This window comes from Brassica napus, unplaced genomic scaffold (genome assembly GCF_020379485.1).
Source record: "Brassica napus cultivar Da-Ae unplaced genomic scaffold, Da-Ae ScsIHWf_161;HRSCAF=291, whole genome shotgun sequence".
In the NCBI taxonomy this organism is placed as follows: Eukaryota; Viridiplantae; Streptophyta; class Magnoliopsida; order Brassicales; family Brassicaceae; genus Brassica; species Brassica napus.
Window position 1 is genome coordinate 1 of NW_026015035.1, and position 53,808 is coordinate 53,808.

At 34.3% G+C, this 53,808-nt stretch overlaps 6 protein-coding genes, 1 long non-coding RNA gene and 1 pseudogene across 7 annotated transcripts; 5 read left to right on the forward strand and 3 right to left on the reverse strand.

The window, feature by feature from the left end:
* Positions 1–31: 31 nt before the first annotated feature.
* On the forward strand, positions 32–3,154 carry LOC125598076 (annotated as a pseudogene).
* Positions 3,155–4,879: 1,725 nt separating this feature from the next.
* LOC106370460 (F-box protein At3g28330) lies at positions 4,880–6,414 on the forward strand. The gene is given in 2 exon segments (XM_013810465.3): positions 4,880–5,480; positions 5,483–6,414. Coding segments are annotated over 2 exon segments (1,260 nt in total). The 3' UTR covers positions 6,142–6,414.
* Positions 6,415–14,862: 8,448 nt separating this feature from the next.
* On the forward strand, positions 14,863–17,000 carry LOC125598075 (F-box protein At3g28330-like). Its single transcript, XM_048772432.1, has one exon. The coding sequence runs from the start codon at positions 14,863–14,865 to the stop codon at positions 16,123–16,125; it is 1,263 nt and encodes a 420-aa protein (XP_048628389.1). The 3' UTR covers positions 16,126–17,000.
* A 3,189-nt stretch (positions 17,001–20,189) lies between these two features.
* LOC125598073 lies at positions 20,190–20,630 on the reverse strand. Its single transcript, XM_048772430.1, has one exon. It carries the CDS (start codon positions 20,628–20,630, stop codon positions 20,190–20,192), a length of 441 nt encoding a protein of 146 aa, XP_048628387.1.
* Positions 20,631–26,473: 5,843 nt separating this feature from the next.
* LOC106371139 (peroxidase 31) lies at positions 26,474–27,681 on the reverse strand. The gene has a single exon (XM_013811176.3). The coding sequence runs from the start codon at positions 27,542–27,544 to the stop codon at positions 26,585–26,587; it is 960 nt and encodes a 319-aa protein (XP_013666630.2). The 5' UTR covers positions 27,545–27,681; the 3' UTR covers positions 26,474–26,584.
* Positions 27,682–29,225: 1,544 nt separating this feature from the next.
* LOC125598074 lies at positions 29,226–31,424 on the forward strand. The gene is made up of 4 exons (XM_048772431.1): positions 29,226–30,678; positions 30,755–30,845; positions 30,915–31,039; positions 31,102–31,424. Exons 1-4 carry the CDS (start codon positions 30,414–30,416, stop codon positions 31,200–31,202), a joined length of 582 nt encoding a protein of 193 aa, XP_048628388.1. The 5' UTR covers positions 29,226–30,413; the 3' UTR covers positions 31,203–31,424.
* Positions 31,063–31,509, reverse strand: LOC125598072. Its single transcript, XR_007332181.1, has 3 exons — positions 31,450–31,509; positions 31,341–31,384; positions 31,063–31,255 (listed from the first exon to the last, which is right to left on the reverse strand). It is a non-coding gene; the product is annotated as an uncharacterized LOC125598072 (long non-coding RNA).
* Positions 31,510–37,954: 6,445 nt separating this feature from the next.
* On the forward strand, positions 37,955–39,235 carry LOC106369483 (putative nuclease HARBI1). Its single transcript, XM_013809631.2, has one exon. The coding sequence runs from the start codon at positions 37,955–37,957 to the stop codon at positions 39,233–39,235; it is 1,281 nt and encodes a 426-aa protein (XP_013665085.2).
* The last annotated feature ends 14,573 nt before the right edge of the window (positions 39,236–53,808 follow it).

A 53,808-nucleotide genomic window follows, 5' to 3' on the forward strand; every position in this document is an offset into this window, starting at 1 on the left:
TTGTGTATCCATCGAGACCTGAAACATTAATATGTGGACGCGCGATTTTTGTCTAAGAGTTCCGTCTGGGGAAAACTGTGGCTTTGGTAGGAGGAAGCGGGTCGGAAAATCAACTGTGATATCTCTTTTGCAGAGGTTTTATAACCCGGTCGCCGGAGAGATTCTTATAGATGGTGTATCCATTGATAAGTTGCAAGTGAAGTGGGTAAGGTCGCAAATGGGTTTAGTTAGCCAAGAGCCTGCACTTTTTGCCACGTCCATAAAGGAGAACATATTGTTTGGTAAGGAGGATGCATCCCTTGATGATGTTGTGGAAGCTGCCAAGGCCTCTAATGCTCATAATTTCATTTCTGAATTACCAAAGGGTACGAAACTCAGGTTAGGTTTTAATTTTACATACTTTAGCACTCATTGTATTTGAATTTGACCCGCTCAGAAGAGCTATGTATTGCATATTTTTAGTAGTTTTATTAGAGATTATGGAAACTATAGAAAATTTAGAAAATAATTTAATAAAAAAATATTTTCAATAATTTAGAGATCATGATAGGGTTATGTATATTATTTCTTAAAGATTCTGCGGCTATAAGCCAAGACCGGCCCTGTTTATTCGGAGGTTGATATAGTTGTGTAAACAAATAGGTGGGGGAGAGAGGAGTGAAAATGTCAGGAGGACAAAAGCAGAGAATTGCAATTGCACGTGCAATAATCAAATCACCACAATTCTCCTTCTAGATGAGGCAACAAGCGCATTGGACTCTGAATCGAAAGAGTAGTCCAAGAAGCCTTAGAGAATGCATCAATTGGTCGTACAACTATCCTTATTGCCCACCGTCTCTCCACCATTCGTAATGCTGACATTATCTCTGTGGTCCAAAACGGCCATGTTGTTGAGACTGGATCGCACGATGAGCTAATGGAGAACTTAGATGGTCAATATGCTTCACTAGTCCGTTTACAACAGATTGAAAAAAATGACTCAGATGTCAACATGAGTGTCAATGTGCTAATGGGTCCAGTCTCGGATCCTAGCAAAGATTGAGAAGTAGATCAAGAGTCTCGACTCTTAGCCGGTCAAGCTCTGCCAACTCCATTTCAGGTTTACACACTCTGAAGAATCTGTCTGGAGATGATAAGCCGCCTTTACCATCGTTTAAGAGACTCTTTGCTATGAACTTACCGGAATGGAAACAGGCGTTATATGGTTGCGTAAGTGCAACCTTGTTTGGTGCCATACAGCCGGCGTACGCATATTCTTTGGGGTCGATGGTATCAGTATATTTTTTGAAAAGCCACGACGAGATCAAGGAGAAAACGATGATCTACGCATTATCTTTTGTCGGCTTAGCCGTGCTTTCTTTACTGATCAATATCAGCCAACACTACAATTTTGCATGCATGGGCGAATATTTGACTAAGCGTATCCGAGAACGTATGCTCTCTAAGGTGCTAACCTTTGAAGTCGGTTGGTTCGATCGTGATGAGAACTCAAGCGGTGCCATTTGTTCTAGACTTGCAAAAGATGCTAATGTGGTACGCACATGAATTTTTAAGATTAGTAACAAACAATGTCATAACGTCTCTTGATCTTTATAATAACTTCTTTTATAATAGGTGAGATCGTTGGTAGGTGACCGGATGGCTTTATTGGTACAAACCATATCAGCTGTAACCATTGCATGCACAATGGGTTTGGTCATTGCTTGGAGGTTAGCCCTAGTGATGATCGCGGTGCAGCCGGTGATTATTGTTTGCTTCTACACTCGACTTGTTCTACTCAAGAACATGTCGAAAAAAGCAATCAAGACTCAGGACGAGAGTAGTAAACTAGCCGCCGAGGCTGTTTCAAACGTCCGGACCATCACAGCCTTTTCATCACAAGAACGTATCATGAATATGTTGGAGAAGGCTCAAGAAACCCCGCGGAGAGAAAGCATACGTCAGTCGTGGTTTGCGGGGATTGGGCTTGCCATGTCGCAGAGCCTCACGTCATGCACGTGGGCGCTAGACTTTTGGTATGGTGGTAAGTTGATAGATGGTGGATACATCACAGCGAAAGCTTTGTTCGAAACGTTTATGATCTTGGTTAGTACTGGTCGGGTTATTGCCGATGCTGGAAGCATGACAACTGATCTAGCCAAAGGTTCGGACGCGGTCGGGTCGGTTTTCGCAGTGTTGGACCGGTACACATCGATTGATCCAGAAGATCCAGATGGATATGAACCGGAAAGAATAACCGGTCGGGTCGAGTTTCTCAACGTGGACTTCTCTTATCCAACTAGACCGGATGTAACGATATTCAGCGGCTTCTCTATTAATATCGACGCAGCAAAGTCGACTGCGATAGTTGGTCCAAGCGGGTCGGGTAAATCCACGGTAATCGGGTTGATCGAACGGTTTTACGACCCGGTTAATGGTGTTGTGAGAATCGACGGTCGAGATTTAAGAACGTACAATCTGAGAGCGCTTCGTCAGCACATAGCTTTGGTTAGCCAAGAGCCAACGTTGTTCGCGGGAACGATACGAGAAAACATCATATACGGAAGAGCGTCGGATAAGATCGACGAAGCAGAGATCATCGAGGCTGCAAGAGCAGCGAACGCTCATGATTTCATCACAGCATTATCGGACGGTTACGACACATACTGCGGGAACAGAGGAGTACAGTTATCCGGTGGTCAGAAACAGAGATTGCTATCGCTAGAGCGGTGTTGAGAGAACCCGTCAGTGTTGCTCCTTGATGAAGCAACGAGTGCTTTGGATAGCCAGTCGGAGCGTGTGGTGCAAGACGCACTCGAGCGCGTGATGGTTGGAAGGACGAGCATTGTTATTGCACATAGACTGAGCACGATACAGAACTGCGACATGATTGCTGTTCTAGAGAAAGGGAAACTCGTGGAACGTGGGACCCATTCATCCTTGCTGGCAATGGGGCCGACAGGTGTTTACTACTCATTGGTTAGTCTCCAGAGAACTTCTTGTTGAATAAAAAGTTTGGAGAATTTGTTTTTTCAAACATTAAAACAAATATGTGTTTAAATTTGGCTTGTATGACTATAGCATAACAACATAAAAGTAACTTCAATGGAAGCTCTGAACTTAAGTTTCTCAAATGTAATATATATGAATTTTTATATATTTATTATAAATATTCAAAATTATGAGAACCTTTTTTCATAATATTTCATTTAAGAAATGTGGAATAAGGAAACATCGTCGTGGATTGCTCAGAAACTGCATCAATATCTACAGCCAAACGATGTGGAACATGTGATGAAGATTAAATTGTCTCAATTTGCTTCAGAAGATGACTAGTTTAGCCTTTTACAAAAGATACTAAGTACGGTCAAATCAGGATATTAGGCAGCTACTCATTATTATCATACGATGGAGAAGATATTTTAAGACCTGAAGGCTTTTGGAAATAAAGCTTAAAATATGGAACTTGAACATTTTACGTTTTTCAAAAAGAAATTTGAAAAAAAATTTCAAAAAAAAATATTTATAAGAAAATTCGAATTTGAAAAGTATAATTCGAAAACATACAAAAAATACTTTTTTTTTATTTTTTTTGAATTTTTTGAATTATTTGAAATTTTGAAATTTTGAAATTTTGAAATTTTGAATTTTATTTTTTTTTATTTTTTATTTAAATAATGATTATTTATTATATGTATGAATAACAAGGGCTTAAGAATCTTTTGCCACTTTAAAAAGAAGATATTTTAAAAATGTCTCTTTAGTGGTGGTAAAAATGAAAAGTGGTACCATGAAAGTGGTAAACATGTAATTTCCCCTAATTTTTAAAATTTTCTTTTTGTTTGGATTATTTTTAAAAGGAAAACATTCTATTTTATAAATCTCTGTTTTCGTACAATTATAAAAAAAACTATCAAATACTCTCTTATATTTTGTGTTTAGGATTTTAGAAAAGAAAAATTATTGTCATATAACCTTTTACAATTATCTTCTTTTTAGAATTGCAGAAAATAAATTTCTATCAAATATTTTATTTCTAGATACTAATAAATAATTTTAAAGTGACTATTTTACAATCTGTCTTTTTACACATCTTTTGTTAATTAAATAGTTTTTATTATAATGTTCATCATCCAATCTCTCTTAAAAATATTATCAAATAACTTCTTACAATTCTCTTTAGTTATGACCTAAAAATATGATACAAATCTCTTTCGTATAAAATCTTTATAAAAGAACAACTATCAAATTTATATATCTAGGGTATTAGGGATTTTACTTATTAAATGAAACATTTTGATCATTTTTCTCCTTGTGGTCTATTTTTGTGTTCAAAACTTGAAAATTGTCTATTTAAGAGAATTGCCTATATTATAATCTTAAAATTTTATTGACATATGTCGCAATTATGTTAATTAGCAATTTTGAAGAACCAAGTTTATATAATAAGATCTACTTTCTCAGAAATTTGAATGACTGAAAAATATATTTTCTGAAAAAAAAATCCTGTAAACAATTAACACCTTAGATTTACTAATCATTTACCTTGTTTGGTTTTATTAGCAGCTCACAAGTGGTAGACCCCCTATATCTGAAGCACATTACATATTCAATGATTTGTAAGCCCAATTCTGACAATATATATACATAGATTTATAACTTTGTACAAGTTAAATAAATCTTATTCATATACACACACACAAAAAAACCCAAGACGGTCCTCGGCAAAGCTTAATGAAACATTAATCTTAGGCCTCCAAAAAATTTTGAAAAAAATTACATAGAAAAATCCCAAAATTAATTTTTAAGCCCTCAAATCTACCAAAAAAATTTAAGCTGAAATTTTTTAAAATCCGCCTACAGCTCCCTAAATTTTAGGACCGGCTCTAACAAAACCCTAATGCCATTGATGGAGAAACCAGACAATAGGGAGATGGATTTGCTCACAGATGGATTACCACCAATCCCTATCCTATTGACGAAGATACCAAAGATCAGTGGAACGGAATCGCTGCTAGAGGATCTGTATGCGATTATACTAGCCAAGTTACCACTAACGAGCATAATCACTTTCAAACGGGTTTGCAAGCAATGGAAATCACTCGTTGAGTCTCCTTTTTGCCGCGATCTTTATCTGTCTATGCACCAAAACTCGTATTATTCTTCTTGGTCGTTCATGTGTAGAGGTTGCGAGACAGAAACCATGGCTCACTACGGATCCGATAACTGGTGTCTTACCCGTTCTCTCGGTTCTTACATCTCGTCTTTTCTAGCCGAAAAGTTCGAGAACCGAGAAGGTAGAGTCGTGGCTTACACCGATGTTGGATTGATATTGATTTACGTTGTCACGAACCAATCTTTCTACGTGGCTAATCCTGTCTCAAGGCAATGCGTAGAGATCCTGCCTCATAATCATGCAATGGAACGTTTTTGGATATTGGGGATTGTGACTCGAACTGAGGACGAAGTCGTTTTGGGTTACAAAGTTGTTTTGTTAGAGAAAGAAGAAACTTTACTAGTTTCTTGATATATTCATCTGAGACCGGCTCGTGGAGTCTTGAAACTGTTAGTTTTCCTTTCACTTTCATCGCTCAGGAATTTAACAATCCCATTAGCCTGAACGGAAAGCTTCACTGGCTCGCTCACAATCCGGAGTATAAAGATTTTCTTGTATCCTTCGATTTCTACCCTAGTGGAGACAAGGGTTCTGATCGATGTCGTGTTACACCTTTCCCTGACTTAGACAAAACAACTAAATTCAAAAGAGCTTGCACAACTTGTCAAGGGTTTCTCATGTATATTAACATAGTCTCTGTAGCCGAAGTTGATAAGCTGTGTGTATGGAGGCTAAAGAGCGAAGGATGGCAACTAGTATCTGAAATCTCTACTGATATTGTAACGGCTGGTTTTGATTATATTCCGTTGGGGATGAATCCTTTTGATGATAAACTAGTGTACTTTTGGAGGGGAAACATGGAGGGCCAAGATTTGTTGTCTATTAACTTACACATTGGGGAGTTTATGGTCCACGAAGAGTTGGAACGTAGCAGCGACGGTCGCGTTCTGAGTTCCGTTGGTGGTCCGAGAGAGATAGAATACATAAAGGAAACATTTTATTCCTCGTTCGTTCTCCCGAGGTGGCTGCATCCTTTCCCGAACTAGGTGCGAGTTTAAAATAAAAATAAAAAAATAATAATATATATTATGCAAAACTTAACCTGTTTCTTTCTCTTCTTGATAATTACTGTTGTTTCCTTATGCAAGATGAAGAAGTTGTCGGATGGTGTTTGCTAGAAAACTCTTATCAATGAATCTTGTAACTTATTTTACTGGCAAATTATACCCAACTGGGGAAGTTGTATGTTTTAGAGAAAACTTTCATTTGGATCGCTATTTTTAAAGTATTTTTCAAGAGAAGACCTTTAGAAGTAGGGTTAATTTGCTGAATAACTATATTAGAAAAAAAATAGTTTTGTAGTAAGAGAATAGAGAGAGGATGCGATGGTTTGTTGGTGAAATATAGTTTTTTTCAGTTATCAAATTTTCCTTAGAAGTATCGTTTAAGATTATCAACGGCATAAACTTCTGGATTCCCCCAACTTTTTGCTCGTTTCTACCAGTGTTCAGCAGTCAATAAAAATTTGATAAGTTGATGATTTGTTAAAAAAAATCAACATAAGAGAAAGAAAACCTTCGTATCTATATCTAGTAAAAAGAACTTGCATAGGTCAACATTTCTCTGATTGAATAAAATAAATAGCTTAGTATTATCGCTATCAGTGCACTGAAGAAAATTAGAGAAACAAGGAGTGAATAAACGGAGGAATAAGATCAAGATATTTTGGTTAAGAAAAGATGTTGTAAACTCTTGAAACCCAAAATATTATGGCTGCAACTGGAATGCTGCCATTTAGCGAAATAAAATTTTGGAATGCTTCTGAGTTCTGATTCCATAGAATTCCTAAAATATTCATGAGTTACAATGAAATGTTGTTTATACCAATTTCACTTATACTATTTTGGTATTAAACAGAAAAAATATTTTTAAAATCTATTCGATTTATTCAGGATCTAAAAATTTCTTGGATCAATGGAATGCATTATTCCATCAATAAAGTCAGTTTTTATTCCACTTCATCCATCATTCCATTTTTTTTTCTATTCCACAGACAATCAGTCATATTATTCAGCAGATTCCATGTAGAAAAAACCAGTTAGCCTATATGTTAAATAATTTTATTTTATTTTTTAATATCAAATACATAAAAAGTGGGTTGAATATAACCGGTATGTTGGTGTGATATATGCAAAAAAAAATGTAAAACAACAAAAAGTATAAAGATAACTACTAGCACACCACATATATAAACAAACTAACCATTAGTTATGGGAAAAGAAGAAATAATAAGGGGCGACTGGTTTTTCTGCTACCACCTGCAAACGCAGCTTTTGCGGTTGGTAGCGGTTGTCGGTGGTTTGCAACAATCACTCAAATCGCTGTAAACCGCTTCAAACCGCTCTGAATCTCATAAATTCAAAAGCTGGCTCCAGCTAGCGTTTGCGGTTGCAGACCGTTGCGGGAGGGTACATTTTTTTTTTTTTTTAAACAATATATATACAAAAGTAAAAATATTTAATAAAAAATTTAAAATTGAAATTATGAAAATATTAAAATATATCTATTATATTTTAATTAATATTATAAAATTTTATAATAAAAAAATTCAATAAATTTTCAAAAATTAAAATTATAACTTTCTAAATATAAATTTTATATTTATTATAATTTTATGATTTTTGATATTTTTATAATTATATTAAATGTAAATATTGTTATTTTATTATTTGACTGTTACCGCATTTGATAGTTAACCAGTCATAAGTCACCCGTAAACGCACTAATTTTTAACCGCAGTACTAGTCGTACAAATCTCTTAAAACTGCTAGAAACCGCAACCGCCCGCACTCACAAACTTCCGCAACCGCAACCGCCGCGTTTGAACCAGTCAGGCCCTAAACCTTAATCCCGAAAACTCAAGAAATATGAAGAAGTTGAGTTTTTTCACTGAGGATAATGGGAGATTATACTTGCGAGATTACCACTAGTAACCATCACCACTTCAAAACTAGTATGCAAGCAGTCGAATTCCATCATCGAATCACCTGTTTTTCTCATCACCAAAATTCCCACTCTTCATGGTCTCTCATGTGCAGAAATCAAACGGAAGAAGTCGTGGCTCACTACAGATGCAAAGTTTGGGGACTTCAACGATCTCTTGGCTCTTATGTCTCCTCTTTCATAGCGGCGAGATTAGAGGCCAAGAAGAAAGTAACTAGACTTTGGCATCGTAAAGTATAGAGTCTTGGCTTACACCGATATAGGATTGATTCTACTCTACGTCACGACTTACCCTGCGGATCAAACCTATTTCGTAGCTAACCTTATTTCAAAACAACGCATCACGATTCCTACTCCACCTACTTCGCTTCTAGGGTTTGAAACAGAGGAACCATGGTTTCGTGAGGTGTTATCGTTTGTTGAATCAGATGCATTATTCAGACAGGCTGGACTTGTCACGCGAACTAAAGATGGTATCGTTTTAGGTTTCAAAGTTGTTCTGGTCAGAACAAGATTCACGAACAATGAATGTTTTGTAGCTTTCAATATATATTCATCAGAGACAGGCTTGTGGAGTAAAATTCTCCACTCTCCTCTCCCTTTGATTAGCCTGAATCTTCTTGAACCAGTAACTTTGAGCTGGAACCTTCACTGGTTTGGCCTCAATCTAGACGGTCAGGTAGTTGTTGTGTCCTATGATTTCTATGGTTCCCTGATTTGAAAAAAGAACCCAAGTTCAGAAGATCTTGCACACTTCTGGAGGTAGTCTCATGTATATGAACATATTCTCCGAAAGTGTGCACCACAAGCTAGTTGTATGGAGGCTTATGAATCGTGAATGGCAGCTAGTATCTGTACTGATGGGTTTCGATTATCTTCCCCTTACCCTGGCGATAAACCCTTTGATGGTAATACCATTGTACATGTGGAGTCAGATGCAAGATTCTTTGGCATCTATTAACTTGAACAATGGGAGTTTTGAGCTTCACAATGAGCTGGAACGGAGCAAGGATGGTCAGACTTTGAGTTCTGTTCAATGCAATCGAGAAATGGACACAATGCAATGCCTCTCACAATCAAATTTCTAGGTGTTTATTCTTCCAATGTTCTTTTGGTGATCGTTTGAATATATCATCTAGCAAGCTCACATTGGGAGATAGAATTACTCTGTATATTGTAACATACATCGGTTTATCGATAAAACCAATTATCTTCTTCTTTGTTTTAAAAAAAAATACCACATATTAAAATGCTCTTGAAAACAATGGAGAATCATACATGAGAGACTTAAAAGAAGATTGTTGTTAATGCAAGCTGTTACAATTAAAGAAACTAAAAGGATCTAGTCGATGGAGGAGAATTTGATGAAACAGAAGTTGTTCCTCTTCCACACCCTTTCTCTTTTCTCATTCTTAAAACTTCCATACACATGTCATTCCATCTCGAGCTTGTTTCTGAGTTAGCAAAGGTCTTCTTGTTACAGACATATGATCTGTGTGAGATAACAAACTAAGTTCCACATCGGAGAATTAGACAAATAGTATCTAATATATAAAAAGATGTCAAACTCTAATAGTACAAAGCTTTTTGGGGAGGAAACCAAAAGTTAATCCATGCGGACTTGCTAATTAGGTCCAAAATGGACAATATCGTACTAATCGAATAATATAGAATTGGACATGGACTTTAACAATCCCAACAATTGGCATCAGAGCGACAATCCCAACAATGCGTAGGAAACTCATGTTTCAGACAAAACTTGACTCCAGAATCTTTGCAAGTAAGGTTGTTAGCGGAAGTCAGAGACTCACTGCAACGCTTTACAGGACAAACTGGCTTCTTCCTTTTTCTTGGATCACAATCTCCACTTCTTTCGTGTTCTACAAGCAAAGATTTGATTCCTTGTTTGTCAGAACCAGTAGTTTCAATGGCTACAGAACATTCTTCGCATATAGAAACCGTTATGCTCCCGTGATATGATTTAGGACAGTCGTGAGACTTCTACGATCTATGCTCCAAACAAAACACCTTAACCTACCATAGTTTTTTTTTACTTCTCCTTTGATTTGCTTTTGTTTTTCTTTATTCTGTGAAGCGTATGAATGTAATATATAGAGCTGACTTGAAGGTTAAGCCACACTCCAGGTTGGTTTTCTTCCTCTGCTTGATGATTATTTTTTCAATACAAATTAGAGTGGGAAAGTTTCCATTTTGGGTCTATTTTCTTTTGAATCCTTAAATAGAGAAAAACTAATGTTACATTCTCCTTAGTTATCTCATTTACCTAAATTAAGTGACCACCCCCCACTCATCATATTAGCAAATAAACGTATCCTAAGCATCTAAGCTTACCCATGAATCCATGATAGCAATAATAATTTCGCTCAATAACTACTATAAAAGTGCAAACAGTAGTTGGACTCTCCTATGGTATGGACTGGTATATTGAGAGAAAATAAAACGATCTTTGTAAGATTCTTTCGCAATGCAAGACTTATGGGTTGTAAGGTAAACTACTTGCTATAGTTATGCTTCAAAATTGACTGTGGGAAGACATTGAGACTACTGTGGGAAGAATAAACAAGAAGACAGATCATGTTTTAGCATTGGTGGCTAGTTTATAAGAGCGTTTCAGAGGATATTGTTGTTCTCGTAATGGGCGATTTTAATTTTTTCTAGTAATTTTGTTTTGCCTTTTCGTAAGACTTGGGTATCCGGTAATGATCTAGCTGTCCTGCTAGAATATTCAGTACGAGAAGTTGAAAGCACACAAGAAAAATACATTTGTACTAGAATCTGAAAGTATTGAAGTTCAGGCTATTCGTACTGATCCAGGTTTCAAATGCAAACAAATTTCACATGTTGCTAGAAATTGAAATGTAACATCAATGTTTTCATTCAACACATTTTATCTGAGGCGAATCAATTATATAATCAGATCATTATCACCCAGTCAATCATCATGGCACAAGATCAATCACCAAACTACCACACTAGTGATCCAGCAAACCCCAGAACCTTCAACTTTAGTCACTCTCTTACTCAAATGCAGAAGTTCATACTCAAATCTCTTCACAAAAGTTAAATACTTTTTGTTTGTACCAAAACAATACGATCAATCCATATAAATTATCAGTGTTTTACATTTCACAAAAAAAACATATGAGATTCAAACTCTCAAATCTCTCACATTTTATCCCCAAAACAAAAAAAATTAAAACTCAGTTAATGGCATCGCACCCTCGCCGGATCTCCCCCCGTCGACCAGTCTTTACACCGTAAAGACTCAACTTTTGCATAGCCTTAGCAAAGTCTTTAAAGAACCGATCTTGATCCCTAGCGTAAAAATTCGAAAGAAAAAAAATTCAAAAAAAAATTTATAAGAAAATTCGAATTTAAAAAAGTATAATTCGAAAACATAAAAAAATTATTTTTTTTTATTTTTTATTCTTTTTTAATTTTTTAATTTTTTCTTTTTATTTAAATAATGATTTATTATATATATGAATAACAAGGGTATAAGAGTCTTTTGCCACTTAAAAAAGAAGATATTTTTGAAAATGTCTCTTTAGTGGTGGTAAAAATGAAAAATGATACCATGAAAGTGGTAAATATTTAATTTCCCCTAAATTTTAAAATTTTCTTTTGTTTGGATTATTTTTTAAAGGAAAACATTCTATTTTATAAATCTCTTTTTTCTTACAATTATAAAAAAAAAACTATCAAATACTCTCTTATATTTGTGTTTAGGATTTTAGAAAAGAAAAATTATTGTCATATAACTTTTTACAATTATCTTCTTTTTAGAATTGATGAAAAATAAATTTCTATCAAATAATTATTTCTAGATACTAATAAATAATTTTAAAGTGACTATTTTTACAATCTGTCTTTTTACACATCTTTTGTTAATTAAATAGTTTTTATTATAATGTACATCATCCAATTCTGTCTTAAAAATATTATCAAATAACTACTTACAATTCTCTTTTGGTTATGACCTAAAAATATGATACAAATCTCTTTCGTATAAGATCTTTTATAAAAGAACAACTATCAAAAATTCTTTTACAGTTTTTCAGGTTTTAGAAAAGGATATTAATATTACATAATTTCTTATAATTATGTTTTTTCTAGGATTAAAAAAAAATTAAAAAACTATCAAAATGATTTCGGGTTAATATTAACAATTTTTAAAGTTTACTTTTAAAAAATTAATTTTTTTCAATATCACTAATATTTTTTCAATTATATTTTTTCTAGAATTTAATTTTAATAACTATTGTACTTGTAGGATTTTATAATTCGGTTTTTCTTACAAGTTTATTTTTTTTATAATTCTCTTTTTTAATATCTTTAAAATATATATACATATATATATATTATTTAAAAAAATGAGAAAAATTACTTTCAAATAGCTTTTTGTAATTATTTGTTTGTTTAGAATTAAGAAAATGAAAATTACTATCAAATATTTTTAACAATAATATAAGTTTAAAAGACTATGTAGTAGTAATTTTTTTTAAATCCTTAAAGGAACTGTAAGAACTTTTTTTTAATGAGAATTTTATTTTTCTAAATCTTTTTTAAATCCTATACAAAAGACAATTGTATCGAATTTATTACACATGTCATAATATTAAAACAAATAATGAAACGAAAAATTCTTTTCAAATAGTTTTTTTAAAATTATTTTTGGTTTAGATTTTTTAAAAAAAAATTAAAATTAACATTTCAACAATATCTAATGTAAAATATTATGTAATAGTAATTTGGATTTTTTTAATCCTAAAAAAAACTGTGACAGACTATTTTTGTAATGAGAATTTTTCTTTTCTAAATATCTTTTAGATCCTAAACAAAAGAAAATTGTATCATATATTTGAAATCTTATAAGGAAAATATCCTATGATAGCATTAAAAAAGTTTATGTCCCATATATAGACACTAAGAATCAAAATGACCAAAATGTTTCATTAAAAAAGTAAATATACACTTATACCTCTATGATTAACTAATTCAAACCTGAATGTTTAGAGTTAAGGGGTGGAGATTTGAGATTGAGAATTAAAATTTTATAAAATAAAAATAAATATTTAAAATTTGAAAATAATTTTTTAAAAATAGTTTCAAAAAGTATTTTCGAATAACAAAAATAAAAGAAATTAAAAACAATTATAAAATTAAAAAAAGTTCAAATTTGAAAACATATAATATAAAACTATATAAAAAATTATTTTTAAATTATTTTTAATTATTTTTTGTTTTTTTTTTAAAAATTTTAAATTTTCTTATATATCTAGGGTATTAGGGACTTTTTACTTATTAAATGAAACATTTTGGTCATTTTTCTCCCTGTGATCTATTTTTGTGTTCAAAACTTGAAAATTGTCTATTTAGGAGAATTACCTATATTATAATTTTAAAATTTTATTGACATATGTCGCAATTATGTTAATTAGCAATTTTGAAGAACCAAGTTTTATATAATAAGATATACTTTCTCAGAAATTTGAATGACTGAAAAAAATATTTTCTGAAAAAAAACCCAAAAACTGTAAACAATTAACACCTTATATTTACTAATCATTTACCTTGTTTGTTTTAGAGTAATTCTTGGGTTCACCCCCTAGGGTGAACTTCTAGGTTCACCAACCAATAGTGTTTGAGTATTTGATATTTGATATCTTTTAAAAAAGGAAACAACATTAAATTTCCAAATAAGATTATTTTTTTAAAATAAAACAATAAAAATACATAAAAATAGTTACAAAAAATAAATAAATAAATATTTTTAAGTCTTCAGCAAAATACTAAACCCTATACCCTAAATCTTAAACCCTAAACCCTAAACCTTAAACTTTGGATAAACTCTAAACGTTTGAAAATCCTAAACCCTAAATCATACATTAAAAACTAAATTTTAATAACACTAAAATCCTAAATTCTAATCACTAAACCCTAAACCCTTGGGTAAAACCTAAACCCTTGGGTAAACCCTGAACCCTTGGATAAATCATAATCTCTAGAGTTTAATTTTAAATATTTTTGATTTACAGTTTATGAAATATCCAAGGGTTCAGGGTTTACCCAAGGGTTTAGGGTTTAGTGATTAGGATTTAGGGTTTAGTGTTATTAAAATTTAGTTTTTAATGTATGATTTAGGGTTTAGGATTTTCAAACGTTTAGAGTTTATCCAAAGTTTAAGGTTTAGGGTTTAGGGTTTAAGATTTAGGGTATAGGGTTTAGTATTTTGCTGAAGACTTAAAAATATTTATTTATTTATTTTTTGTAACTATTTTTATGTATTTTTATTGTTTTATTTTAAAAAAATAATCTTATTTGGAAATTTAATGTTGTTTCCTTTTTTAAAAGATATCAAATATCAAATACTCAAATACTATTGGTTGGTGAACCTATAGGTTCACCCTAGGGGGTGAACCCAAGAATTACTCTTTGTTTTATTAGCAGCTCACAAGTGGTAGACCCCTTATATCTGAAGCCCATTACATAGATTTATAACTTTGTACAAGTTAAATAAATCTTATTCATATACACACAAACAAAACCCAAGACCGGTCCTCGGCAAAGCCTAACGAAACATTAGTATTAGGCCTCCAAAATGTTTTAAAAAAATTACATAGAAAAAAACTCCCAAAATTAATTTTTTAAGCTCCCAAATCTACCAAAAAAATTTAAGCTGAAATTTTTTAAAATCCGCCGACAGCTCCCTAAATTTTAGGACCGGCTCTGACAAAACCCTAATGCCATTGATGGAGAAACCAGACAATAGGGAGATGGATTTGCTCACAGATGGATTACCACCAATCCCTATCCTATTGACGAAGATACCAAAGATCAGTGGAACGGAATCGCTGCTAGAGGATCTGTATGCGATTATACTAGCCAAGTTACCACTAACGAGCATAATCACTTTCAAACGGGTTTGCAAGCAATGGAAATCACTCGTTGAGTCTCCTTTTTGCCGCGATCTTTATCTGTCTATGCACCAAAACTCGTATTATTCTTCTTGGTCGTTCATGTGTAGAGGTTACGAGACAGAAACCATGGCTCACTACGGATCCGATAACTGGTGTCTTACCCGTTCTCTCGGTTCTTACATCTCGTCTTTTCTAGCCGAAAAGTTCGAGAACCGAGAAGGTAGAGTCGTGGCTTACACCGATGTTGGATTGATATTGATTTACGTAGTCACGAACCAATCTTTCTACGTGGCTAATCCTGTCTCAAGGCAATGCGTAGAGATCCTGCCTCATAATCATGCAATGGAACGTTTTTGGATATTGGGGATTGTGACTCGAACTGAGGACGAAGTCGTTTTGGGTTACAAAGTTGTTTTGTTAGAGAAGAAGAAGAACTTTACTAGTTTCTTGATATATTCATCTGAGACCGGCTCGTGGAGTCTTGAAACTGTTAGTTTTCCTTTCACTTTCATCGCTCAGGAATTTAACAATCCCATTAGCCTGAACGGAAAGCTTCACTGGCTCGCTCACAATCCGGAGTATAAAGATTTTCTTGTATCCTTCGATTTCTACCCTAGTGGAGACAAGGGTTCTGATCGATGTCGTGTTACACCTTTCCCTGACTTAGACAAAACAACTAAATTCAAAAGAGCTTGCACAACTTGTCAAGGGTTTCTCATGTATATTAACATAGTCTCTGTAGCCGAAGTTGATAAGCTGTGTGTATGGAGGCTAAAGAGCGAAGGATGGCAACTAGTATCTGAAATCTCTACTGATATTGTAACGGCTGGTTTTGATTATATTCCGTTGGGGATGAATCCTTTTGATGATAAACTAGTGTACTTTTGGAGGGGAAACATGGAGGGCCAAGATTTGTTGTCTATTAACTTACACATTGGGGAGTTTATGGTCCACGAAGAGTTGGAACGTAGCAGCGACGGTCGCGTTCTGAGTTCCGTTGGTGGTCCGAGAGAGATAGAATACATAAAGGAAACATTTTATTCCTCGTTCGTTCTCCCGAGGTGGCTGCATCCTTTCCCGAACTAGGTGCGAGTTTAAAATAAAAATAAAAAAATAATAATATATATTATGCAAAACTTAACCTGTTTCTTTCTCTTCTTGATAATTACTGTTGTTTCCTTATGCAAGATGAAGAAGTTGTCGGATGGTGTTTGCTAGAAAACTCTTATCAATGAATCTTGTAACTTATTTTACTGGCAAATTATACCCAACTGGGGAAGTTGTAAGAGAAAACTTTCATTTGGATCGCTATTTTTAAAGTATTTTTCAAGAGAGACCTTTAGAAGTAGGGTTAATTTGCTGAATAACTATATTGGAAAAAATATTAGTTTTGTAGTAAGAGGATAGAGAGGGGGTGCTATGGTTTGTTGGTGAAATATAGTTTTTTTCAGTTATCAAATTTCCCTTAGAAGTATCATTTAAGATTATCAACGGCATAAACTTCTGGATTCCCCCAACTTTTTGCTCGTTCCTACCAGTGTTCAGCAGTCAATAAAATTTGATAAGTTGATGATTTGTTAAAAAAATCAAATAAGAGAAAGAAAACCTTCGTATCTATATCTAGGAAAAAACACTTGCATAGGTCAACATTTCTCTGACTGAATAAAATAAATAGCTTAGTATTATCGCTATCAGTGCACTGAAGAAATTTAGAGAAACAAGGAGTGAATAAACGGAGGAATAAGATCACGATATTTTGGTTAAGAAAAGATGTTGTACACTCTTGAAACCCAAAATATTATGGCTGCAACTGGAATGCTGCCATTTAGCGAAATAAAATTGTTTGGAATGCTTCTGATTCCATAGAATTCCTTAAAATATTCATGAGTTACAATGAAATGTTGTTTATAACAATTTCACTTATACTATTTTGGAATTAAACAGAAAAAAATATTTTTAAAATCTATTCGATTTATTCAGGATCTAAAAATTTCTTGGATCAATGGAATGCATTATTCCATCAATAAAGTCAGTTTTGATTCCACTTCATCCATCATTCCATTTTTTTTTCTATTCCACAGACAATCAGTCATATTATTCAGCAGATTCCATGTAGAAAAAAACAGTTAGCCTATATGTTAAATTATTTTATTTTATTTTTTAATATCAAATACATAAAAAGTGGGTTGAATATAACTGGTATGTTGGTGTGATATATGCAAAAAAAAATGTAAAACAACAAAAAGTATAAAGATAACTACTAGCACATCACATATATAAACAAACTAACCACTAGTTATGAGAAAAGAATAAATACTAAGGGGGCGACTGGTTTTCCCGTTACCACCTGCAAACGCAGCTTTTACGGTTGGTAGCGGTTGTCGGTGGTTTGCAACAATCACTGAAATCGCTGTAAACCGTTTCAAACCGCTCTGAATCTCATAAATTCAAAAGCTGGCTCCAGCTAGCGTTTGCGGTTGCAGGCCGTTGCGGGAGGGTAAATTTATTTTTGTTTTTTAAAACAATATATATACAAAAGTAAAAATATTTTAAAAAAATTTAAAATTGAAATTATGAAAATATTAAAATATATCTATTATATTTTAATTAATATTATAAAATTTTATAATAAAAAAAATCAATAAATTTTCAAAAATTATACTTATAATTTTCTAAATATAAATTTTATATTTATTATAATTTTATGATTTTTGATATTTTTATAATTATATTATATGTAAATATTGTTAATTTATTATTTGACTGTTACCGCATTTGATAGTTAACCAGTCATAAGTCACCCGCAAACACACTAATTTTGAACCGCAGTACCAGTCGTACAAATCTCTTAAAACCGCTAGAAACCGCAACCGCCCGCATCCACAAACTCTCGCAACCGCAACCGCAACCGCTGCGTTTGAACCAGCCAGGCCCTAAACCCTAATCCCGAAAACGCAAGAAATATGAATGAAGTTGAGTTTTTTCACTGAGGATAATGGGAGATTATACTTGCGAGATTACCACTAGTAACCATCACCACTTCAAAACTAGTATGCAAGCAGTCGAATTCCATCATCGAATCACCGTTTTTCTCATCACCAAAACTCCCACTCTTCATGGTCTCTCATGTGCAGAAATCAAACGGAAGAAGTCGTGGCCAACTACGGATGCAAAGTTTGGGGACTTCAACGATCTCTTGGCTCTTATGTCTCCTCTTTCATAGCGGCGAGATTAGAGGCCAAGAAGAAAGTAACTAGACTTTGGCATCGTAAAGTATAGAGTCTTGGCTTACACCGATATAGGATTGATTCTACTCTACGTCACGACTTACCCTGCGGATCAAACCTATTTCGTAGCTAACCTTATTTCAAAACAACGCATCACGATTCCTACTCCACCTACTTCGCTTATAGGGTTTGAAACAGAGGAACCATGGTTTCGTGCGGTGTTATCGTTTGTTGAATCAGATGCATTATTCAGACGGTCAAGTAGTTGTTATGTCCTATGATTTCTATGGTTCCCTGATTTGAAAAAAGAACCCAAGTTCAGAAGATCTTGCACAACTTCTGGAGGTAGTCTCATGTATATGAACATATTCTCCGAAAGTGTGCACCACAAGCTAGTTGTATGGAGGCTAATGAACCGTGAATGGCAGCTAGTATCTGTACTGATGGGTTTCGATTATCTTCCCCTTACTCTGGCGATAAACCCTTTTGATGGTAATACATTGTACATGTGGAGTCAGATGCAAGATTCTTTGGCATCTATTAACTTGCGCAATGGGAGTTTTGAGCTTCACAATGAGCTGGAACGGAGCAAGGATGGTCAGACTTTGAGTTCTGTTCAATGCAATCGAGAAATGGACACAATGCAATGCCTCTCACAATCAAATTTCTAGGTGTTTGTTCCTCCAATGTTCTTTTGGTGATCGTTTGAATATATCATCTAGCAAGCTCACATTGGGAGATAGAATTACTCTGTATATTGTAACATACATACATCGGTTTATCGATAAAACCAATTATCTTCTTCCTTGTTTTAAAAAAAATACCACATATTAAAATGCTCTTGAAAACAATGGAGAATCATACATGAGAGACTTAAAAGAAGATTGTTGTTAATGCAAATTGTTACAATTAAAGAAACTAAAAGGATCTAGTCGATGGAGGAGAATTTGATGAAACAGAAGTTGTTCCTCTTCCACAGCCTTTCTCTTTTCTCATTCTCAAAACTTCCATAAACATGTCATTCCATCTCGAGCTTGTTTCTGAGTTAGCAAAGGTCTTCTTGTTACAGACATATGATCTGTGTGAGATAACAAACTAAGTCCCACATAGGAGAATTAGTCAAATAGTATCTAATATATAAAGAGATGTCAAACTCTAATATTACAAAGTTTTTTGGGAAGAAAACCAAAAGTTAATCTATGCGGGCTTGCCAATTAGGCTCAAAATAGATAATATCGTACTAATCGGATAATATAGAATTAGACATGAGCTTTAACAATCCCGACAATTGGTATCAGAACGACAATCCCAACAATGTGTAGGAAACTCATGTTTCAGACAAAACTTGACTCCAGAATCTTTGCAAGTAAGGTTGTTAGCGAAAGTGAGAGACTCACTGCAACGCTTTACAGGACAAACTGGCTTCTTCCTTTTTCTTGGATCACAATCTCCAGTTCTTTCGTGTTCTACATGCAAAGATTTGATTCCTTGTTTGTCAGAACCAGTAGTTTCAATGGCTACAGAACATTCTTCGCATATAGAAACCGTTATGCTCCCGTGATATGATTTAGGACAGTCGTGAGACTTCTACGATCTATGCTCCAAACAAAACACCTAACCTACCATAGCTTTTTTTACTTCTCCTTTGATTTGGTTTTTGTTTTTTTCTTTTATTCTGTGAAGCGTATGAATGTAAAATATAGAGCTGACTTGAAGGCTAAGCCACACTCCAGGTTGGTTTCTTCCTCTGCTTGATAATTCTTTTTCAATAAAAATAATTTTTTTTTTTTTTTTTTTTTTTGCAAAACTGTAAATATCATAAAATGAAATGTTTAGGTTACATTAGCCTATTTATGTGTTTCCTTGGCAAAAAAGAAATAAAAACAAGGAAGACACTGTGAATGTGATCTGGTGCAAAAAGGATCACCGGATCCACAAAATCATGAGGGAGCTGAATTTCCTTCTATCTTTTCGGGCAGTGATGGTGTTGCGGATGTCCCTGTCAATAGTCTTGAAAGTTGCCTGCAATGTTGCAAAGCCGCCTCGGTGGACCGCCTCGTTGCGCTGTCTCCAAACGTTGTAGATGAGTGAGTGAGTAGCTACCTTTCTAAGTGTAGATGGCGCTGAAGAAGTTGACACTCTGGTCCAAGATAGAAGTTCGTTCCATGTGACGAAGAGACGACATTGAGGATCAAGACGCGAGAAAACCATCTGCCAAAGAGAGTTTGCATAGCTACAGGTGAGGAATAAGTGGTCCCGAGATTCGTCATGTGAGGTACAGAGGCTACAAGCTGGCTGGACATTTAATCCCCATGCTAGAAGTCTGACTTTCGTAGGTAGCCTGTTTAGGTTGGCCAACCACATGTTAAAGGCCTGTCTTGGAATCGCTCCACTAAACCATACTGACTTTGCCCAACTCTTTGGCTGATCTCTAGGTCTGATTGCTTCCCAAGTCTTTGATGAGGAGAAACCTCTGCAGTCTTTATTATCAATGGTCCAGTGGAAGGAGTCAGGTTCGGTCTGCTGGTGAGGCGCTATGACGGTTGTTAGATGCGCATGAAGAGCTAGGGCGTTGTCCGAGCGAGGGTGAGGTAACCGCCACCCTGTTGGGTTTGAGGCTTGACGCACCGAGGCTGAGATAGGCAAGCGGAGGTCTCTCGGGCCAGTTGGACCTAGTAAATTGATGAGGCTGCCAAGGGGAGTCCAGTTGTCATATCATAAAAAGGCAGTGGCTCCATTGTTTACTTTGCATTTCAGAAACTGTTCAGCCAAGGGTCGTAGGGAAAAAATCGATTTCCAAGAAGCAGAATCTGCGTTTTTTGATTCAACGGCCCAGAAACTGATATTGCACAAATGGTGGTGCTTGTGCCACTTTACCCACAAAGAGCTAGACTCAGCGAAAATCAGCCATACGAATCTCAGGCAGAGGACTTTATTCCAGACAACGAACTTTCTCAGGCCCAATCCTCCTTCTGATTTTGGCAGACAGGCAGTATTCCAAGCAACTTTAGCTGAGGCTTTTTCATCAATGCTTCCTTTCCAGAGAAATTTAGCACACATAGATTCAATCTTTTTTACACAGCCCTTAGGTAAGATGAATGCGGACATCCAGAATATAACTGTCCCGTTGATAACAGAGGACAGAAGATGCAACCTCCCTGCATAACTCAGCATTTTCACAGCCCAAGCTCTAAAAGTTCCAGCAAGTTTATTTAGCAATGGATCATATTCCGATATCCTAAGCGTTCTATGCATAAGAGGCAATCCCAAGTATCTAATAGGAAGTGTTCCAATAGGATACTCATACCTTGCTGTTTCCTCTGTCTCTTGAGGAGTCAGTCCGGCCAAGAATAGTTCTGATTTATCCCTGTTAACATTTAGGCCAGACCACCCCGCAAAATCATCAAGCGTTTCAGAGATGGCGTGGAGGGAAGCCGCACCACCGTCAAAGAAAATCATCACATCATCAGCGAACATTAGGTGTGAGAGTTGAAGCTCAGAAGTATTTGGATGATAGGCGATGTAACCCAGATCAAATCTTGAAGCTAGCAGACTAGAAAAAACCTCCATTGCCAAAACAAAGAGGTAGGGTGACAGTGGATCACCTTGCCGCAGTCCCTGTCTACTTTTAAAATAGCCTCCAGATGCTCCATTCACCGTGATAGAGAAGGTTGGTGTTGTTATGCATTCCTCAATCCACTTAACAAAGAGTTCAGGAAAGTGGATGGCTCTAAGTGTGCTGAGGATGAAGTCCCACCTTATGGAGTCAAAAGCCTTACGTAGGTCCACTTTTAGCATGCCCCTCTTTGAAATAGTTTTCCTATTGTAGCCATGCACAATCTCAGTAGCCAATAAAACATTTTCAGCCAGAAGTCTTCCTTTAATGAAGGCTGATTGAGAAGGTGAGATTACACTGACCAAGATGTTCTGAAGTCTCTTTGTTAATAATCTGGAGATAACCTTGTAGAGAGTGCTAACACAAGAGATAGGTCTGAAGTCCTTGGCATGATCCGCATTTGTTGTTTTTGGGATCAGGATCAAGGAGGTGGCATTCTATTGCTTGAGAAGCTTGCCCGATTGAAAGAATTCCAAGACAGCATCTGTAGCTTCAGCTCCAACTACGCTCCAAGCGCCAGTGAAGAATTCAACGGAGTAACCATCTGGGCCACTTGTTTTGTTACTTGGTAACAGAAAAAATTCCTCTTTGATCTCCTGTCTCGTAAAAGGTCTGATGAGCCCGTTCTTTTGCGAATCCGAACACCGGAATGGCAATAAAAGGGACAAGTCCTGCTGCTCAAACATCGGTGGAGGCTGGTCAGCTCCCATCAAGCCCTTAAAGTAGTCCACACAGTGGCTTTGTATCGCCTTCTGTCCTTCAATTCTGGTACCACTTTCATCTAACAAGAAATGAATGTGGTTTATTGATCTTCTAGTAGCGATCAGTCTGTGAAAGTATGCTGAACCACAGTCACCCTCTTTAGACCAGTTTATGTGCGATCTTTGGAGAAGGAATGATTCCTCCGCTTTCGCCAGGACAGACCAGGAGCCAAACGCAGAAGCCTCAGAAATTGCATTTCTCTCAGTTGGGTATAAGAGCAGAAGATTTTGAGCAGAGAGGAGAGTGCAATGCGCTTCTTGAACTCGCTTTTCCAGGTTTGAGTAGTTTTCTTTGGCAAAAGACCTCACTCCATTCTTTAGTAACTTGAGCTTCTGAGATATTCTGAACATTGCTGAGCCAGAGACATTGATTGAAAACCATTGTTCCGTTAGAAAATCCAAAAATAGAGCATTCTGCAGCAGGAAGTTCTGGAATCGGAAGGGTCTTCTGATTCTAACAGCCCCTTGTAAGAACGTGGCGCAACCAACTGCATGATCAGAAAAGTCAGGTTCTCCGAAGGTGGCAAAAGATGTTGGCAGGTATGATAGCCATTCATCGTTCACTAGTACTCTGTCAAGCTTCTTAGCAATAAGATTAGATTTACTCTTATTAGTCCAAGTGAACTTTGGTCCTCTGTAAGTTAAATCTGCCAGATCCGCTTCCAATAAAGCCTCCCTGAACCTTCTAGTTCTGATATCGATATTCAGAGAGGGGGGTTTTTAGTGCTCCTCCGGGTGAAGGGTTTGATTGAAATCGCCCAAGACCATCCATGGCATATCTTTAGTTCTCGGATCAGTTTTGACCAGCAGTAGCTCCTTCCACAATTCTTTCCTCATTTCATCCTCGTTAGAGGCATAGACGATGGTGATAATCAACGTAGAGGAGAGGTTTGGGAAGGTTACTTCTGAGGTAATAGATTGCAGAGACTTGAAAATAACCTTAACTTTGACTGAAGGGTGCCAAACGACCCAAATCTTCCCAATAAGAGAGAAATGATAATTTTCTTCGAAACCCCAGCCGGGTAAAATTCCATGAACGAACTTTTGGACCTTTGGCTGCTTGACATGGGTTTCTATTATTCCTACAAAAAGTGGTTTATGTAGCTTCCACCATTTTCTAAATCCGCTGCGGTGATTATATACATTGAACCCGCGAACATTCCAACAAAAAAGGTCGACACACATTAAAAAATTTAGTGTTGTGAGGGTATTGCCCCTCGGTTCTTCTTCTTGCTCCTACGAGACAAGACCAAAGTATATTGCTCCTGATCATCCGGTTCACCATCTGAAGCAGATGAAGCAACATCAGAGGAGTCATGCTCCAGTCCGGAAGATTTTCCATCATCAGTACCTCCGGTTCCCTATCATAATGATTAGTATCTCTTCTTTTCTGGGATGGTGTGAGCCCACTACTATCTCCATTCTCGTTGATAGTCTTTTCACTCTGAGCATTTACTCTGATTTCCTTCCCGTTGGGGACATTGTCAACATTAGACTCAATTGCTGGAGCAGACAGATTTCGAACCCTCCATTCCTGAGTTGGCGGGCATGTCTTATTTCTTCTTGAGTGTTGACGGTCTTCAGGAGGCTTCTGCTTACGAGTGCACTTGTCAGCAGTATGAGTGGTTGATTTAGCACAAGTGATGGGAGCACGCTTGCATCGTTTTGTTATGTGACCAATTTCCTGACAGTGGTTACATATAGGGGGCATCCAAGGGCTTGAAACAAGGATCCTAGCAATATCACCCGAATCAAAACGCACATTTACCGCTTCCGGTAATGGCTTTCTGGGGTCAATAATTGTGAAAACCTTTGCGACATCCAGTACAGTCTTGTTTGCAGTCTTTGGATGCAGAAATTTTGGGTCTTCCACAAGCCCTGCAATACGTTCCAAGCTGTCCTCATTGAAGAATTGGAGAGGAACGTTTCGCAGTTCTAACCATATTGGGGCAGAAGAGAGTTCCGGCTTCGCAGGGATGACTCCAGGCTCCCATTTATCGACAAACATAGTTTGTCCCTCAATTTGCCAGAGCCTTTGTCTGATTACACGGTTTCTGGTCGCTGCATTTGGGATTCGAAATAAAAAAGCGTGACCCTCGAGTTTGGATACAGTGATATCTCTGTAGTTCTTGCTCCAAATCCCATTTACGATGTTGTAGACAGTTCCCTGAGTTGGAGGCTCATGGTAAAACTGACCTAGAACAAAATAGTCCCAAGCCTTCTTGTTATCCTCGATGACTGAGTTTGGGATGTTTATGCAGATTTCCCCAGAGGGTAGTGTGTACGGGGAACCTTTCTTCTGCAACTTCTTGCCTTTGGCTTTGTCACACCATGTTTCCTTTCGCGAGGTCTGCTGGTGTTCAGGAGTTTCGCCTGTCCTGTCTTCAGTTGGACGGGTGTCTGTTTGAGCTGGGGGGTTAGTCACAGCAGGGGGGGTAGTCGGTGCTGGCACAGTTGTATGGACAACCTTCACAGTAGCGACAGGTAATTTTGATTTAGTAGAACAGTGGTTTGAATCCAAATCTGGTAAGCTTGGGACCGTCATTGATTCAGGGGGTGGAGAAGGGGGCGGAGGCGGAGGCGGAGTCGGGGGATCGGAGCCATCAGAGGCCTGCTCTGAGTCAACCGAGTCTGTGACGGGGGCCTTGGAAGAAGCTGATCGAGAACGGACCGGAGAACTCCGCTTCTTGTTCTTCTTCGGGGGGTTTTTTTTGGAGATTTTTTCTTCCCCATGAGGAGGGGAGGGCCTTGCTTAGCGGAATGGGGTGGATTCCGACGTCTCGAGTGACGCCGGAGGACGACAGAGAAGGCTGACAGCTTTGCGGCGGAGCCAAACCCTAGATCGCCATTTTTGGGGTCGCGCGAAGATTAGCGAATAAAAATAATTAGAGTGGGAAAGTTTCCATTTTGGGCCTATTTTCTTTTGAATCCTTAAATAGAGAAAAACTAATGTTACATTCTCCTGAGTTATCTCATTTACCTAAATTAAGTGACCACCCCCACTCATCATATTAGCAAATTAATAAACGTATCCTAAGCATCTAAGCTTACCCATGAATCCATGATAGCAATAAGAATTAGCTCGATAACTATTATAAAGTGCAAACGGTAGTTGGACTCTCCTATGGTATGGACTGGTATTCTGGAGAAAATAAAACGATCTTTGTAAGATTTTTCGCAATGCAAGACTTATGGGTTGTAAGGTAAACTAGTTGCTATTATGCTTCAAAATTGACTGTTGGAAGACATTGAAACTACTGTGGGAAGAATAAACAAGAAGACAGATCATGTTTTAGCATCGTTGGCGAGTGTTTAGAGCGTTTCAGAGGATATTGTTGTTCTCGTAATGGGTGATTTCAACCTCTTCTAGTTATTTTGTTTTGTCTTTTCGTAAGACTTGGGTATCCGGTAATGCTATAGCTGTCCTGCTAGAATATTCAGTACGAGAAGTTGAAAGCACACAAAAGAAAAATACATTTATACTAGAAACTGAAAGTAATATTGAAGTAAAAAAAAAAGAAAGTAGTGTTGAAGTTCAGGCTTTTCGTACTGATCCAGGTTTCAAATGCATACAAATTTCACATGTTGCTAGAAATTGAAATGTAACATCAATGTTTTCATTCAACACATTTTATCTGAGGCGAATCAATTATATAATCAGATCATTATCACCCAGTCAATTCATGACACAAGATCAATCACCAAACTACCACACTAGTGATCCAGCAACCCCAGAACCTTCAACTTCAGTCACTCTCTTACTCAAATGCAGAGCTTCACACTCAAATCTCTTCACAAAAGTTAAATACTTTTTGTTTGTACCAAAACAATAGGATCAATCCATATAAATTATCAGTGTTTTACATTTCACAAAAAAAACATATGAGATTCAAACTCTCAAATCTCTCACATTTTATCCCCAAAACAAAAAAAATTAAAACTCAGTTAATGGCATCGCACCTTCGCCGGATCTCTCCCCGTCGACCAGTCTTAACACCGTAAAGACTCAACTTTTGCATAGCTTTAGCAAAGTCTTTAAAGAACCGATCTTGATCTCTAGCGTAAAGATCAACAAACGGCCGGGTTCTCGGGTCGGAGTACAACCCGTGATCCGATTCAAGTAGCCCGAGACCTTTAGGGATATTTTGGTAATACATATTATCGAACTTGTTCGGAGTACTAACATCGTTGAAAACAGACAACGTCGGGTCTCTCGGGTAATTAGAACAAGCTTTCTTCAACGCGACAGCGAATCTCGGGTTATACCCGGTACTGTTCCGGCCCACCAGGCCCACAAACTCTTTGCAATGCGAGAATCCGATGGAGTGCGCTCCACTGAGAGCGACCATCTCCTGAACGGAGAAGCCTCTGGACTCGAACTGGCGAATGGTCTTCGCGATCGGAGACGACGGGAGAGGGAGGAGGGAGGCGAGGAGGGAGGCTTTCGAGGTTCGCGAGTCGCGGCGGCCGAGGAAGACCGGGTAGTAAGGACCGCCGACGGTCACGAGGAGGTCGCGAGTCGCGGCGGAGATGATGTCGGAGCAGGAGACGGTGTTGGGGCAGGCGAGCTCGAGGGCGGTTTTGGCTCTGACGACGGCGTCGAAGCCGTCGCCGGGGAGGGAGAGGTTGATGGAGGAGTCGCGCTCGGCGGCGTTGAAGGCGGTGGAGGAGATGAGGATTGAGGCGTCGCAGCCGTTGGGGAAGCAGTCGTGGAAGAAGAGGCGGATGACGGCGGCGGCGGTGGTCGGGTTGGTGATTTGTTTGCTGGAGATTGTGTCGCGGACTATGTCGTGGAAGCGAGGGCATGATTTGGAGTAGAAGTCGGTGGTTAGGCGAGGTTCGACGGTGGAGGCGAGGAGAATGAGGAGGAAGAAGAGGGAGAGAGATTTGAGTGGCGCCATTGTTGTAGCGGAGGAGGAGAGAGATAGATGAGATTTTGGAGTCTAGAGAGAGAGTGTGTGAGATAGAAAGAGCGCTTGTGATTATAATATGTGTGTGTAAGTCAAAACTCGGTACGGAGACTGAGGATCCGGTTCACTTATGCAAAAAGATTCTATATTTTACAATTTTGAAAATTTTATGTAGTTAATTTATGTGTGAGATTCTGAATTTGGCATCGTTCAATAATAAGTGTTTTGGAAAATGTTCAAAACATATAAATAAAAGAGAAAAAGACTAGGATAGCACCAAACTAAGTTTTTGTTCCCAAAGTAGCACTCAAAGCTCAAAGTCACAAAAATAAGTTTCATTAAAGAGGTAAATATACACTTATACCCCTTGGGTTAATTAATCCAAACTTTAGGGATTAGAGTTAAGGGGGTGAGGTTTTGGAATTAGGGTTTAAAATTGAAAAAAAGACTAAGATAGCACTAAACCAAGTTTTTGTTCCCAAAGTAGCACTCAAGGCTCAAAGTCACAAAAATAGGTTTCATTAAAGAGGTAAATATACACTTATACCCCTTGGGTTAATTAATCCAAACCTTAGGGTTTAGAGTTAAGGGGTGGGGATTTGGAATTATGGTTTAAAATTTTATAAAAAATAAATACTAAAATAAAAAATAAAAATTTTAAAAACAGTTTCAAAAAGTATTTTTAAATTACAAAAAGAAAATTTGAAAAAAAAAAAAAATCAAAAAACAAAATTATAAAAATTTCGAATCTGAAAACATATAATCTGAAACTATAAAAAAAAAATTATTTTTTTCTTTTTTATTTTTATTTTTATTTTAATTATTTTTATTTATTTTTGTTTGTTTATTTAATTTTAAACCAAGGGTATTAGCGATATTTTACCTTTTAATGAATGTCATTTTTGTGACTTTCTCCTTCTAGTGCTATTTTTGTGACATAAACTTCAAAAGGTGCTATTATTGACAATTGCCCTTTAAAATTTTATAAAAAATAAATACTAAAATAAAAATAAAAATTTTAAAAACAGTTTCAAAAAGTATTTTTAAATTATAAAAAAAAATTTGAAAAAAAAATAAAAAAAAAATCGGAAAAAAAATTTCGAATCTGAAAAATATAATCTGAAACTATAAAAAAATTCTTTTTTTCATTTTTTTTTTTTTATATTATTTATTTTTATTTATTTTTGTTTGTTTATTTAATTTTAAACCAAGGGTATTAGAGATATTTTATCATTTAATGAATATCATTTTTGTGACTTTCTCCTTCTAGTGCTATTTTTGTGACATAAACTTCAAAAGGTGCTATTATTGACAATTGCCCTAAATAAAACATTCAAAATGTAATACTATTATACAATAAAAATTGTGATAACATGTTAAACATCACTAAATCTGTCGGTACAAATCTGATATATTTTCATAGCTATCAAAATTATGTTCAAGATATTTGCAACATAACACATTAGTCAATGATGTTAAAAAAAAACACATTAGTCAATAGATGTTATAATGTATTTTATATAGTTTGTATAATTTACATATATATATATATATTTTTTTTGTTTAAATGTATAATCATCTGGTGATGTTTTTGTGTATCATTTATGTAGCTATTGATTATTTTTCTAAATCTAATTATTAGCATAAATTCGGTAAACAGAAGAATTGACGGACATTACGCAGTTCACATGCAGCTAAATTTGTGTGTGTGTGTGTGTGTTACATAGTCCTCTCGTCCACGCGGAGAAGACAGATAAGCAATCTAAAAAGTCTCATGTTTCATTTGATTAATTCGGAGTTACGTGGCGATTCGGTAATTCAGAATTATTATGACTTTTAGTTCGTAACATTGGACTAGAAAATACATATATTTTGAATTCTATCTAAATCATCGAGTACATTTGTGTTTGAAGAAAGAAAGTGTCATCTTTTTGTCTCAATTGAAATGATGTACTTTTTAACTTCACACCTTAAAATAATGCTTGATATGTTTAAGAAACCATATGATTATCTTACCAATGCCTGATGATTACGGAATGGTCTCCTTCGCCATCCCACTATATAAAAGCTACTAATTTTGGATGTTATAAAGGATGCCACATAGGCAAAATATTCTCAGCCATTCATTCTGCCACGTCACTGGTAACCCAGACCAACAAATCGTAATTGCAGCCCAGCCCGTTAACCGGTTTCGCTCACGAAATTGCTGTCTCCGTCTCTTTGCTGTTGGGCCAGATTAAAAAATTTTCCAGCCCATCCCATTACTTATTTCAACTTTCAAACTATTTTCTTTTGCATTTTCTATTATTTCAGACAATTTTTATTTCAACTGTTTTCTATAACAATGTGCAAACCGCCTAAGTTCCCTTTGATCTTAAAATAGTACGCCCAAGATAACAAAACCCCCTCATTTCACACACAGTCCCTGTAAATTTCTATAAAAAACTAAATTCTACTATCAAACCCACCCAACAAATTTACTACTACCACCTATAATTATGGCCCGGCCTACTTAAACTTTTAAAAAAACCATGACAATACTTAAAAAAAACACACCCTAACTATGTTCACTTCAAAAAAAAAAATTTAAACAAAATTGCCAAAAAAATACTAATTCTCATTCTTATCTATGTAGCACATGCACCACAAGATCAAAGCAATTAGGACAACACCCTCGAACCTCATCCAATAATCGTTAGGATCCTTAGGGTCTGGCCCATCACAAATCACAAAAATAAAGATGCTTTCCTAGGGACAACTTTCATATGTCTTGACATCCAGGTTTGTCTAAAATTAATATTTTTAATTATTCCAACTATATTTCAAATGATTGCTTCTAACCACTAAACAGGAACAAAAAATGGAGGGGAAGGTACCTATTTCTACGTCTGACACAATGTACCAACGCTTCGAAGAAGTAAAAATTTATCACATTAGATATTTTAATCTACTCCCCAATAACCAACGTTACAGGCTTACCGATCAACCATACATAATCAATATCAAAGAAACAACAACTATTACACTGATTCAAGAAAACATTGCACCGATTCCTTCATACATATTCCGGCCACAACGCTACACCCAGTTGATCAGCTTAGCAAGTGAAACCAACTTCCTACCAGGTAAAAAAAAAACAAAAACTCTCTCACACAAAAATAAATCCTAATTTTTTTCCAAACAACCAAATTATTCCTACAGATGTTGTTGGCCGCATTTGCCTCATCCAAGGAAGTGATTTATATAACCACTACACAGATTCAAAAATCATCATTGGATTACGTTTAGACAGGTACAAACTTTTTATTAAGTAATAATTGGTTTACAACTAAACAAAATCTAATACAATAATTATTTGTAGATCGAAATTGGTACGTCTAACTTTATGGGACAAGGAGGCATCTAATTTCAGAGAGTTAAATCGCATATCAACAAGGAAAAAACAAGTCGTAATCATCACAAGTATCATTCCACGGATACATGAAGGTAATAAACTAAATATAAACTTTACAAAAAACTAAATGCTAACAAATATTTGCCTTTTTCAGAAAAACTATCACTCACAGCAACACCTGGAACGCGCTTCTACTTTAACAACGAAATTGATATCATTCAACGCTTCCAAAAGAGGAATAAACTGCTATCCTAAGCCTCATAGCAAACACCACCAGTCAACTTTTAAAACATTTACGTTACCACTTCCTACATCAATTAAATTGTCACACACAAAGATTATTTTCTCATTCAAATATTGAATTCCTCAAAACTATTTATTATTCATACTTACAGTTGTTTTTTAAAAAAAAATGATCACCGTTTCGAACTTCTCCCCTGTATAAAAAAACAAAACTTAACTTATCATTTCAGAAACCAAAGAACACACAATTTTAATTCACCTGATTTTTATTAAACATGTAATCCGCGCGCAGCGCGGACGCCGGCCCTAGTATGCTTAATAAGCACTCAGTTTAAGAAACCTCATTCGTGCTGTTATGGCAGTCCAAATATTTATGTGATGCATCTGTTTAGTATTTCAATAATCACCGCATGAACATTTCTATGGTACTTGTGATTATCTATTTTGTGTTAATGTCGGTGCTGAATGATAAAATAAACAGGTGTCTTGGGGTTGGTTAACAATTGTTATCTTCTGTTTGTAATACCCAATAGAAGAAATAACAGCAAAATACAACTGTAATGGTCCAAATTATCATCAGATATTGACAGCGAAGGAACTCCAAATATGCTTCTGCTCTCTTTTATTCAGTATCTATACACAGGATATAAATAATTAATACTGTATTATTTAAGTCAAGCAAATATTTATAGAATAAATTAAAAGATTATTTATCTCCACAATTTGTTTACTACGTACCGACCAACGCGTCTGTTACTTTAAGTTTCATGAGATTCAAATTTTTTATATCTATCAAAATCACAAAACATGAATCTCTGCTAGTGTTACCTAATACGTAGTTTGTGGTTTGTGGCATAATTACCGTATACCTTTACCTAATACCTTTTTCTCATATAATGTAATTTGTGGCATAATTGACTTTCTTGATGGTGATGTTATGTAATGAAGGTGGCCATACTCATGATAAGATGGTGATGGTGATGTGTGATGGCGATTTGATAGGTTTTAGCTATCGTAAACTCTCACAACTCTGTAACTCTCTTTGTATTGAATCAAATAACGAAAAGCTTTGTAGTATGCTTCGGATTACACTCTCATGACGAATGCAATTCAACGTTCTCATAGCGAACGAGTAGTCTAGACTCATAGCTTTTTTAACCAACAACAACAAAGCATAAAAAGAAAGTAAATGAACTCAACGGATATAGAAACGACTTCGCTCTTCTCTCTCTTTTGTAACGGTAAAGCCTCCACGAGAAATAGAAGGTCTTTGTCTTTTATTCAAATTCCAACTTCTTCATTTTCCCTCTCCCACATCCAACGTTTGCTTCCCTCCAGTACTTTTCTTCTTGCGAACGTAAACCCTCCGATACTTATCGCGATTGTAGTATGGTAGTAATATATCAAGGATGATGTGATGATGAGAAATACATGCAAAGGACTTGATGTATTAAAAAAAAACAGGTCTCCTTTACGTGACAAAGATGTCCGGTTTTATAGTGAGTTATATGATGAGTCGTGAGTAGGGAATGAAAGATGAACTTCTTGAGACCAAAAGATCATATGTCAGCTATTTGGCATGGCGTAAGGTGACTACACAACTAGACGCTTTCGATAACACAAGTTGAATGTGATCTTATTTATTAAGTTGTTTGAATCTTCGTAAGATCTTTACATTGAAAATTTGAAAGAGTAACACATTGGAATCAGTTACTATTGGAGACGTTATTAATTACCGGGGTCTTGTCGGATGATTGTAGAATCCTAAATTTTGCACGCAGTTTACTCTAGAAGACGAGTTATTCAAAGAAAACTGGAAATGTAATATGATAGCTAGACACAGTTGTGTTTTTTTGTTGAAGCATGTGATTCAGCGGACCCACAATGTGTACACTGTCATTGTCTTGGCCGTGCAAATCCATAAAAAGAGATGACTACAAACCTGAAATTTATAACAATAATTTTTCCATGGTCCAAATATCTTTTTTGGCGAAATATCTAAATTTGTGTAAGCCGGTTTTTACTATTTTCTTACAGTGTATAACGTGGTTTTATAATTCCAACCATTTGCTGATTCTATCATTACGTTCTGTACAAGTTGGATTGACAAGTCTTGGAGCAGGAGTTTTGCATGATCAGTTTACACATATAGTATTTGTGAATCTATAATATCATCTTCTTTTTTTTGAACAGTCAAGCAAAAAAGCAGATTGTTCATCGATTATAATTGACTAAAAGCAGATTTAAACGAAACTACTTTAATATAGATGTGACGTCAAACGTTTTGTCATAAAAAGATGCATGAAACAGACATAAGTGGATCGAGGGCACTTAGGTCGACCACCATGGTAGCAAACAGACACTTTGTCTGTACACTTATGTGATTATAAAAACGCGGATCATATTCTGCATCGATTACAATACTATACACCCCAGTTATGAAAATACAGCAGATAAAAGTTATTTTATGAACCTAATTAAATCCTTTAGTATGATCTCCACGTACCTAGCTAAAAGATATTTGTATTGCTTGGTTGAAAAACGTGGGAGTATAGCAAATCTATTGAATAGTTGACCACTATACAATAATACAAACAAAGTTTAGTTTGGTAAATAAGCTTGCAAACTTAAAACCCGTTTCTTGCATGTTTAACTAGTCGGCTTAGCAGGATGTTCCTGGGAACTCTTTAGCATCATCATTATAATAAGGACACAGTCACTTTCTTGCTAAGAATAGAGGAATTACAAAGAACAGTCAATCTTACATATCAACAAGGAACAAGCCCAAGCCACAAGAGGCACCAATCACCTAATCTCTCTCAGTTACAATCATCTCTATTTATACTATTCTTCATTCTAGTATGTATAACCGCTTATTCTTCTTCTTACTTTCCAGGTGACACCTCATTAGTTCTCACGTAACATGTCATTAGCTTCTAAGGTCATACCACATTAAGAATATCAAACCAGATCATGGTCAGGTATAGTAAACTCGTATGGCTTCTCAGTCTGACCATTAGCAGAATCTAAACCACTCTTTTTACATAACATCTAAGAGGTGCATGCAATTTTAACTGTTAGGCCAAGATCAGATAACAAATTAATCGTTTCATTCATTTATATGAAACTGGACAGTATAAGTTTTAAAATTATGTATAAAACCCACATTTAAAGGGAAAAGAATCAAAAGTCAAACAAAAAATAAGCGAATATAAAATGTTTATCTTCTTTCTGTTGTGTGTCTAGCTGATCTGTTCTCCGATCAAATCCAACCCTACAACCAAGAAAGACAGCCCCTGAAACAACAAGAAGTAGAAGTGAAGACCGTGTGCTGATAGAAAACTCCTTGCAGCTGCAGTTAGAAGCAAGAATGCAAGTCCAACCTCTTTCTTGAACACCATGTTCCTCTTCTTCATCTTATTATTGGACCTCATTAGCCCTCCAATGCTCTTCTTTGAGGTTTCTTGTTCCGCAAGGTTCATCTCTTTCTCCTTAAGTTTACTCAGAAGCTCCAAACCGGACTCAGAGTTTCTCCTGTGCAACTTCTCTTCCTTTTCAGAAAATGCTAACAAGTCGGATTCCGATGATCTCCCAGTCTTTTTAGTCACAACCCACTCGTAAGCCGATCCAAGCTGGAACAAACCGGAGATCATGGCGTTGAACTTGGTTATGGACATTGTGTTTTCAAAAAGGAGGTAAGGGATTAAGAAAGGGAAAGATTTAGGTGAGGGAAGAATGTTGAGAAGTGAAATGAAAATAGGAACGTAGCAGATGATCCACAAAGGAAGCTCGGCTTCAGGTATGAACATTGTTAATGGAAGTATGATGCAGAAGAGTGTGAATGAGTAAAACGGAAGAATAAGTTTCCTTAGGAGAAAGAAGAGGAAGATCAAATGCGCGACGATTTCTATGGACAAGGCAACTATGGAGATAACAAGACAGGCTTTGATGAATCTGTACATTTGTTTTCCTCTGCTTTTGGGGTCTTCTTCTTCGTTTAAGTGTTTAGATGAGAAAGTGATTCGCTTTCTGACTGAAGAGAAGAGCCATGAGAGACAAGAGACGACTCTGTGAGCTTTGAGGAGGATGAACCATGAGAATTGTTTTGGGCTGATGGATTTTCGTTTGTTGTCAGGGAGTGAGGATTGATCTGAGCCGTTGATCTCTAGTAAGGAGAAGTTATCTGGCTTCTCCATTGTCACTGCTACTGAGTTTGGAGGCATGATCAATGAAACCTTAAGAGGAGAAATTGATGATGTTTGGTACTAAGAAATGTTTGTCATTATAAAACTGGATCGTTTGTTTTTACAGACAAGACTGTGTTCAGATCAGAATCTTAGATACGATTGCGCAGCTGTGTGTAACTGAAACTTGTGATTTGAGAGAGAGAGAGAGAGAGACGAGGAACATCATGTGATGAAGTGAACAACTAGTAATAAAGAAGAGAGAAGAAGAACAAGAGAGTCCTCCTTTCTTTGAATTTTCTTTCTTTTTTTTTTAATACTAGAAAAGTTTACTTTTTTTTTTTGAGGGAAGGTATTTTCTTTGTCTGAAAAGTCGATTTCTTATTATTGGATTTTCTTTTTTTAGAAGATCTTATTTCCAGCGTTTAGGCCATCTTCAAAGGGGGAGCACATGGGGTGTGCTTGGGCTTAATATATTTGGATTTAATCCAAAAGTGGGCTAAGAACAGTTTGGGAGGGCTTGTTGAAGAGCTGTGCTTAAGGGAAGTGCTGGTCGACGTGGCAAGTGTGTAATGGTCGAAAAAAAGAAAGGGAACACAGGTTTTTTTTTTTTCCCATTTCCTAGGGTTTGCGATCTATCTCTCTGTCTCTCGAATCCAGAAACGGCGACGAACGGGAGAAGCCAGTTCCGTTCGATTTCCGACCGAAGCACACCGTGAATCGATCTTTTATCTCCTCCTCACCGATCTTCTGTATCACCCTTGAAGGTATGACCGATGTTTTGTCTCTGCTCTTTTCTCTCCTCGTCTCCTCGTCTCCTTCATTTATCGTTCTCATCGATTTAGGTTTGTAGGTATGGGTTAAGCGTTTTAATCGATCTTATCCATTGTTTACGGTTAGATTCTTAACAAAATTTTGTCTTAGTCCTAATAAGTGGCTGGTTAAACACATCGAAGGATTCCATTGTTGGCAATGACCAAAGGGGTGGGTGCTTTTGGAAGCGTATAGCCGATTATTATGCATCAAGTACTCATGTACTTAATGGTGCTGAGCCAAGAAACCATGAGCATTGTAGACAACGGTGGCAAAAGATTTCTCGCGAAGTGAGCAGGTTCTGTGGAACCTATGCAGATGCAAAGGGTGAGAAAGCTAGTGGGATGAATGATTTGGACATTCTGCAGAATGCTCACCAAATCTTCACTTTGCTGTATAAGAAGAAGTTTGGTTTGGAGTATGCGTGGAATGTCCTGCGGTTTGAACAGAAATGGTGCGACCACACCCCTATGAACCCAACTCCGAAGACAACCAGCTCTAACAAGAGAAAAGCCGATGATGCAGCACCATCTACAGAATCTGTTGTTGGTGAGCATGAGAGCAGGCCTCCTGGTATAAAGGCCATGAAAAGGTTAAGGAACAAAGGGAAAGACAAGGATGCCCCAGCTTCGAACATTAGTCAGATATGGGAGATGAAACAGATAGATTTGGACGTGAAGAAAGAACTCCAAAAGATGTCACTTCTTGATACCCTCATTGCCCGCAATGACACTCTTGATGAAGATGAGAAAGTCATTAAAAAGAGCCTAATGCGTCAACTATTTAAGGAACTTTGAACTGTCTGTTGCAAGTTTGTTTGCCTCTGTCTTTGATATGTTTTATGCTTTAGGAAACGAGTCTTGTAATGAACCAGTTTGGTTTCTGGATATGTTTTAATGAATCAGTATTTTCTTCTCTTGTTTTGATGAATTATGTTTTAGTTTCATTCTTGCACAAGTGTAAACTTCTAAACTATAACAAACTCTGTTTTTTGGTTTCAGGTTGAAGAAGACATGGGACTTGACTCTATCTACGACTATGGAATAAACAGCCCATTAGACTATAGTTCTGAAGACGAGGCTGATAGCAGTTACTATGCTCTGCAACTTGGTCTTGCTGAGGTTGGATACACTGGCTGTGAAGAGGAGGCTCAAGCTGAACCTGATTACGGAACACAACTGATGCAGCTCAGGGATCTGCAAAGCCTTGCAGAGCAGAGGGTGGTCAACCTGGAGAGGGTTTCAGAGCAGAGATTGGTCAACCTGGAGAGGCTTGTTGCTGAGTTAGGTGAGAAGAAACCATTGATGTGGGCTTATTGTATTTGCTGCATTGTGGTAGCAATGGCTGTGGCGCTATTGTATTTAGTTTAAGAAGGTGAAATGATCTATTGTATTTTGTGTATCATGTACTGTCGGATTAGTAATCATGTAGTGACTTGTATGAACTGTCGGAGTAGCAACTATGACGTGTAGTATGAACTGGTCTTGTATGTCGGATCTATTGTCATGTAATGACATGTATTTTGGAACCTAGTATAGTAGCAACTATCACATGCATTTGGATCGTTGTGTGGAACTATTTTCAGAATCACATGTAATTGGCATGTAGTTATAAACGAAGAATCACTTTGAATCATAATCACATCGAGTTGTCCCAAATAATTGAGCTTCTATAATACCTATAAATACAAGTCTCTTATTTCCTAATGAACATACAATTCTCTTCTCTCACTTACTCCTTTCTCTATCTTAATAATATTTTGCTTTCATGGCATCTTCTTCCAACAATTTTCACTATCATTATGATGCAAATGATGATAGTTTAGATCAAATTTTTCAAGAGCAATTTGATAAAGAATTAGAAGCTGCTGCAGAGGAAATGCCGGCCCCGAAGAATAAACGTATCTATATCGATAGAAAGCGGGAAGAAGGTCACAATCGGTTATGGAACGATTATTTTAGTGATAATCCGACTTACCCGGAGAAGTTATTTCGTAGACGATTTCGAATGAACAAATCATTGTTCTTGCGTATTGTCAATCGTCTCACTGCAGAAGTTCCATATTTTCGACCAAAAAAGGATGCAACCTTCCGGGATGGTGTATCACCGTTACAACAATGTACTGCAGCTATTCGACTATTAGCATATGGGGGTGCGGCGGATGGTGTTGACGAATATATACGTATTGGCGAAACAACGGCTCGTGAATGTTTGGAACACTTCGTCGTCGGAATAGTTGACTTGTTTGGCGATGAATACCTTCGCCGACCCACAGAAGATGATCTGCGAAGGCTACTCTTTTATGGAGAACGACGGGGTTTTCCCGGGATGGTTGGCAGCATCGACTGTATGCACTGGAAATGGAAAAATTGCCCAACCGCTTGGAAAGGAATGTATTCACGAGGCACCGATAAACCAACAATTGTTTTGGAGGCGGTGGCTTCAGAAGATCTATGGATATGGCACGCATTTTTTAGAGCGCCAGGTACTTGTAACGATTTAAATGTACTTGACCAATCACCAGTATTTAATGACATTATTTACAGTCGAGCTCCCGAACTGAAGTACAATGTCAACGGAAGGGAGTATAATTTGGCTTACTACCTGACGGATGGCATTTACCCCGAATGGGCGACATTTGTTAAATCCATCCCACGACCACAACACCCGAAACATCGTTTGTTTGCAGAACATCAAGAAGGTGTGCGAAAAGATGTTGAGCGTGCATTCGGAGTCCTCCAATCTAGATTCGCGATAATTAAAAATCCATCTCTTTTATGGTCGAAAGGTAAAATAGCATATATTATGCGAGCATGTCTCATACTCCATAATATGATTGTTAAAGATGAACGAGATTCATACACTCTCGAACAAGAATTGGAACAAGAAAATGGAACCGGAACTACTCCGGGTCGTTCGTTTTCAGTAAGTATGGCTTCAAATCTCGAGGGTTTTGGTGATGGTCACACAAGAATTCGTGATAGACAAGCACATCACCAATTGAAAGAGGATTTGATTGAGAATATATGGAATAAATTTGGATATTAAACTTTGTATTAATTAAATAAAATGTTTGTTTGTTTAATTAAATAATATGTTTGTTTCGTACAAATTTCCAATTGTATTTTGTGTTTCTTTTTTTTTTTGGAATCAATTTTAAAATAAGTTTTTTTGTTACATTATTTAATTAATTTTATTTGGTTAAGCACACCCTTAATTAAGTGATCTCCCTTTGAGGATGTCCCATGTTCCTAGCCTAAATACAATATTATACTACTATTTTCACTCTAAGCACACACCTAACTGCTCCCCCTTTGAGGATGCCCTTATAACTAAAGATGCTAACAATCGAAGAAGATAGCATAGTTTAAATAAGCTTTGTATCTGAAAAGGTTTCAAAAACTTTTTTTTTTTGAAAACGGTTTCTGATAACGTTAAAGGAATGTTCATAAATCATTTGATTATTTTATTTGGTAAGATAGTGTTCTTCTTTTCTTTTTTTTTTAAAGAAGAAGATATCTTCTTGTATTGGTAGGAGTCATAAAACCGTGTTGGTATTTTTGGATTTTGGTGGTATATTGGAAATTATTGATCCTTATTCTACAAAATCCAAGTTGTCTATATATATTAATAATATAATTATTACTTTTTTTTTGGCGGCGTATAATTATTACTTAAAACAAAATTCTTCCATTTTATTACGTCTCTTTTCGATATTTTTATGAAGTTTTAGGTTACCAAAGTTTGAAACTCTTCATTTCCATTTTATCTAAAGTTTGAAAGCTATTTTGTTTCAAAGACGCGTCTACTTAGTACTTTAAGAAAGTGTAGATCTCTTTTATATAAAATATCGAAAATATGGTTTTGTTTATTTTGAGTAATTCAAAATACCTTTTGTAGAATATGCAATCATAAAACCGTGTGATACATGCATATTATGCATATGAGGAAAAAATCTGAATGAAAACGCCTGAAAATGAGATGCTTCCAAAAAGTTCCAAATGATAAATTAGTATGATTGGTAAGGAATTGGAGGATGACAACTTGGTCCGGCGAAGACCACATCAAACTTATTAAAATGCAACTAGATCAACTTTAGTAAACTAACTAGGATAAGACCTGCGCCTTGCGCATAGTAAATTTATATGAAAATTATTTAAGAAATATCGTATGAAAAATAAATTTATATTATTGATCGAATTAATATTTGGCCCTTAAACAATTTTTAAAAACTTTTTTTGTTAATACATAATTTGTTTACTAATGAACTGGTCTCATTTTTAAAAATATTTTAAGTCAAAAAAATTATTTATCACATAAGAACCTAACGTTTAAGCCGAAGAATCTCATGCCTAATATTTGGTTACAATGAAACTATGTCAGCTTCGTTTTATATCATGATTTAGCAATTTAAAAGTTAATTATGGTTATGAGAAGTTTACGTTCACTTGTCAATACTATATATCTTCAATATTTTTTTCATTTTTGTGTCATTTTAGTTATTTGCATTCAAGTTACGTGACAACTCATCATGATACTTTTTTAATTACTACAAATTACAAGTTCTAAACTTTTTAAATGTTTCTCTATTAATATACAGAGGATGTTAAACCATTGATCATTAATTTTTAACATAATAATTTTTACAGTTTTAGTAATTTTGTCATTTTTAAAAATTAAAAATATAACATGTACGAAAAAATCTATATTTTAATCTCATAGCTAATTTGATTGTTTAATTTATTTTAATAATATAAAATTAAACAAAAACAATGGATGGGATATAAATTGCTATCAAATCTTTATTATTAGAATCATTAATTATCATATATATATTAGTCATATTTGGTAATTTCGTAGGTTTTATTTAAGGAAAGAAAATAAAATAGTAATTGTACACTTTAATTAATTGTATGATTAGTTTAATGAAAAGTATAATGTATATTTAATTGGACCATCATATTTTCTAAGGATTCTGAATTTTATTCTGTTGATGACACGTGGCTACACTTAAAGGTTATAATGTTTCTCAATTAATATATAAGGGATTATAGAGAACGGAGCTATGTTGTCCCTCCACTGTCTTCTAATTCTCTTATACAATACAACATAAATATTAATTATCCGAGTTTCTAATTATCCTGGACCTGGTTCACAATGTTAAATGTATCCGCTTATTGTAAGCCTAATGATTGGGATAGTCTTTATTTTTTACTTTTACTGTTTCACGAAAATTTTCATTTATTTACAGGCGTATATCATGATATTTCATCATTATTCTATTTGTTTTTATTTTTGGTCGAACATTATTCTATTTGTATAGTTAACAAATTAGATGTTATTTCAGAAATGCCGGTAATCGTAACTGGTGGGAGAAGAGCACATGGGAAGTTCTATTTTGCGAGTTTAATATAGATATTATATGATATCAAATTAGGGCTGTTCAATATGGTAAAACCGAACCGTACCGAACCGAACCGAACCGAAATAGACAATATGGTTTGGTTTTGATATATACCATATAAACCGAATGGATATAATTTTATAAAAACCGTAGGATTTGGATATGGTTTGGTATATAACCGATTAAACCGAATAAACCGAACAAAACCGATTAAAAGTAGAAACATGTAAATATGTATCTATTTTATAACAATACATTAAAATCTATTTGTTACATAACTTAAATTTGTGTTAATAACTATTACCATAATTTTATAGTAATAAAAAACCTTAATTTGTAAAACACTTGAACTATAACTAAATAACAATACATCGTAATTCAGACATCTTATTTTCTATGTCTTTTTTGATCTTTTTGATTTATTTTAGTCTTCACTAAATTAATATGAAGATTATAAATTTGATAGACAATAATTAATGGAAAATTTTCGATTGAAAAAGCATGACTTTAATGAACATTAAGTATGGAAGAGTGGAAAAACTTTTCTTTCATGTTTCTGTTTTGTTTCATATTTTTATTTTCAAAATTTCAAGCTTTGATTTTAGTTATAGATTTGATTATTTTATTTGATGGTAGAAGCATTTTTTATTTTTTTGTTCATTTATTTGAACATGTAATATATTTTTAATAAATGACTGTGTTGACAATATGACTCTAAAATTCATATAATATGATCTCAAACAAAATAATTATGTTTTTTGGTATAAAACCAAATAAACCGAAAACCGACGGTATATAAACCGAACCGAACCGAAGTAAATATGGATTTAGAATGGTAGTTATATTTTACTAACCGAAATACCAAAAACCGAAAAAAACCGAACCGAAACCGAACCGATATCCGGATTGAACACCCCTATATCAAATTAATATCATACGTATATAACAATAATGATAAATCTATTGACAAAACGGTGGATATATATTGATTGGTAACGAGTTTGACTTAGGATGAGATTTTTTTTTTTTGAACCACAAATAATATTAAAAATTAAACAGGGTTCTACAATATAATATATATTTCATTTTTCATTAAAATAAACCTTTTAAATATTTAATTAATTTCGTATTTATTTAAAATAAATGTATATTTAATTTTCACTTAAACAAACTTTTAAATATTTAGTTAATTTTGCGTATTTAAAAACTAAATGTATATTTCATTTTAACTAAAACAAACTTTTTAAGTATCTAATTAATAATGTAATTATAACTAATCTCATGTACTTAAATTTGTGATATTAATTTTATATATTAATTTTCAATTACATTTTTACCATTAATCAATAAGATTTTTCAATTTTTAATTTTGTATCACGTGATATAAAATATGCTATTACTGAAAACTAAAAATAAAAATAAATTACTGCATGTGAACTATTAAAATGGTTGTGTTTTAAAATTTTATGTTAAACAATTGGTAATATAATAAATATTAAAATTAATCATGTAAAACAAATACTTATGTGGATAAAAATGAAAATAATTATCTGCGCGGTTGTTTATGTCAAGATCTAGTATCTTATAAATTAAAACAAAAGTCAGAATTTTGATTCATGTGTGATTTTAAAAAAATGGATCTTATGGACCTATTCTTAGAAAGTCATGTTATATTTTATATATAATCTTATCATTTAAATTTTGGACCTACCAGAAATTTTTATTGGCAATCAATAATTAGATTTAAACAATAGATGATCTATTGGATTTATAAATAGTTTTAATTAAATAGATATAATTTAATGTTGTAATACTATATATTTATATGCTAAATATTTAAATATTTATCGATGTTAACTTTTAAAATTATAAAGATTTTTTTTTAAATAACAAAATCATATTATCTAACAATGATTAATCTTTACTATCTTAAACCAATGAAACAAATTTTAAACTATATAGTTTATTATAAAAAATTTTTAAAACTCTAAATGTTTAATTATTTACTCGATAATATAAATCCATGAAGCAAAAAATTTAATTTTTAAAATTTTTCTAAATTTGTGTAATGTTACAATATCTTTGAATATAACAATAAAATAATATTTTACTAATCTTTATATATATTGTTACGATTTTAATAATAAAATAATAATCTGAAAAAATATATATAGAAGAAGATACAAATACATGTGAAAGTTTCAAAAATCTATTCAATGAAAAAAATATACAGTAAATTTATTATGTTTTAAAAAAAAAATTTCACATATGTATTATAATATATATTAATTTAGAATTGAAAACAAAATATTTATATAAAAATAAATGAAAACAAAAACCCGCGCCGTTGCGCAGGTCAAGATATTGTCTTATTCTATTAAAATAAAAGTCATGACTTTTTTTATGTGTGATTTTTTTTAATTTAGACCATCATTTAGAAATTTTATTAAATGTAATTTATTAAGACTAATAATATATAAAATCTTTGAAATACTAAAATCATAATATATTTTAATATCTTTCATTTTAAAAATAATTATATTTAGTAATAAAAAAATCTAACAGGTCTGATTTAAAATCTTTTCACAAGATCTTCATTTTCAAAAAAGCTATTTAAATATTTTCACTAATTTCGAAATTAGTTATTATAAATTAGTGTTGACATATTATTATACATTAATATATTCAATTATTATCTTAAAAATGAAAAATAAAAATTATATCCTATTTCATCTATTGTATAATCATAATCAATCATATTAAAATAAAATTATTATATTGAGATAAATTTAATAAAATTTTAATAAATGTATAAATTTATATATTTTATTTGCATAAGCATAAAATATTTATGTTCAATATTAAAAATATAATATTTTGTTAAGGCGGGTTAAATTAGCAAACTATATGATACATGTATAAAAATTTATATGTATTTTATTAAAGCTAATAATAAAAAAAAATTATAACCACTTTTATCATGATATCTTTTCATTTTACATATAAATGTATATTTATTTATTATATTTTATAAATTCTAATAAATATTTTTAAAAATATTCTAACCATATCCTAAAATTCAAAAAGTTTATTTAAATTTTTTCACTAATTTCGTAATTAGCAATGAATTATTATTATGTATTAATATATATTATATTTTCAATAATGAAATAAAAATTTAACTAAATATGATAAAAAGTATATTAAGTTGATAAATTTTATTTTCATAAATATAAACTATATATGTTAAAAATATATATTATTTATGACATAACGGTTTAAAATTAGCAAACTATATAATACTTGTCAAAAAATTAGTATATCTTAGATTTTTGTATATACAATAGTATATTATCTAAAATGCATAAGCATAAAAGATATTGCTAAAAGGAAATCAAGTTTTTAAGCACAGGTCATAATTTAATAAGAATTAAATATAAAATAATTTTTAAATATGTTTTCTCATCAATATATTAATTCGCTTAATAACTAAAAGTAAATACAATAAAATAAATATACAATAAAAATGACAAATACATTCGGTTTTAAACATTTGATTAATTATAACAAATAAATTATAAAATTATTGTATTTGAAATATTTGTATAAACATTCAAGTATATGATTAACGTTAAAAATATATTCTAATCTAAAACAGATATCTATGTATAGCACATTCTTACCCAGTATCCCTGAAGTAAGGTCCACAACATGAGAAGGCCTAGTTTTGTATCTTATATTCTATCATATATTCATTTAGATAGTTATCAATAATGCAACGAAAACTATAACAACGCCTCTAAGATTTTATCAGATGCAATCGGTGGGGTTTCTTTACTAAATTTTGGAATTTTTGTTTTTCAGCTAGCGTAAAGAAAAAAAAAAAGAAAAGTATTCGTCAATATATCTCATAGTCAAGACAGTATTTTAACTGTTTAAAAGTCAAATCAGGGTGTTTAATCTGTTGTTATTCCATACAAAATATATTTAGAAAGGAGAAAACGACCATTAAACCCCTAGAATTTCAAATTAAAGCAATAAACCTTCAATATGGATTTAAGTAAAAAAACAATTTCAATTTTTAAATATCGACTGTTTTAATTCTTATATGTTGTTTCTACTTCTTGTTTTCATCAGAGATTGTTTCTAAATTGATTTGGAAATATGAAATCAAATTCAAGAGTAAGTTTTCGAGTGAGGAAGATGATATAAATCAATTTAAAATTTTCTTAAATAAAATATTTTTTTAAAAAACGTCATCATATCCGATATAACAGTTGTTATTCGAGTTTAGTAACTGACTATCTGAGTTTATTAAATGGTTGAGTCAACAAAAAATATAAATAAAAATGGCAAATATTTAAAAGTTGAATATTGTTTTGGCTAAATTCAAGTGAATTTTTTTTTTTAATTTGAAAATTCAGGATTTTGATGGTTATTTCTCATGTACAAAGTCCCGTATGATCTCTATCCCAGACCCTCATGCACCAGATCTCGATTAAATGATTCATTAGTTTCAGTTACATTTTCGTTTGAGTAAATCGCAAATATATCACACGCCAAATAAATCTACAAATCTTGTAGATAGCTGAATTATATGGTTATAATAATATCATTTACCAAAAAAAAATGGTTATGATCATATCGAAAACTAAACTTTTGCATAATATACTTTCAGTGGACGTTGAAATAGTCTAATACTAATGGATACGGAGACTCGTTTGTATTTATTTTGGAGTTACCACCAGTTCTTTGGTATTATTTGTCACGATAAGTAGAAAATAAAAACCAGCAAAAATAGAAATGAGTAGGACATGTAAAAAGAGAAATGTGGGTTTTTATTTCTACTAAGTTGGACCTTAATTAGAAACATATGAGTCATTGAGAATTCATGCATGTGGCTGTGTGTGAGTTTGTCCTAGCAACCAAGCAAATGCAAAATCAAGGAGATATTGAAAAGATAAGCCAAAGTGAACATGGGACATGTCTTCAACTCTTAAGCTGATGTTTTTATTTTTGCGAATTTTCATTGGCATTGGCACATGTGAAATTGTACTATACACATGTAGCATGACCTCTCTGGCCATGGTTATATAGTAATGTGTAAATACAAAAAAACAATAATTTAATAGAGTTTTCCTTTATTTTTAATTTGATAATATTGGGCCTCTGATTTAATAATCTATATATATAAAGTTGGGTTATGCTCTCTCCATAGGCTTCCACGACATAAAGGAGAGGGGTGCTTTTCGCGACACGTGTCAGTTTGGTAGTACGTCTGTGTATCCCACGCTTTCTCTTCCTTCTCGCGCGTCATTGACTAAGCTATTCTTCCAAGGAAACACTAATTTGACTATTCCTATTCGTCTTCATTGTTCGTTTCTAATTTTCCCTGGCCATTATCTCCTAATGCGATTCTCACCCTTAAGGCATACCATAAATCACACTAATCAATCCATTCCCGTAACTCTTGCAGATGCAGCCCTTTGGAATCCCTCTCCTTCACTCATATATATCTTCAGTGTGATAATCAGCGATCGGAGATATACTTTTGACCTTCTCTTGGGTTATCCTCTCCATGACCTTTGGTTTACATACGACGGTGAATGTCTCCACCGACGATTTTCAGAGAATCAGTTGGGTACCGCCGGATATCACCACGCCTCCGATTTCGTCGATGTCTCCACTACACCATCATATTCGGTGGCGCTAGGTTCAGACCTTTCGGAAACACCGCCTTCTACCCCGCCGGTTATACCCTTTTCACCTTGGCTATCAGATTTTGCTTGCTCAAGTATACTACTAATCTAAGATCCACCTTCTCTTAGTTTTTTTTTTGTTTCACATATATTCCTTCATTAATACTGCTCAGTGATCCTTTTTCTAGCTGATTAAGAGAAACTCACCACTTTGGATAGAGAAAGATGAAGATGATGACTGCGAAATTAGATTCCACTTTGAATTCGAGCAAGTTGTTTCCTTTCACGAGTTTTTGCTTGGGTTTCCAGTCCACTCAAACTATGCTAATAAACTCTACTCAAACTTTTGTTTCCTTTCTGAGTGGATCAGGACAAGAACGGATTAAATCAGCAAAAGCTTGAGAATTGTGATCCAGAAGGAAAAGCTGCTGACTTTAGGGAAGTTCTTACTCATGCTTCAGAAGATCGGTTCGTACTTGATTATGTCTTACTGTCCATTACCCGTCAGGTTATCCATTTTCTTAGTTATTTGTGCTATCTGTACCTGTTTCTTCTCCCCATCTTGGTTTCTCTCTTTATTACACAATAGCAATGCATCTTCACGTTTTATTTTCACTTATGTATAGATTAACCATATATGATTAGTACTGCTCAGTAATTCAATGTCCCTGTAAATTTTGGTTTTTTAACTAAGGCTGTGTATGTTTTATCTCACATTGGAGTCGTGCAGATTTAGACTGTTCAAGAAAAGAGAATTTGTTTACAGACTTCAGTTATCAAACATGTCTCTTTGTTTCAGGGAAAGTGTTTGTTTAGCATCCACGTTAGTTTTTAAAACGCAAATCATAGCTGAGTGTGTGGTTTTTGTTTTAGGAGTGTCTCTTTGTTGCCTATATGTATAAAATGTGCTCTGCATCAATGATTACAACGTGAGTTTGGTTTGGATTTTCTGTTCAAATGGTTCAAGTATAGCTGCTCTATTTTGTGAGCATTCAAAACTCTCATTCTCAGAATTGTAAGAATGATTTTGTAGATTGCTCTTTTTAAGGATTGTTGGCCTCTATAAAATTGAGAATTTTTAAAACTGCTATTTTGTAGATTGCTCTTTTTAAGGATTGTTGGCCTCTATAAAATTGAGGATTTTTAAAACTTACCAGGGGGCATCTATGAGCAAGCTGCTATTTGGAACCTAAAAACTGAGGATCAAGATGCTTTTCAGATATTTTTTCTTTTGACATTGGCAAAGGTGTATCTCTGAAAGGGGTATGATTTTGTTAAGCATGAAAAATGTGGAGAGAAGCCTCAAGGAAGTTACTACAGGCAAGTGGATCAATTATATGAGGGTTTCGGATCTGAAACTGGGGGCAGCGTAAAAAGCTTCTTCGAAGAGCATAGCGTAGGATTCAATCGCTCAGAAATGATCAGTTGCATAAGGCTTTCCATCCTCTTAGAAGGAAGGTAGTGAAATAATCTCTAAGCAAATAATAGTTGATATGTTTCGTTTGATGACACTAATTCATTGAAGCATCCTTGATGTCTAAGTGTGTTGTTATCGAGATCAAGGAGCCTGAATCAGCAGCTTCTGCTGGTAACCTTCTTAATTTCTATTTGAATGATTGAATCTTCAGAATTACCGGCAAATCGGTAACCTTTATCCTGATATCTCTGTTGAGTTGCATGTTATGGCTTCTAAGGTTGCAATGAGAACATAGTAATGTTTGAGAAAGCAAAAGCCACGACCAAGTTATTTATTTCCTGATCTGGAACATCTTTTATCCTATACAGATATGTTTCCCCGATGACATGATCATATAAATTTATTTGTGTTGTGTGAATCAAGAGCAAACAAATCTTTGGATATGAACATGTTTTTTTTTTTTAGCACTGAATAAGAACATTTTACCAAAGCCTTCTTTTTTTTTGAAGTTCTTACAGCTCATTTATAACCATAGTTGAACTGCTCTAAATTATGGATTATAGTTCATATCGTAAAGAAAAAGTGAGGATTAACCAAAAGCTCAATAAATAAATAAAAAAAGGGGATAGGCATTCAAGATATGTGCCCTTTCGGAGCTTCCAAAAATACTCACAAGTTCTGAGGATAGCACTGTTCGCATTTGACACACCACGACTTGCAAGTGTTTTATCTAAAACCTTTTCTGTCAATAGACATAACAATGCTGTTTCTTTTTTTCGTATTTAAGTTAACTACGCCTTGGACACGTGAGATTCTTTCCTGACTTCATTTTCACAGTAGATTTGTTTTCTTTATTTTGTCTTTTGGTTTGTTTTTGTATTTTATATTTTTCAGGCTAGAGAACATTCTAAATTATGTTCTCGAGAGAGTTTGGACCATTAGTTACATAAAAGGATCGGGCCGGTGAGTTTCTGTATTTTTGCTTCGGCATTTTATGTTTCTATAAGTCAATATTTGTTAGATTACTTTCCATGAGTAGATGTTCTATCTTGGTAGAATCTTTGTTTCTGATTTGTTCTTAGTTCTCTTCTGAAAATGACGATTTGGAGAGCTAATGGCGACTAGGATCTTGCTAAGAGCTGTTGCGGGATCAGTGTTATACAAGACCATCAACAAAAAATGTGTTTGCATTTTACAGGGTTGTACTTGGATACGATGCACGAACCATCACGGTTAAACCTACTACCTAGACCAAAGAATGATCAACCTCCAGTGTCAAATATCAGCAGACTATTAAAATCAACCACGACGATTACATCCCTATAATATACCCCATCCATATTAAGTAAAACCATAGAATGTGTGACCTGCACGTCAAAATTATAGAGCCACGATCACCTGATAACTCATAAATGGTCCAACTTGATTTGCTAACACATTAGGCTCCCCAAAAATAACAAAAAACAATACAAGATAATAAAAGCCCAGACGTCTAAGTAATTATATAGTGAAATTAATTAGAATTGTTACATCTTTTTAAAATGGATGATTTCCAAAATACCCTATTAGGATTTGAAATTTGGAAAAAAATACTGCTTTATTACTTTAAAAATAATTACATTTATTCATATGTAATAAGACTTTTTGGTCCATATACTGATATTCAAATATCAAATATTTGAAAATATACTGACATTTAATTATTAAATACATAAAATATATATACATAACTCTTAATTATGTGAAATATTTAATTATGTACTTATTCTATTTGTTTATTTGGAGTGTATAATTTATCGGATGTAGAACCACAAAAAATAAACTACATTGATGACATATGATCTCTTCTACAACTCAAATGTGAATGACATAGGAGGAGATACAGATGGTTAAGTCCATGCTGCCACATGTAGAAGCCACTCATCTTTTTCATGTATGGAACATGAATGTTGCTTAATCATATCTCTATCAATTTTGACTCTCCAAAATATATGGATCCACTATTAGAATCTCCTCCTTATGGATAAGGATATGCTTTGCTTCAATATTGTTGATTCACTTTGCCAACTATGTAACAAATGTCAGTAAAAATATAGATTTTCATTTTAATTAATAGAATACACATGAGTTTTGTCAGTAAAAATATAGATGCTACACCAAATCAAATCTTCAGATCTTGAGAATATAGTGACCATGGAAGCAAGTTAGATAAATAGGACCAGTGTGAATCAATTGGAGTAGATAGATGCAAATAAAAAGGGTAAACTCTAGACTTCTCCTGATTGGGATAAGACAAGTTTTGTGTAATTTTAAAATTAATTTCAATTTGAGACAAAAATTATTATAAACTTCTACTTAAACTTCTAATTTGGTTATTTTATTAATTTCACGTATAAATAAGTGCAGATTTCAAAAATAATTATAAATGCCATATTTCTCAAAATATAATCTCATTTACATGTATTTACAATGAGTAAATTTTAAATTTAATTTGCACATTTATCCAATACATTATTAAGCACAAAAGGTGACTACAAACCATACATATGTCTAACATGAAAAGTTTCTTCTACTTCCATGAACGAAACACATCAAACATCAACAATACGACCCCATTGACACCAGTAGACAAACCATCGTATGCATTTCATATTAGACAACAAACATACAAATTGATATTTTAGTTGAATATAAAATTAGACAAACATACCAAAAAAAACTGACCATATCTAAATAACTCAAAACAAAATAATACACTATTGTCACTAACCTATCAAATAAATTAAAAAACAATTTTGAATTCATTAGAGAATAAAATACATGAACCCGGCGCGTAGCGCCGGAATACCACTAGTAAGAAAATAATCTAAGCTAATATACACATCACAGTAACTGGATCTGCATTTATGGTTGCAATATAATCATCTAATTAATATACAATATATTTGAGTTAGTACATAAATTTCTTGTAGATAAAAAGGTTTGTATTAACATTTAACAATCATCTACCAAACGCTTATATCCTCCACCTTCTCTAACCGGTATGAAAACTCAATCAACCAATCGCCTTGCTGATTGGTAGCCACAGTAGAAGCAATTTGTTTCCCAATCACAGCATTGTGTATCGAATTCCCACTAATGAAGCTTTGAGATGTTATAATTTATAGGGAATTTATAAGAGAACTATGCATATAGATTTATTTCAAAACTTGGGGCTGGATCCGAATCAATCGATATTTTTGTAGGCCCAAATAAAGAGGCATTATGAACCACTAGATACATTTTGAAAGTTCGATTTAATATTCCAAGGCCCATGAAATCGAAATTTCGGTTTCATTCACATTTCACAACATATAATTGCCGCTTTACCAGACGTAAACAAAGGCGACTCCTACGCCTAAAAACACACAAAAATAAATAAAACTAATACCAAATGTTCGTAAATTATACTGTCTTCACCTATAGTCAATTTTTATATCCAGTATTTCTAGTTTAAAATTTTGAATCATTTTAAGTCTAAATTCAATGGATAGAAATAAATATGCAAAAGGAATGAATATGCAACTTTTTGTTAGAAAACTTAAAAGTGATTTTATTTGTGAAAGCTTCGTTAGTTTGGTTTAAAAAATAGTTCATTAATGCTTTTATACGAAAAAAATATGATTTTCAATTTTTGAAAAAAGCGAATTATGCAGAATATTTATAAAAAATATTTTGCATCGCACAAAAAATATCGTCAGCAATGGATTTCATAGAACGGCTCAGAGTGATGTAGTTATACATAAATCATTATACGTAATATAGAATTGCTGATTGTAATATACTTTATTTAATTGTCTTTATAGTTTGTGATAAAATAATTATCTAATTTTTTTAGCAAATAAATAAATACGTGTTGGCAACATATTAACAAACATTTTTTTGTCAGCTATTAACGAACATATATATGTATATTAAAACATTAAACTATGTAACAAATTCAATGCATTAATTTTTTTACAAAGTTATCATGTGAAATAATGTTGCCAGAAAACTCATTTAACAAACTAATTTTTGGCATGATAGTATTATTTAGTTAACAAAATTAATCGCCTACAATAAATTATAAGGGATTTCTTTAGATTTATTTTGAATAAAAAATATATTTAATAATAAGTGTAATTGACAAAAATATTAACGATCATATAATATTAATTATAATATAAAAATTGAATTTGGAACACGTGTTTGACTTTTTTTTCGGTCAATTGAAATTTTTTTAAAAGGGCTGACAGCCCAACTAACCCATTACAAAAGGCCAAGTAAACGGGTCTAAAAAACACAAATCACAAACCGGGTTCAAGGCCCACCTACGACACCCGATCAACCCGAAGAAGCCCCGCCGCTGCGCTGACAAACGCTACGGCTCCGACGTCGTCCCCTTTCGAAACATCACCGGGTAAACCAACCGTCGATTCACCCGAGAGAATCGGAAACCACTCAATCCACACATCACCACCGCAAACGCCTTCCACTCCGGTGAAAACTAAACTCGGAGAGCGTCAATCGAGAGTTCGAGATCTCATCCGACACCGTTCAAACCCATCACCGAGATAGAAGCTTCGCGCAACCCAACACAGTTAACCGTGGTCGAGTTTCGATCACCCTCTTACGGGATCTCCACCCACCCAAACAAGCCAGAACCGTAAAACTAAAAGAAAGATGAGAACAAACCCTAAAACGAAACCTAGGGACCAAAGGCGGCGAGGCAAAGCAGCGAAACGCTTTCACCCCCCGGGATCTAGACCGATGACGTCAGAGCTAAGATAGCCTCTACCTCGCGGAGACAGGAACCGGCATCGACGGAGCTGAAGGAGCCTCCGCCTCCCGGAGACAAAACCAAATAACCGAACGAGAAACCTCACCGCGCCTTCCTTACCCCGACTGAAGTTCAGGGACTACCAGATATAAGAACTAAAATACAAAATACCAAGAACGCTTTCTTGTATATTAGAAATCTGTTAAAACAATCTCCTAGATCTGTTTAATCCGATTTACTCTCAGTCACACACGACTAGAGACGGACCAATCCTAATCTTTCAAAACAGGAAAGTACGAGCTA

Bases quoted from the DNA above. Each gene is read 5' to 3' on its own strand.
- LOC125598073 (XM_048772430.1), bottom strand. From the start codon at position 20,630: ATGTGGTTGGCCAACCTAAACAGGCTACCTACGAAAGTCAGACTTCTA.
- LOC106369483 (XM_013809631.2), top strand. From the start codon at position 37,955: ATGGCATCTTCTTCCAACAATTTTCACTATCATTATGATGCAAATGAT.
- LOC125598074 (XM_048772431.1), top strand. From the start codon at position 30,414: ATGGAGGGGAAGGTACCTATTTCTACGTCTGACACAATGTACCAACGC. The intron at 30,679-30,754 runs GTAAAAAAAAAA...TTATTCCTACAG, and splicing joins TGAAACCAACTTCCTACCAG to ATGTTGTTGGCCGCATTTGC. The intron at 30,846-30,914 runs GTACAAACTTTT...AATTATTTGTAG, and splicing joins ATTGGATTACGTTTAGACAG to ATCGAAATTGGTACGTCTAA.
- LOC106371139 (XM_013811176.3), bottom strand. From the start codon at position 27,544: ATGGCGCCACTCAAATCTCTCTCCCTCTTCTTCCTCCTCATTCTCCTC.
- LOC125598075 (XM_048772432.1), top strand. From the start codon at position 14,863: ATGCCATTGATGGAGAAACCAGACAATAGGGAGATGGATTTGCTCACA.